The sequence below is a fragment of the Vidua macroura genome, chromosome Z (assembly GCF_024509145.1).
Source record: "Vidua macroura isolate BioBank_ID:100142 chromosome Z, ASM2450914v1, whole genome shotgun sequence".
Taxonomy (NCBI): domain Eukaryota; kingdom Metazoa; phylum Chordata; class Aves; order Passeriformes; family Viduidae; genus Vidua; species Vidua macroura.
In genome coordinates this window covers 13,886,213-13,958,301 of record NC_071611.1, presented here as the reverse complement: position 1 = coordinate 13,958,301, position 72,089 = coordinate 13,886,213, and the positions used below count along the sequence as shown (strand labels likewise).

Sequence of the window (72,089 nt, the reverse complement as noted above, 5' to 3'; positions counted from 1 at the left end):
TAAAGGAGGTCATTTTCTTTATTTCTTTTTCCTTTTTTCTTTCTTTCTTTTTTTTTTTTTTTATGTGAAAGAGGTCGTGTTTTACAAACATGATCTCTCTGACCAAATTACCCAGACAATTGTCAAGAGTCCATTAAACTCTTTTCTTTCTGCGGATACAATAGGGGTCCCCTATTTCCTTGACATGTCCCTTTTGCAATTACAAAAGGATGATAATTATTAAGGAAAATGATGTTGTTCGTCACATAGCTTCCCATAGAATATAATAGCAGCATACTCAAATGGACTGAAAATGCAGCATTAGTAATGCTCTATACATCTTGAACAGTGTACAGTTTCAGAAAGGATATCTTCCCTTTGGAAGTATAGCTTAGGTAGAAGCTACTTTATCACAACTTATATCCATGCATTTTTCTTAGACTGTCCATGGATCACAAGCAATTCCAATTGCATATAACATTTTATATTGTAATGCTAAGTTTTCTAGCTTATGTTTTATATATTATAAACATATTTCTCATGTGTGTAAATGTCTATGTTGAAATTTACTTCCTTTGTATTATTTCACCCTTTCACCTTACTTTTTAAAATTTTATCTTAAGTAATCATAAGCATTCTATTCTGTTCTCAGGAGCATGGTTTTTCATTAAATTTTTCTACTATGAAATAGAAACTCACTGCACTAGGTAGTTATTGATACTGTTCACTTTTAAGATGCTGGATTTTTATTTTTAAAACTTTTATATCATTATTGTTTTATAGTATCAGCAGCGTATGAAGAAAATTTAAAAATAACACATAAATTCAGTGATTTACAATAACCTAGTTCTTTGGGTTTTTATTGTTCTGGAAGAGGGGAGCTGGGGGTTAGAATTTAATTCCCATTCCAACCTGGGCCATAGTCTGCTGGTTTGACTACTATTACTGTATTCCGGGGAATGCAAATGCTGACCTGGAAAAACAGAGGTGGACAGAGACTTTGTGTCAGAGTTGTAATCACTCATTAATTTAACAAATATATACACCTAGTCTAGCAATAACTTACCTGTCTTCCATAGACCCTTTTTAAATTAGCCAGAACTACACACAGTGAAAATGCAGGAGAACTAGGGCACAGCTACTGAGATTTATGTTGGAGTGTGAGACAAGACAGTTGTGGAAGTGAAACTTCAGATGCAGAAAAATCAGATAAAGAGGTTGTGCTATATTTGGGCTGTTCCAAAGTTGGGCCACCACAGCAGCATAATTTTTCACATGGCACCTTTGAGCCTGGGCTATAGAATTTGGATTAAGCAGGCATTTGGATTTACACATCCAGATACCTTTTTCATGAGCTAGGCCAAAATCAGTTACTAAAAGAGTTTTTAAAAATAATTTCTCAGATCATAAGTAAAATGGAAGAAAGGATATAAATTTCCAAATCCCCTCTACAGCTCAAACTTCTTATTATATACATAGAAATGTATATTTAGAAATGTCTTTGCCAAGGCACAATGTATTAAAGTTTCCAAGACCTCATTCAAACCCTTTCATTTCTTGATCTAAACTGACAACAGCTGGTTAGTTTTCAAAAGCTGAAGTTTTGATGTTTCATTCTCTGCAGTGAATCTCTTCAGGTGCCCTGTGAAGATGAAGGAGGTATGTCAACACCTATCTGCATTAGCAGAACCCGTAGAGGGACATGAACTGGAAGGGAGAGAGAAAGCTATCACCCCATTACTATTCCAAAGGACATAACAGCACAATAATGGATTTAGAGATACATGAGCATTTTGCCAACTTTTTTTCAGAAAGCCATTGACCCGAAGCACCAGCTAGGGCCACAAAATTGTGCTCAAGACAAGAAAACAAAACAAAATAAAATAAAACAAAACAACACCAAAAAACTAAAGAAAAACCTGTACACAGAAACACATGATGATTTGGAGCATATTTATCTATTTTAGCACTAAAAATTTATAATTGTGACTTCATGTTGGGAGGTGATAATGGAGTACAGTGAAATGTTCTAATACTTACCCTAAATCAACATTTCAAAGTCTGTGTGTATCTTGTTGGCATTTACTACTGAGTAAATGATCCTTTATTCACAAAGCTGTAACCTCACTGAAGGTTTGACTTGTAAAAACCATCCAGGAAACAAAATGCTGTGACATTTTTAAAGATGAGGTGAGGGTAATAAAAATTTAAAGTTTTGAAACAACATGCTGACAACTAAATCATATAGTGTGTAGATTGGTAGAATAAGCTCTGCAAGAGACACTTCTACAGGTCCCAAAACCAAATAAGATATAATAGCAGGTTTTAGGGGTAGCTTGGGAGCTAGGACTCAGGTAGGTACTTTACAGGCAGATTATCTGGTTTCTCACATTTACTGTTGGATGATATATGTTTTTCTGATTTTGTTTTTTCAAAGACTCTTCACAAGAATCCCTGCAGCAGATAGCAAAATAGCATTTCAGTGTAAAATCAAATGAAAGAAAAACAATTATTGAGTTCAATTAAATATTTCAAATTATGTTTTAATAAATATTTTAACCTAAGACGAAACACAGAACTTTACTCCCATTTTCATGAAATGCCTTTGTCTTCCTGAAATGTGTGATTGCTAAATCAAAGGATTAAAATAAATGTATCCTAGTTTTGATATTTACTTACAACTTAATAAACTAAATAAGTAACATATTTGTTATGTCTGCAAGCAAAATTAACTAAATGAAACAAGGCAAGATGAATGGACATGCTGATGTCTGTTTTCAAGAAAGCCTCATTCTGGAAATAGTAACATACTACAATAAATAACAAAATTTCTTATTAAATGCAGTTTTTACTTGCTGAGCAATGATTTGTGATCCAAGAATTTTCATAACAAATGATGCCCAAGCAGCTGTACCCTGATTAACAAACTTCCTGTGTCATACACACACACATACCATCTTCAACCAATGCCTTAGAGAAAAAAATGAAATTAAATTTAGCAGGCAATGGAGAAAAATTTAAACTAGTTATGTTATTTGTATATGCTCTCTAGACATTGTTCATTCTTCTTGTCTCAGTAAGCTTTTGCAGTTGCATACCTTTTAAAAGGATGCTGCCAACAACCCATTATCACTACCCATAATTAAACCAGGACCATATTGCTGCCTTTTTCATCCTGAAAAGCTGCTCACAGCAAGGCACTCATATAGTTCAGTTACCCACAATCACATCACAACTATTTGTTTATTGAGAAGGAAAAGATGGTCAGACTTACAAAACTGGGTGTGTATTATTAACATCAGCTTGGAAAGTGTTGTGGTCAAGCTACGGTAAATATCACTGGTAGTAGAGTATTGAAGAGTTTGGGAAGTCATCAACCAGTGCTTTCAATGTGAAACACATGACATCATCACAAGCTGCACTTTATTAAATTTGAAGCTGTAACATAAGGAGTGACCTAATTTAATTCATGTGGTTTCATGTGTTTGAAGTTAATAGACCCTTTCTTACTGGGGGGCAACAAGGCCTTTAACAAAATACCAGCCCTACCATGCCAAGTTGTTTGTCTTTGGGAATTCATTCTTTTCATATTATGATTGATACTTCATGGATTCCACAGGGGTTTCCTGAACCTTTTACACGTTCTATTTAAAGGGGTAATTAACTGCAAGTTTGAGCAGTTTTTCTATCTGCAGGTGTAATGTGGGGGTGGAGTCCAATTGCTCACATATGGCGTACCAGGTCTTCAGCCATGAGGATTCTGGAGATGGAGGCATTGCATCACGTTCTAATGTTTACAGGTAAAATTCATCTGACATTGTTCAAAACCTTGATTTTATAGAATTATTTTAGAAATTATTTTTAATTTATTTATTTACATCTTATGAAAATTTTTACTGTTCTATATTTCCTGCCTAGATAGTCAAATGCCTCAAAAATACTACCAGATTACCACCTTCAATTTTTGAAACAATTCTTCAGGTTTCCTGGCCTGATATTATGGCCTTTTAATGCACCCAACAACAAAAATTAATACCAACTCTGCCTCCTAGTTCCTTCACTGTTGTTGTTTTGTATCCATCAGCCCTTCTCTGATGTCATGCAATTTCTCTTGCTCTCAAGAAAAATACTTGACTTTGTTTTGAATCATAACAAAAAAACTAACCACATTTCTTTACAGCATTTGAGATCAAGACAGGATATTTTGACATTCTAAATTCAAAATATTTAACTGTAATCTGCTTAGGGACGTCACAGGACTTTTATTTTTATTTTCATTTGGATTCCGCTTCCCTGCAGACTAGGCAGATCACCTTACATGTTATACATTTTGGGGTTGATTTCCCACATAAAAAAAAAATTACTCTTAAAATGGAAATTTTTCCATAGATAATTTTGATTTGGGGAACAATTCTTTTCCATTCAAAAAGCACTTCCATAGGAAATGTTTAATTTGCTACTGAGCAGTGTTTCCATTTCATCAAGGCCTTTTCAGCTTTCTCAGGCTGTTATCACAGTGGGATGGTGCTGGGACTGCACCATTAGTATCCTGACTGTAGGAAGAAGGGAGTCACACATTGCAGGGATGATATGAAAGGATTGACCAGCGATGTGGGGGCTCTGGCTCCTGCCAACAGGACACTTTGAGAACGCTTATCATCTTGTAATTCTCTTATCTATTCTTGACACTTCTTTTTTTTTTTTTTTTTTTTTTTTTTTGGTCTATATTTATATCTGTATAAAGTTGCCAAACTGTTTCTCCTCCCTTCCTCCTCAGTTATCACCCATTCAATGAAAATATTTTTATTTTACATAATGATGTAATGCATAACTGAATAAGAAAACAGAACCTCCAAAAGCCAACCTGTCATACTGAGAAAAGGGAACATAACCTACAAAAGTTTTATTCCTGAAAAGGGCTTTTAAGGTGGGAGAAAAGCATATGAAAATTTATCCCACATTGAATCAAAATTATATTGCAATTTCTGAGAAACTTATGGCCTTAAAACACCACAAATCTTCACAACATTTCAATACAGGTTAGCCCGAGGAATACCTTGTCACACAGCTCTCACTAGCAGTTTTATTCAATTATTTTCTCATTATGTATAAAGGGAAGTTTAGGAGTTTTACAGGTTACAGGTTCCATATATCACTCCTTGAAATTAAGTACATTTGAACAACTTTCAATAGGATCAGTCTTTTGGTAAGGAGATAAAACTCTTGATAGTCCTTGTTAAATATTTCCAACAAATGAATGATATATTACCTACTGTAAACATAACTGCCATCTTTCCTTTATTTTCCAGCATAAAAAGATATTTTAATTTGCCTTTTAATTTCTCTTCAGCATTAAAAATTCAGTTCCTCACCCCAGGTCTTGGTATTCTTTAATGTGGTTTCAATGCCTCTACATATTCTTCTTACCCAAAGAAACCCACAACAATTTATCAGTATTTCCTGATTATTTACTGCTTACACTTCATAATTCAAAGTGGGCAGTGGAAACCCGATTTTCTTGGGGGGGGTGTGGGTGTGTGTATATGCCAAGCAGATGTAGATTCAGTACCATTGTGGGGCAGAAGAGCCCCTCTCTAAACTGTTGAGGAGAAAACAGGGCCTTCCTCACTATGTTCTGCATCTGGGAGCATGTATTTTCTGGAGGCCTAAATCCTCTAACAGAGTGAGTTTTCTTCACACACAAATCAGAGGACACAGAAAAAGCCTTCTATTAAAAGATTAATATTCCTCACAAGTAATAATAGAAAATAATTTCCCTTAAACAACAAATGGGTTCTTTGATTAGTATAATTCTCAAACCATTAAGATAGTATTTTCAGACCTTTCCAAAATACACATTCATTCAACAGTTTCTCCCGAGTTTTCTAAGCTACATATATTTTCCCTTTTTGCACTATGCAGAGGTAGCTGATACTAGCAGGAGACAGCAGATCAGCAGACTCTGAAAGGCAGAAAACCTGTGTCTGGGCCCATACAGGGTCACATGGTGGTATCTTCAGTCTTGGATTCATCTGCATGAAGATCAAGCTGCAGGGGTTGCCAGTAGCCTGAGAGACAGACATTATTTTTCAGATATTATTTATTTGTCTTCAGGGGCTATCAGCAAGATTTTAAAAAGCATTTCAAAACATGGCTTTATGTTTTCTCTGCTGAAAGTAACAACCAGTCAAAGCACCTTTGATGGAATAGTTCTACATCAGAAGATGGAGTTTCATCAATTTGACTTTTTTTACCCCAAGTGGAACATGTCACTTTCAATTAAGCTTTATATGTGGATATGTCAAAATTAATAATTTCAAGTTTTGTACTTGGTTTTGATGAAATAAAATGGTTTGGTTTGTCTTTATTATTTTGGGTGTACAATAAAAGACAGGACTGGAAAGATCTAATCTCTTAAGCATGTTCAGCTGCACCAATGCCTCTTTCTAAAAGGCCACACTCAGAAAACTCCTTCCTTTCAACTGTGAACAGTGGTAAATTCTCTCTGAATGAGAGTTATTTCCCATATTTGAGCCATTTTACTGATATATTATCAGAATATATGTGGTAAGCACAACAAATATACTTATATCATAATTATATTATATTATATTGTATTATATTAATCTCAGAATATATATATTATATATTATCTGCTATATTATCAGAACAGTGCTTCCCAATTTAGCTAATCAGCTGATCACATATTTGCATATCAAATTATTGTTGCCTTTATTATTGATTATCTCAGTATTTTATTATTGTCTTTCCCATACCAAAGTTCTGTTACCATCTTACAAGAAGGCTTTGACTAACGTTGTTTCTTATGAATGTATCAAATATCTGAGTCTTCTATTAATCTCCAAGTTATTTTTTCAAATGCTTATGAACAGTTTGATCATTTGTTTCAAGTTACACTGATCTGGCTCTTGTCTAGGTTTTCATTTTATGGAAAATCTTTCCTTATTCAATAATCTTTAATCTTCTGTGGAGGGGAGGGGAAGGGAAATTTTTAATAATTTCTACTTTAAAGTGTGGTTTTACTCTTTGTCTTTTAATTTTTTTTCATATCCTTTGAACAGCTCAGGGTAGAGAGTTCTTTTGAAAACCAGTAAGAATCAGCCAACCCACCTTGAATTATTTTCTTTTTATGTCAAATTATGGTCAATTAATAAAGAAAACAGAGATAAGAAATAGAGAATAGTTAAAAGAATTTATAGTGTTTTTTCCATGTTTAAGAAAATATTTGAAAATAGAAATCAGAGCCTAATTTGAAATTACTTTCCTTCTAATTGGCTATTGTCTTGTTTCCATATCCGTAAATACATTTGGTTTTTCTGCACAGGTTTCCAGCCTTTTGTTCTAGATCAGGTTGCTGTCACATGGAATGGGGAACATTTTCTATTATCCTGTATGTGAAAGAACTATTTTTGGGTTAAATATATACAAAGACATAGCCATAGAAATAAACTATAGAAGAACTAAATATTTGAGTTAGATTTGAAAGACCCCAGTATCACTGTATTTTTTTCTCACCCAGATATTGTCCTTGGAAATGTGCCCCAGACATAAAAGGCTATTCCTCCTAACAAAGACTTGGGAAAGCATCTCCGATAAAGTTCAAATTACAGAATAATGAGTGCATGATCAATTCTATGTATTGTATACTAATTTTGGCAGTGCCATTAGAAAAATAAACTAACAAGAGACACCTATTAATGACAAGATCAGAGGGTCTAATTTTCAAAGCATTGAAGCAAAAGGCCACTTGCAAAAATATATGCCCAACTGCATGCTTAATCTGCACACACAGTTACTGTGACTTCATGTGATTCTCAGGTATTGAAACTCAACTGACCATTTCCATGCACACAACCTGATTTGCATTTGGAATCACAGTAAATGTGCATTCAGATTAAATGTGTAATTATGCAGACAATTTTGCACATGGCCCTGAGTTTCTAATATTTGGAAAAATCAAACCCTGGAGGCTGCACTGCTCTCTGGAATATACAGAACTCCTACTGTCCCATTAAAAGGGTAATCAAGAGTAGAATATGTTTTCACAGCAACCATCTTTCATAAACAATTTTTTCTTGTATTGAAAATCTAGCCCAAACCCAGAAGCCACTTAAAAATTAAATCCTATGTCTACATAATTTATACAGCCTGGGTTGAAATAGGCAATGTATTTATCAAATCCTTTACACATTGGAACGCCAAGATTAACACAAATAATGCTGACAACTCTGCACCACAATTCAGTGAACAATGAAACACTCTTGTACTCAAAGGGTGCTTTCTTGATCTGTGTTTCATAGCTATAATAAGAACAAAAGGAGGAGTATAACGAGAACCTGAGCAAAGAAACTAGAAGGTAAAGATAGACATCTAAATGACAGGAAATGAGAAAAGTCTCCAGAGCAGGTCTGCAATTTGGTATTCAGAACTCAGCTGAACAGATTAAAAAACCATAAACTATAAAAGACTGCTAAACTCAGGGGATCTTAAGTATATGTGATAACAGTATTAACACAGGAAACACTTACAAAGCACTTTTCAGCTGCAGGCTCCAGAATACTTTACATGAATGGTTATTATTACTACCACTCTACAGAAAGACCCAAGCTACTGAAAGGTTCTATCACATGCTAATAACCAGTCAGGAGCCAAGAAGCAGATTCCTTACCTATTTCTACAGTTTTCCTGAGAATCCTTAAAGTAGGAATTAAAATGAGAGCATAGACCTTTTTGCACAAGCATTAGACTACAGCAAAATAGTCAGCTTTTCTGCAAGGGAAATTTGTGTGGTCCTAGGGCAGATGAAAGAAAATTTTAGAGGAATTCAGAGATTGCGCTACTCTACAACTGTTCAACTTTTCTGAAAAGAAGTAGCTTCAAATTGTCATTCCTCTAAACAATTTTTTTGGTGTGTGTATATATCTGTTATATATCTGTTACCAGTATTAGCGTAAATACAGTCACGTGCAATTTACATGGTCATCTTTAACAACAGATCTATAAAAAGAATTACTCCTTCCTTTGGAAGAAATGTTCCATAAATCCTAGTATTCTATAATAAAGAACTCAGCCATTAAAATACTATTTCTATGAATCAGTTATCAATAGATACTGTTGCAGAGTATCTATTAACGGAAGTTCATTTTGCTTAATTCTAGCTATGAAGAAACACTTCCCACCAAGTTTTCTTAATGTGAATTTTGAATGACTATATGGCTGTGCATTTAAGTTACTACTCACATTCATGACGTCCTGTGCAATGGTAAGGGAACAAAGTCCAGTTGAACACTTCAAACAAAGAGGCAAAATGGCCTCTTTGCATCTGCTCTATCTGCTTTGTGGAAGCAGTCCTTATCTATCATGTAAAAATGCCTTGCATGAAGAACATGGCCATGCCATGTGTAGAGAAGTGGTATTTGGGCATTCATATTATTTCATGCTCTGTAAATTTTACAAGAGTAACACCATCTCTTCCCCAACACTTTGTCTGCAGGAACCCTTGCCAAGACAGAAATTCTTAAGATAACAGAACTAGTGTTTTTTCTGAGCCTCATTATGACAGAAGATGAGAAAGCAGAGAAACTTCCAGAGCAGGACACCTCTAGGATACAGCTGCAGCTTCCTTCAGAGTCCAGTGAACAACTAGCTAAATTCACTTGGTGTCTTCAGTAACATCTCCAGCTCATTCTTTGGTCAGTGATGTGCAGGGATGTTCTTGAACCCTCTGTCCCCTCCTGTAGAATAACTGCCTTAAAACACTACTCCTCCTAACCAGTAATAACAGCAGAACTTGCAACCAGGAGTGGTCCTGCACCAGTAGAGGCAGAAAGAAAGTTTTTAAACCCCTTGCTTCAGTGAGGGGAGGCCTATGGACATAGGCTTGCCATATCCTTTGCTCTAAGTATCCAGATACTAGGTCCCAGAATGCTTTTACAAGCCATTATAGGAATAGGGGAGATGTGTACAGTATCAAACCAATACATAAAAACATTTCTGAAGACAAGGGTCACCTGGATGCACACTTAAGCTGTATTTAATACCAACTGGAGTTTCTACAACCAGATCCAGTGCTGAAAGTAGCTGACAACTTTTCAGTAGTCTTCATAGGTATTTTTAGCAATCTAAAAAGGTGTCTTCTGGGGAGTGGGGGAACTTGCATTATTTCTGCAATTTTGACCCTCCAGCAGAACGTGAAAACTGTCACAGCTCTTAGATTAAAATGCTGGTTGTCATGGTTTGATACAGAAGTGAAGTTTCTTAGGAAGTTGTGGTTAAACTAATTAGTAGTTAAGTTTAGATATTGGTACTTGGAGTGACTACTGAAGGCATAGATACGCTTTTGAGAATACAGGGGGTTAAAAGTAAGAACTTTCAGGGGAATTTTGTTTTCGGTTGTTGGAGAGTGCAGACTCTCCCCTGCCCAACCACAGGCTGGGTGGGGGAGGGGAAGCCATGTGGCTTGGGGGAGGTAGGCCAGGGGCTGAAGGACTGGAACTGGGTGGGCCCCTTGTGGACAGAAGGGTGGAGAGAAGCGGAGATGCCTTTGTTCCCCCACCCCGCTGAGAGGTAAAGAGACAGAGAGCCTGATGGCACCTGAATTTACTGGTAGAGGAGAAGGAGTGGGGGGAAGGTGCCCAGCTGTGGGAGTTGGATTTCTGGGGAGACATTTCAGCCGTCCAGGAGTCCAAGATTTTTAACCCTTTCCTGGGAAATGAAGGCTTTATAAAATACTACTCCTCCTCAATTTCAAGTAGAAGAGAGACAGTTTAGGATCTGAGATGTTAGAAGAAAGAATTTTTAGGTGGGAGGAGATGATAGAGTGGCTTGTGGCTGGATTTTTCTTAATAGTCATAAACTGAACCAAATTCTCCTGCAAGAGAGACTCCATTTTTAGGGGGATACAATGGCGAGCCAAGAGACCTGCTTCAGCAACTACCAGAACAGGAATGGAGAGAACAGAGAAAAGATGAGGAGGGTGTGGTGATGCCCTCTGTGCTCAAGAAGAAGATGATCTCTGTTCTTGAGACCATTGGCCCCAGGGGAGGAAGAAAATGGGGGGGACTGTGGTCCCAAAATGAGAAGCTGAACTGTTATTTTTTTGATCCTCGGCAAAGCATCCTTAAAGGAGCCCTATGAGCAGTCTGTCCATGCACGGTGGTGAGAGCACTGTGACATGGAAAGGAGAGTGTCACACTGGCAGATTTTTTCTGGGCAGTGCTATGTGTGACATGGAAACACAGGAGGTGGCAACTGTGTTTCCTGGGGGGTCTGTGGTGTAAGAGAGACTCCTCTCTCCCCTTGATGGACTGAGTATTGATCCTAAGCTAAGGCCTGCTCTGCTCTGTTCCTAATCACATCTCACAACATTTATTTTAAGAAGGTATATTTTCATGTGGGGCGCTGGCATTGCACCAGCATCAAACCATAACACTGCTGCAGTCCAAATGTCAAGTTCTTATTCACCAAAATTTTCATGCACTTCTTTTTGTGGCCTCATTTGGAAGTATGGCAGCAAACACCTGCATCTAGGTATGTCCACAGAAACTCAGAATCAGCTCTCTTTGTTGTTAATGTACTCTATCTGGATAGTAATTGCCTCAACAGTGCAAGTATGAGGTCATAACTGATTTCACCTTTCTCTGATCTTACTTCTACTGGACATGTTACTTCCAGAAGATGCCATGAGATAAAAGCAGTGGTATCACTCATATTAACAGTCCTGTTTTTCTGCATTGTTGTAGATGAATATATTTCAGAATGACAATTGGTGAATTAACATCTGTAGCAGTGATGATATATGATGAGGTCTATTAATGAAAGAGTTCCTTCCAATGTTCTGTTACATTGAACACCACACACACACAAAAGTATAGAATAAGTATAAAATATACATGAAAATGTACTCACTTTATGTTGGCTCATATTTTTTAGAGTGATGAACAAACTTATCCATTGCATGGAAAAAATGTACCTAGGAATAAGAAGGGTTTTCACAGTGAAATCAAACGATTTAGAGGATTTTTGAGAACCTTTGGTAAAAGGCTCTTTTTGTTCCTGGTGTGAATTTTCTTAACCCTTGCTTTTGTGTGAGTAAGTCAGGCTGTGAATAGTATTTAAATATAATTTTTCACATAATGCCTAGCCTACTTTCAAAACTCAAGTAGCAATTTAGTTACCTGGATTTTATTATATATTTCTATTTGAAATCTCACCCATGGATTGAACATATTTTGTCTTTCATTTCAATCCAGTTGCTATGACTCAAAAGCCCATGCTAGACTAGAATATGGTAATAGAGGCAATTATATAATTGAGTATGCAGCACTACTCTCAGGTTAAGGTTTCACACCTGGGTGTCATTATTCTCTCCCATATCAATTTATTATTTAAGGACTTACCATTTGAAAGCTCTTAGTGTGCTCTGGCAATTAGAGTTGCAGAGTTTCTATCTGCAGTAGCTGTATTTATTTTGCTCTCATAGCTTTTTGTGATAGAATAATTAGGTCTGCTTATAATTCAGTAATGGCAGACTCCTCTGAAAGTGCCAATATTGCCCAGCCCTTCTTTAATCATCTGCATGAAAAAAAAGATAGGTGGGGTCTGTATCTCACACACACATGCACACACACACACACATGCACACACAGAACTAAGAAATAGAATTGTGGTAAAAATACATCCAAATATTTCAATTTTATTCCTATTGGTAGACCAGATTGATTTCTGCACTGGAACTACAATAGCTGAGAACATTACATGGTAGCTTACCAAGGGAGTAAAATTCCCCAATTTAAAAACATGAACAAAATCCATTTTACTATGGTAATATTCAATATGTGTTATTTATGTTATGGCATTTAAATTACATTGTTATTCAAGCTAGGCCTGTGCATCACAACTCATTGGAAAGTTTTGGAGACAATCAGCTCTGGAAGTTTATTCATTCAATGCAATGGGCACTAATAATATTATTTTCCTTCTTAAAGCCACAAAAGGCAGAGTAAGTTTCCTGTTTAACCAATTTTACTTTTATACTTGTTAGAATAAACCAAGTCTCTCCTCTTTGATTGAAATGATGAGCCCTTAATAAAGACAGCAGGAAAAAGAGAAAAAACCCACAGAGTCATACAAACATACATGAAGATACATGTTTGTCTATATATGCACAAAACCAGCAGAACACCTTTAGGAGTACTTGCATCAAAAATGTTCTAGATAGTTGATTCTTAGGTGAACACAGGACACCTTCAGAGAAATATGTCCAAGCTTGCTGTAAAGTAATATAAATTAGCATCTGAAAATGAGTTTACATTTTCCTAGACTATACATGGAATCACAAAACTTGGTGAATTGTAACAAGTAAAGAATCACAGATATTTTCTCTACCTAATGGTCATTGTCAGATGTATCACTTGTTCCTTCTGTTAAATGTTTGCCTCACCATAACATAAGCCCACTTATTCATGTGTGATTTTCATTACTTTACATTTCGAGCTTCAAAAACAAAAGCTCAGTAAATTTATTTCTACCTATGTAAAGTTGCTTGGTTATGGTCATGTCTATTTAACTGCAAACATGCTTGTCTTTTTCCCTTGCTACTTTGGATTTTGTGTGCCTGTATTATAAAAGTCAATGTAAATAGCATGTAAATATTATAAGAAGAGAAGGATAAAGTCAAAGGCAGAGCAGGTGTGTGACACCCTGTCAGATTCTCTTCACCCAGAAAAGTAAAAACAGAAATTTGAAAATCTTTGATATCTACCCTCGCAGATACTCTCTTAGCCTTGAATATTCCCAAATCCCCTTTTCCCCTGATCTTGAACTCCCAAAGTAGGGGAGATAGAAAGAAAGAAGACAAAGCAAATCCATAATTTCTACAACCAATAAGTTTTCTTAGATAGTAATCTAAGCAACCACAAATATAAAAATTAGTCCTGGCAAAAAAATCGGAACCACTAGAGTATATATATATATATATATAATTCATTATATATATTAATAATATTATATTAATTTATATATATATATATAATTCAAGCTAATTTAAATAATGAGCTGAATAAATAATGTTTAGATTAGAACTTTAAAAGCATATTGTTACGTGTTTTATGCATCTATAAATTTTAAAATATGACCTGATTAATGTAACTACATAGCAAAGTATCATGCAATTCTAGGAAAGGGTAAAATGATTTTGTGAAGTGTCTAAATTTGGTGCAATGTCTAAACATGGAAATGGTATGTATAGCAAGCTTCACATAACATTAGAAGACCTTAAAACCTGTAAGTTTTAGTACCTCAAGTCCTATTACACGTCACACTCACCACCTATTTAATTGTACCATTCACCTTAACAGTAACACTTCACTGATGCTGCTGGCCAAGGCCATGATGATTTATTACACGTGTATTCTGGTTCTGTCATGCCTGAATGACATCTGTCTATTTCCATTTCAGGGCACCTGCCACTATGGTATCTGAGCAAAAGCATGACACACACTAATGTTCACAGATGAGTTACATGATAATTTGCTTTAAGCATCACAGCCATTTTGAGTCTTTATACACTCTTCAGAAAGAGCAACACTGAAACTAATAGCCTTAAATTTTGTTCTGGGTATTATGTGGCTAACTGACATTTAGAAACAGAGTTTCAAGAGTTTTATTTGAACAACAAACAAGACCACAACAGCATAAAGTGATTAACATCTGTGAAAGTGATGCTGGAATTAAGCAACAAGTGACTCAAACCTTCAAAGAAAATTAGAGGAAAATCTTATTGAAGGTCAAGATTTGGAACTTCCATTCGCCAGTTTCTCATTTATTGGTTTTTGCCAAAATAAATGTTAAATTAAAAATGTCTCCAGCATAAGCAAACTCTTCTATATGAGAGACATTTGATGGTAAACAAATGGCAGTTTTTCACCAAACTTTCACAGGACAAGAAGATCTGGACTTTTTATTTCTACTTGACTCCTCTTTCATGAACACTTGCGTAACTGTTGAGTGTCACATTAAAATATCTATCCAGAAAAGACAAGGGCAGATTGGATATTTCCTCAAGTCACTGGCATTCAGATGACTTTGAATTTCCTAATTTTATCCATTTATTAAAGTGGTTTTGTAATCACTAAGGATATAAAGGCACATCAATGCGTAATCTATTCACCAAAGCAAAAGTTTAAATAGAAAGGTGAAAATCTAGATATTCCTCAAGTAATGCTGGGAGTTAGAAGGCAAAAGGATGCATTTCATGACTGGAACAGTGTTGTATGCCAGGTTGGTTCAGTTAGAGATTTTAATAAATGTTAGTTAGTTGGTTCTATGTACCCCCATTTTCCCCTCACAATGGTTCGCTCCAAGTTGTCTACCATAGGAGCTTTCCCATGTCAGTCTTGTAGCCACTCTTTGTTCATTCCTGAAAGTTCTGTGTCAGTCACCCCATCCTTGCAATCCCATTTGTCCCAGAACACTGTACCCACCTCTGTTATTTTCCTGTAGGCTGCCGTGGTCCACGTCACTCCCCTGTTGCCTGTCCCCATTGGGCGAGGGGGGCTTCCACCCCTGTCTGCCCGCCCCCTATATAACCCCGTGCCTCCTTTGTTCAATCGCCATTTTGTCCACGCATGCGCCTGGGGACAGCTGCTCCAGCCACCGCAGCAGCCACGCAGGAAATAAATGTTCTCCAGCCACGCAGGACAAGGTGTGCCTTCTCTCTCCCTTTGCTTCCTCTCAGCGTACCGCTGTGAAAGCAGCAACCCACGCCAGAGGCTCAGTGCTAGAGCCTCTGCACACAGCAGCCCTGGTCTCACCAAAGGGCAGAGCCTAGCCAGGCGCCCCAACTGCCCGAGGCCGGGGCGAGAAGAACAAAAGCCGCAGAACAGTACCTACTCTTATGTAGCATTTTGTCAAATCACTTGTATATCATATTAACATGTTTCAAATTTTGCTTTGCTTTGTTTTTTCTGCAAGTTCAAAAATATATATCTTCCCACAGTGGTGATGACAAGACTTATACTGAGTGCAAACAACAACTAAAAGATGAATGAAAAATTACTACATTTCTGTCTGAAGTTAGAGAAACAGAGATTTATGGAATTGGCAGAATAAGAGAAATGTCTTGTCCCTAAGGAAATCCAGTCTGTGAGGCAGAGTCAGACCAAAAGTTTTACCATGGTAAGTCAAGATTTCCATGAACAAAAATCATAAAAGTACCGTGCCGAAATTCAAAGGGGAAACAATATTACTGATGTGCCTCAATGCTTTGTAGATTTTCCAGTTTATAAAATGACAATTTGAAAGATTATTGCTTGTGAAGCTGTCTTCTCCCTGTAATCATTCCTTACACTGTCAGCCGTAACTGAACAGAATATTGGAAAGAAGAATTTCTAAATAGCAGTTTGTAAAAATTGTTCTCTAGTTTATACATCTACTGAAAATGTAATGTAAATAAGGCATGCCCAAAAATCTGTAGAACTTTGTTTCTCTGTATGTGGTTACAACTAAGCAGTTACCATTAAGCATATTTTTAAGCCTATATTCCTGGAATTAATGCAGAGTTAGGGTTCCTCGTGTGTGGGGATATTTCTAAGATTGTACACCAGGAGGTAGTCAGTTTAAAAAAACAAAGACTAAAGTCACATCAGACATTCAAAATACCTTTTCTTTCTGAAAAATCTTCTTTGGGCAGATTAAAATTAAGTTACTGAATTCAGTCAGTGGCAAGAACATATATTTTCATGAGAACACAGGAAATTATCTTTAGTCCTTGATAAATGTAATAAAGATTTAGTATCTTTGTTAAGAATGTTTTGCATTTAATTATTTTTGAAGTGTTTATGTTACAGCAATTGCTCTTGAACACCTGGTTCATTTTTTCTATGAGTAAATACTTAGCCCAAAATTTCTTAAACTTTGAATTAATTAATTTTCAAGAGAACTACTGATTTTATATCCAAAGCAATCAGGAGAGCAGTATAACTTGACAGCCACTCAAATCTACTAAATATAAAGGTCTTGCATCTTTCCTCACTGCTGCCCCTGGGAGTAACTTCAGTGGCTCCTGGATTTCCTACAGCACTGATTTGCCCTCCAGTGGGCATCCAGTCCCATCAAGGTGGTAAGATGCAAGAAAAGTAGTTTAGAAGTACCAAGTTCTTAGAACACTTCAGATATATCATTCCTCTTCAATTTAGTGATGAATGGATCAGCTTTAGAGGAACTACCAATTTTTTTGAGTGTTGCGTATTCAGATGCTTACAGAAAGAAACAAATGTTGATAGATTTTCATAAGCTAAGCACATTTATTTAGGGAGTCAGCCATTTGCATTTGCGCTGTTCTTTTTAACACAAAAGGCCCAGGAGTATCCACATTAATTGGATAAAATGGCAATGTTATGGATAGAATAGGTCTGACTACATCAGGATGAGGAAACATCCCTGATTACTCAAATTATCTTGTTCAAAGTCTTTTCAGTAGAATCACAGAATTAAAAAAACTTTTGTTTCCACAAACTTGAACCAATCTAATTTCTCCTTTAAATCAAACATTGTCATATACACTTCACAGCTCTATGTACTCCAACTTGATATAAACATCGTACTAAGAGATTTAAGTCAGTAATGAAAACTAAAAAACTTAAATGAAACTGGAAAAAGTATTTCCTGTATGCAGCAAAATCCACAGATTATATAAAGAATCTCAGTTTTCATTTTAGAATACATAGTTATGAATAGCAAAGAGAAAGAATTTTGTGGGTTGGTATTCTCTAGGTAACTTCTACACCTTGAGTTCCTCTCTTATGCACATGGAGATTGAATTAGACACTGATGTGTCATTCAGCTAAACAAGTTTCATGACCTTAAGTTTCCTGTCAGTTCTCATGCGTCTTCAACCTCAAAGTCAATCTTAATGTGCTTTTAATATTTTTTCCCCAGCATAATGTCTTTCAAAAATTCTACTCTGACATTTAAGGAACAGTATTGCCTATAGGAATTATTAACATCTAAAGAGATTAGATTAATATTTATATAGAATTTACACCTTTTTCCAAACATCATAAACATGTTTCTCTGGGTTTATGGGGGTATTTTTTTGGTTGGTTAGTTTTTTGGTTTTTTGGTTTGGGGTTTATTTGTGTGTGCATGTGTTTTTTGTTTTATTTTGGCTTTTCCTGTTTAAATTGCCACTGCCGGACGGTGTACTTGAATATGTAATTTTCTAGATGTGTAATTTCTAAGTAATTTCTGTATCTAAACTGTCTGGACCTTTGTCCTAAATGCTAAATAAAGGAAACAGTTCCACAAAGCTGAACATATCTAAAATAATTACCCCATTTATTTCTATTTATCCACAAGTTCATTCTTTTACTATGTTATTGATAATCAAAAAGTCCTGATTTATCATTCATTATGTCTTTCTTCTTCCTAAAGCACTCCTTATGTTCCTTTCTTCTTTATGAGCTAAGCCTTTTTATGGCAACAATTACTTAACACTGATACTGGTTATTTCAAATCTCTTTATTTCAAATGGAAAACTACTACCGTGACTGAAATTTGTTTATGAAAAACAGGAAAAAGTTCAGAGTTGATGAGAAAAAATCAGTATGTTCAAGAAGGAGTCATTAAAACTCCTTGTTAGAATACAGCAGCAAAAGTATCCACAGTTCAGCATTAAAATATCTTCTAAGCTCGACATATTCATCCTCAAGAAAAATTTCAGGAAAAATAATAATGCCAGAAAATAATATTTTTCCATGTGAAGGTGGGGACACTGTAATAATTAGGCAGATAGGCAGAAAAAATACACATTAAAATACACATTTTTTAACCATCTCTTTCCTCTCTTTGATCGAGCTTATAAATACCTTTTACTTCATTTATAACCCAAGTTGGGTGCTGGACAAAGAAGGAGAGAAAGAGTAGGGATCAAAACTAGTGAATTTTGCATATTTTCATGCCAACAACATCATTATAGAATGATGGAATTGTTCTTGAAAGCTTTATGTTTTCCATCAAAGGAGAACCAAGATCAGATATTTTAATGCTGCAGGTATGGAAAAATATTCTGCATGGGTTGCTTGAAACAAAAGTGACTGTAGATGGAATGAGAAGCTCCCAGATGTCTCACCACAGTGAAGTCCTGATCAGTAAGAGGCAGGAATAGGGCCTTTTCCTGATTAATTCCCTGTGTGACTGGATTACTGTTTCTTAAATTGCCCATGTCATAGAAACAGTGTCATTGGCCATTTGTTTCATTTTCCTGAGTAAGAGTTACTACTAATGTTCAGTGAGGGTCATTTCCAAATCTATAGATTTTTGTCTAGGATGATATAGTAGCGGTATTTTCATAGGAACAGACATTCCAGTAACCATTCTGTTGTCACCCTAAGGGAGAAAAGTAAGCATCATAAAGTCTTGCAATGGGCTGTGATGGTCTTCTCTTTTCAGTGCACTCACATAACATTTAGAACATGCCAGCAGTAAAGGCAAAAGCATGGTCATGCACTGGGAAGGAATAACCCAAGCACCAGCAAAGGCTGGGAGCTGATCTGCTGGAAAGCAGCTCTGAGGAGAAGGACCTGGGGATCCTGGTGGACAACAAGCTGTCCATGAGCCAGCAGTGTGTCCTGGTGGCCAAGAAGGCCAATGGTGTCCTGGGGTGCATTAGGAAGAGCAGTGCCAGCAGGGTGAGGGGGGTGATCCTGTCCTACTCAGCCCTGGTGAGGCACATCTGGAGTGCTGTGTCCAATTCTGGGCTCCTCAGGACAAAAGAGACATGGAGCCCCTGAAGTGGGTCCAGCAAAGTGCTACAAAGATGATGAGGGGACTGGAGCACCTCACTTCTGAGGAGGGACTGCGGGAACTTGACCTCTTTAATCTGAAGAAGAGGGAAACTCATCAATGACTGCCTATTTGAAGGGAGAGTGTTGTTGCATCCCAGACTTTGGGTTTAGATCAGGCTTCTGATGTGTGTTAGCAGATTCTGTGTACCCCCGTTTTCCCCCGTGTATCCCCCGGGTTTTCCCCCTGTGGTACCCGGTTCCCGAGTTGCCTTACCAAGCGGGCCCGGCTCCCATCCCCCCTGTCCCTTCCTGTGGGTCCTTTGCCATTACCCCTCCCCCGTGGCTGGAGCCGCCCCAGACCCCCGGTGCCGCCCCCGCCGCCTCCCCACTGGCTCCTGCCTTCCACACCACACGCCCGCAGCCCCGGGACCGCCCCGGGCCCCGGCACCGCCCCTGCCCTGCCCCTATTGGCTCCCCCGGGCCACGCCCCACCCTGGGACCGCCCTGGGCCCCGGTGCCGTCCCCTGCTGCGTCCCTATTGGCTTCCCCAGACCACGTGACACCCCCCACTCCACCCCCTATAAAACCCCCACGCGGACGGGACTGGGCGGCCATATTCCCCAACACAGAAGCGGGGAACACACCAATAAAATGCTCTCAGCTCCTGTCATGGGGAATTTGGTCCTTCCTTCACCCCTTTTATCAAGGTCCCTCGCACGCGGCAGTAGAAACGGCCAACCCGCCTTCCCGGAGTGCGTGGTGCCCAGGAACAGCGGCAGGACCAGGACCGGATGAGCCGCAGTGCCCCGCCGGGCACGGTGGCTGCTCCGGAGCCGGGAGAGACAGTAGAACGCCACAGAGTGTCAAGAGTGTGGATCAAGGTCATGCTGAGCAATGGGACAAGAGACCATGGAGAGAAACTGATGGACAGGAAGTTGCACCTGAACATGAGGAAGAACTTCTTTACTGTGTGGGTGACTCTGCACCAGAAAATCTTGCCTGGAGAGATTATGGATCTCCCTCACTGGAGATATTTAGGAGCAGTCGGCACAACTCTGTGCAATGTGTCCTAGGATGACCCTGCTGGAGCAGGGAGGCTGGACCAGATGTCATCTTATTGTTACTTGCAACCTTACCCATTGTGAGAATCTGTCAAAATACCAGACCCTTTATCAGCACGCTTCTCCTGAGCTTCTTTCACTGGAACAAGGCCAGTGTATTGATGTTGATGTTACGATGCTTGTTGATGTTATTTTTATTGGCCCACAGCAGCTCTGTAAGGGTATAAAAATCCTAGAAATTTTTCCTGTGACATTGAGAACATCTCAGAAATAAAATGTTTTTTCTTACCCCTAGTCCCAAATTTTTTTTAGAATTTTCCAACTTTTATACTGAGTCTATGAGAAGAAGCCTACTGATATTTTAAAGTATCTATTGAAAGGCTAGTACCTGACTCCCAAGTATATAAGACACAGATTTTGTTAACTTCAGTTACCAGCAGAAAAAGCAATGTGCTTTCAGGTAAAATACCAATATCTTTTTAATCTCAATTTCATACTGTTGTGTTCTGAGTTTTCTCTGAAACCTACAAGAAAAAGCCCAAGGAAGATCACTTGGAAGATGTTTATTTTATACATATTTTATACAAAGATCAGTGTTTATTTCAGTTTTTAAAAGGAAAGATAAGGAAACATTAGTCCAGCTTAAAGTAATATAGATAACTTCTCTGCCTTGAGATAAACAAACAAGCAGGGTAACAGCATATATTGGCACTCACAGAAGGGTAGGCCATTTTGGTATGTAAACATGAAGTTTAAGACCACATGCAATTTCTTGATAATTTCTATTAACTCATTTCTGAAAATGTCTTACATAATGAAAATAAGTAAATATTCCTCCATGGAAAAAAATCAGTTGAAGAGAAAATTGAGTCTACAATGAAAATTGAATAATTAATTCAAGCTATTGGACATTGTGTAATTTAATTTTTTCTTCTTAAAAACCTAGTGACACAGACAACAAGTTTCTAGTCAGTGATATTATCCATGGTTACAATATGACCAAGAATAAATGACTCAAGAAAGTCCTTTTCAAGAAAGAACTCTTCTTCTTTTGATTTTAGTAAAGCCTTACAACAGAGTGAAAACTCTCAGCTTGACATTAGGCTTCATAAAACAAATACTTTAACTTACTGAAGCAGTGCTCACATTTTATATATCTTCCTATCCTTTTTCTCTCTTTGCATAAACCTAAACCTCCTTCTTGCCAGTTCTTCACGCTTTTTTACTATAATTCCATGTCGTGCCTCATCCATTTCCACTCTAGTCTAGTTTTGCTCACTTGGGTTTGTTTCTTACCCCCATTCTCTCTCCTGTTCCCTCTTTCTCCTTCTCCTTCTCTCCCTCTCTAATAGGAAGAGAGAGCACTCTTCCTATTATTTGCTTCTTTCCCTTCAACTACCTCTCTCATCCAAACAATCTTTTCAAGTCATGGAAGAGACATTCCTTTCTTTCACACTACCTGAACACCAATACAGGAGCAATGAAGTTTAAGAAATAACCTCTCCAATCAGCTTTTGTCCCTGGCAAAGGAACAGCCCAGAGCAGTAAACACAGAGAAAATCTCATTTTGAATCTCAAGCCCTAAGCAGATGTCATCACTGGTTCATCGTAGAAGAGCTCTAAGAAGCAGAGCTCTGAAAAGCAAGAGCAGGGTCTTTTAGGCAGTCTTTAGAAAATTCAGCAGGCAAATATTAGCATAAATCTATAAAGCACATGAAAGTACGTATTTTATCTCAATGTAGGTAACTGTAAGAACATAACATAAGAACAGCTAAAGGACATACCTGAAACCAAACACCTCCACAAATATTCATGGGCTACACGTGCAGACTACTGCAAGTATCAACACGGTGTTCTCACCAAAATGGTTGATGAAAATATTGAAATTATGTATTTCAATTTAACTTTGGCTGATTCTTAAAAATAACTGGAAGATGTTAGCTGAAGGAGTGTTTATTCTTTTGTTTAAATCTGCTTAAGGAAGACATTTGGAATCAAACAATTTAGTTGGACCTGGCAAAACTCTCAAATTGACACACATTTAAAGAAGACCATACAACAAAAAATCAGTGTGGAATCTCAGCTGCTGCCATCTCTGCTTACATTGCCTGTAATCTTAATCACTACTTAGAACCAGTATGTTGTTTTCACTTTCTCTATGATCACTTCCCATCATTTAACTCCAATGTCTTTGTTTATGCGACCTATTTGTCAGTAGTACAAATGAGTCATCTAACAAATCATTCAAATTGTACCAAATAAAGTTACTGTGAAAGTTTGAGGGTGATATTTGGGTTCATCTTATTCAAATGCTGAACTGTCTTGCAAGACACCTTATTAAGAGGCTACCTTATGTAAAATCCCATAGTTACCATGAATTTTAAAAGATTGATCATGTTTAAATTTATTTGCCTCAACAAGGTTTCAGTTCCTGGCATAATTATGATCTAACAGCTCTCCAGACTTGCATGACAAACAACAGTGGACAGCAAGAGATTACTGCTTTAAAGGCAGGCTTTTAACTTCCTGTCTCCAGCAAGTATGGGAAAAAATATGTAACCCCTAGAGAAGAAATCCTATTTGCAGAGATGGAGGTGGGAGGATGCAAGTGTAGTGATAGTAAGTAAATGATAGTAAGTAAATAATATTAAGAAAAGCCAAGAGTGAACTTATACATTAGCTAGGGAAAAAAACCTAACCAAAGACAATTCTGTCCCATATGCCTATTACTAAGCATGATGAGTTTAATAAAGCTTCAGATGGAAATAAGAAATAAAAAGAGTCAACATCTTAAACATCAGCACCAGAGCAGAGAATCCTCAACAAGAGAGTGGAGAAAATAACAGAATGTCTTTAATTGTCTGTTTGGTGCATTTACGCCCCAAAAAATGTTTATGAGAGAAAGGATTATGGAAAACAAAACCCTTATCGTAACAGATCATATGGTTGGTTGTGCTAGACAGACTCATTTATCTCCATTGAAGGAGGACGAGACCTTTATAATTCACTTGTGGCTTCATTGCTTGTGAATTATGAGCCTTGCCCCCTTACTAGTGGGCACCAATCTGTTATCCCAGCAGACTGCTGTTGTTGTTATGCACTTTTTTTTCTACTTTATTGATAGGTGCCAGAATATCTTGTTTTTCTTTTGTCTGTACCTCACAAATACAACGAAATGTACTTTCTTCTGACATAAAACAAGGCTAGATGGTTATACAAGGTATATCCAGCTGAAGTCCTTTAAGTATCCTCTGTATCTCTTTATATGCTTTAGAATTCAAGTACTAAATAATTTCTCGGACCTGCAAAATCTCTCAATCTTAAAAAGTAACAGTTTAATCTATGAAAAAGGACAAAAGCATATCTTAGTGTGTATGAAATCAAAGACTTACTGTACCTGCTAACCAAGAATTTACAGGCTTAGAAAAATATAGGCTTAGAAATAAGCCCACAAAGATGAATATACAAATATTTTTTGACAAAAAGGGACTAATAAGTGTGCCAGATGACTGCCAGTCATGCCGAAGCAGCGGGCTCCTATACTGCCTTCATACCATAGCTATTAGTGTCACCTAGTGCATGAAATTATCATTCCCAACAGGAGATAGATGCTGGCTCTGTTGAAAGTCTGGAAGTCATTTAAAGTTGATTATGAAGTACACATGGTAAATCCTGATGCATAAAAGTTATTATAAAAATACTAACTAGGCTCTTTAAACTTAAAAGTTGTGGTTTTGAATTTCATGTCTTTTTGATGAAATTTAATCTGCTAGTGGAACTGCTGTAGAAATTTTAAAAGCCTCCACATAATCCATCGTAATCATAATCCATTATTTGTAATGAACATGTGAAAAACAAGGTTTTTCCTTTGCATATTATTTGTGGAAGAGATGAGTTTGTGGCAAACACTTTCATGCAACTGCAGTTTCAGACACATCAGATTTTCTTTTAATTCTGTTATTTAAAAACATTTTTTGTTGTCAGAAGTAAGTGAAAAAAAAAACCCAAACTTACAATTTAGTTTACTTTCCATGTCAGGATTGTTTCTACTGTATTGTTCAGTATAAGAAAAGAAAAAGCATCTGAAGTAGACGTGATACATTAACAACTAAGATAAAGTGAAATAGCTTTGCAACTGATTATTCCTTTCTGGTAAATGATGTCCTCTAATATGTCAGTGAATAAAGTTCAGCATGGCTTGTTTAGTTTTTTTGCTAATCACTTAGTAATAGCTCAGGGCAAAATGCCTTGGAAATATTCTTAGTTCAGTAAAGCTGAGAAGTTGAACACTAAACTAGTAAAAGAGAGAGAGATACAAAGAAAAAGTGCAGGCTCCTATTATTATTACATTGGACCGGGACAGTAAATAATTGAAAGTTGTCACCTAGAAGTTTCTTCATTATTCATGGGCTTATATTTAGTCCTTTATATCAGTGCCATCTAATCTTGTTACATCACTTGCACTCCTCAACTCAAACATTAATATGTCTGCTACTGACATGTGATACACACTGGCTTTTCAGCGATATCACAGGCTGCTGATCTGCACCAGTCAAGAGCAATGTAATTGACACTGGCAGACAGAAATATTACTGCCAGATTGAAGAGTATAAATAATAAATAAAAAATTCTTCCAATACTGCACAAAGAAATGTCCATAATAAGAAAAAGATCTCTTCAATCACACCCACTGAGAATCACCCCCAAATTAAAATAGCAATAGATTAAATGCAAGGGTCCCATTCAATTATACTGAGTGTCTGTACTCTTTCAATAATACATTGTATAGCTACAGAGCAGCTGTGTAGGTTACTGTGATGAGAAAGGGAAGATTGCAAGTCAGTAGTTCAGATTATGCATCTGTTTCTAGGTTTAAACACCTGTAGAGGAGTATCAACAATTTAGCTGAAGATACAGATATTTAGAAATAAGGCCAGGCTAAATGTACCTAAATTGCTGTGTCATATTATCATGGCCAGTGACTGGCCTGCAAAACTCATGAAGAGGGGAAAAAAATGTGAGGTTAAAAAATTAATATATTGTGTGTCTTAGAAGTTTTCAGGAAGTTCAATTTTAATAAATTTGAAATAATTAAACGCCAAAGTCAATTTAGTGCCACACTAACTGTATGTTTACACCACCAGTGGGTATGTATCGGTGTGTAGAGAGCTTAAACCTAAACTGTGACCAATAAAGCGTGACAGGCTTGCTTCTAACAGTGTTGGTGCACATTACTTTGAAGAAAGGTCAAGATGGGAAAAACGAAGAGGCACTTATTTATTCATCACTGATGGGGAAAACCAGAGTATTAAACAACCTATCAGCCCAGTGGGATGCTCATCCCAATCCACCACTCAGGTAAACTAGAAGCATAGTTGGATAGAGTGAGATGAAGATGAACAAATCCAATGGATTGTGAGGACAGTGAAAAAAAAAAAAAAATAGTGAAAGGGAAATGCAAGATGAGAGAAAAATAAAACAACTTCTTAGGAAAGGAAGTAACATATTGCATCTTTCCTGGATTGCTCTAAACTGAAGAAGTGTTTCTGTTCCTTCTAATTTCTACCTCTACTACAGAAACCAAACCATGACTTTTCTTTGATTTTAGGAAATAAAATTTCTTCTCCCTCTCAGCTGGCATGGAATAAATAATACCCAAATAATCCCTAAATCAGAAAACAGTTGCATCTAAAATGGTCCATATTTACTTGGAGTTCAATAGACTTGTTTTTTACCATGTTCTGTGTTACTAAACCCCAAGGTCACTGAACAGATAGATACAGTTCAGTGGGAGATGGAGCTGGTACAACTGTGTTACATGTTAGGGGAGCTCTATGCTTCTGATATAATAGGCAAAATGAGGGAAGGAAACCTGTGTTTGTCTTAAATAAACTTGACACACTGCCAAAGGTAGTACACAAGCAATTGTGTACAAAGATTAATAACATAGTTTTATAATAATTGCTAGCTCTTATGTATCAGTTTTGAAGCCAAGACATGAATATTTAACAAAGATAATCATATAGACTGAATCCCTAAATCATTTTATGAAAGTAAGTCTTTAATAATCTTTTGTGTTTACTTGGCCTTCCCCCTATATCTTTGTTCTTTGATTAAATAACAGCTTATATTTGCAGAAGTTTTTTGTGGGTTTTTTTTTTTTCTTTATTTTAAATTTTAGCAACTACTCAACACCCAAACCTAATTTTAGGATTCTAGGGTTTCTTTTGTGATGGTATGTTGTACTGAAAGATGTCCTAGGGTGGCTGTATGATGCCTTTATCCCCAATCGTCTGCCCTGTTTATGTTGAAGTCTTGTTCCAAGAGTGAAAGGAGGAGGGAAGAAGCTCAGGGTTTGTTTTCAAAAAACTCACTCCCTCCTCCACATTCCTGCTCCAGGACGGTGTTGTCTGCGGACAGATGGACAGCAAGACAGAGCTCTCCTTTGCTTTTTTTCTAGTTAGTTTTAGCTAGCTGAGGCAGAGAAGTTCCCTAGACTGTGGTGTTTTTTTTTCCCTTTCTCTGGACCTGCTCTGGACTGAACACCAGAAGAGCATCAGCAGCTCACACCTGTGGCCCAGCGGGCCGGGCCTGGGCTGCGGCATTGCCAGCGCCGGAAGGACTGGTCAGAGACTGAGTGAGCTGAGCTGCAGCCCGGGGGGATTTGCTCTGAATGTGTCTCTCTTGGAGTGGCAAGAAGTCTCATTGTTTAATATTGTCTAAGTTCTCTTGTGTAATAAACAGGTTTTTTCCACTTTTTTCCTCCAGAGGTATTTTCTCCCGAACTGGCTGGGGGGAGGGGCCAATTGAATCTGCTTTCCTAAAAGAACCCTTTTATGGGGGGGAGGGGAATTCTTTCCCCAGACTTGCCCTGAACCAGGACAAAAGAGTCCATGATAATACCACCTCTTGCTACCTGTATTCTATGATCTGTAAAGATATCTTGAATGTAAAATAATTATGATAAAGGCAGTTACCATATTAGAATAATAGGTGGGATTCATATTTAATAATTGAAAACCAGGAGACTCTGAGCTTACTTTCCCCTAATAGCTGTAAGCATTGCCCATATTACTGAAAGCTTTTCTTGTCACTGAATGAGACAATACTGCTTTGAGTTCTGCTGTCTCTACACTGGTATTGAACATGAAAATCAGTAAGATCCATCTATAGATATGGTCACATAATAAACAAAATATGACAGCCTTCAGTTTCCAGTGACATCCTGAAGTAAGTGCAAATTTAGATATGCATTATTTTATGAAGATTGGGAGTACATAAACATGAAGTGGTTTCCTTTTGTTCCACAATCAGCCAAAACTGAATACAATAGACCAGGATGCACAAAAGCAAATCCTTCATACACTGTCAAATTCTAATTAATTCCTGTCAGTCACAGTCTTTTTATGTTTTAGGGTACACAGTAGCACATTGTGGGGTGTTGCTTTGTGCATTTTCTCTAACAATGATAGCAATTTTTGAATAATATCAGGAAGCAGAGATTATTCTGTCATCAAATATTTTTCCCTATATCATATGATAATTCTGTTTCTCTTCCTCCAGAATTCAGCTTTTCTGAAGGGCATAAAGTTTTTCCTACCAGAGGTTTCTTCAAAAGAAACAAACCAAAAGGAAACAATGAAAGCATGGCTTGCAATAGATAATATTAAATAACTTATATCCTGCACATTTATCTTTCTGGATTCATTCTATAGCTCTTAAAAAAATCACAATCTTTATAGAAGAATCTTAATAACTTATATTACTAGTCCTATTGTTCACATCCCTAATGGTGATAGGTGAATGCAACAGGTTTAAAAAAATCCTATGAAAACGAAACTCAAGCATAAAAATCTGGTGGTTTTTTGTCACTGTTGAGCAGGACAGGAACGAAAGACTCCAAGTTAGAAGGCACAGAGAATGAACTCCGATTTATTTCAAATGCACTGCTCTATATATAGAGAACATTGTGCAGACTAATTTCATTGGTCTTAGAGTAAAAACATCCAACACCATTGGTGTGCAGTGAATGATGCACAGTAGCAGAACATATCTATAAACAATGTGAATAACAAGATAGATCAGAGAATTATTTACATTCTTTCCCAACTGATTCCCAGGCTCTCGCCTGGTTAGAAAACCTTTCTCTTTCTCTCTGACGGAGCTGAGAATATCCACATTTATTTTTGTTTAATTCTAATGTTATTTAGACTAATTGTCAAACAAGTCAACTGCACTCATCATATCTTACTGAGCTTACACATGACATTTGATACTAGCAGGTACCTCTGCTATGATATTAATTTTCCAGATTTGACAGTTTTGTATATTCCTATATAATCCTTACATTTCATTAATGTATTTAAATAAATAACTAAACAAAAAACCATGAAGTCAAAAAGCCAAAACACAAATTTGACAATTCCAGACATACCCAATCAGAAGCTGATTTGGATTTAGATTTATAGGGCCAGAGAGGGGACAAGGGAAGCAGTAGCTCTTCCATATCTGTGCAGTGTCAGATGAGCTGTCTATAGGCAACCCAGTGGGAATCACATTGGGCAAACATTTTAAATCTCTCACTGTAATTCAGGAAGATACTGTTGTTCCCTAGATGTGTCTTTCAAAATGCTTCAGGAACTTGAAAGTAGCCTCTATGATGTTAAAGTGAATCCCTTATATGATTTACTATCATCTTCTTAAAAATATCACCACAAATCTGAGACTTGCTGTGCGAAAAAGATGAATGCCACTCTTTAGTGCATGTTTCAAAATAAATGGATTATATTAACTGATGTACAATTCTCCTCTCTCTATGATTACTTCTAATTCGTACATTCATAAAGCCATGGATTACTAATAACACCTATCACTCATTTTCTCTGAAAGAGTTTGACACTAAGTACTAGAGATCACAGTGAGTTATAATGAAAACTGTTCTTGCAGATAATGTACAGACACAATTGTGCTTCCTCCTCAAGGATTTAATAAAGAATACTACTAGCTTATACACTATCTCATTTCCCTAAAATGGACTGAAAACAGCCTTTGAACACAAGACAGGAGTGTCCACTGGTGTCCCCTAATGAATCTCTAAAAGTTGTATGCATAACTGCCTTACATTAGTCTGCTTCTGTCCCTATGCTTGTCTGGCATCCCATGTCACACACAGGCAAAGAAAGTAAGTCTAAGGGCCAATAAACATGTTACTTAAATTCCAACAGAAAGCTCATTGGTACCCTTAATTGCAATACATTTCAAAGAAAGACTGTCAGATGCTATGCACACAACCTTAAACCAATGGAACAAGTTTCTGTAAGCCGTATCAGCCTACAGGTATACAACTCTGGGTGAGCTCCCAGAAAAAATCTTCTGAATGGAAAACTCCTAAGAGCAACATGACAATTGTCACAAAAGAAAACTGCACAGGGTAAGCTAAGAAGCTCCGAGCATCTGCCAGAGGAGAATCTGCCAGAGAAGAATCATGAAAATGCAAACACCTGGAACAGCAAGAATCACACCTATGCGGTATTTTTTAGGGGCTCAATTGTGCTAAAATTGCTTGTTTCCTTTATTCTATATATGTTTTTTCCTTCCTTCAGTGAACACTTCCCTTTTGCAAAGATCGCAGCTATCATTACCAAGTGTGTAGATTCCATTAAAAAGCAAAGCCTACATAAAGTATTATATGGCTGAAGTTTAATTCCTAACCTGGATTTCAGAGGGTGCATCCAGTTCAGTTCTTTCTCCAGGCACAATTCTAGGCAATTCTTATTTTCACAGGTATATTTTCTTTCAAAAGGTGAAAGGAAGGACAGGCAGAAAGGACAGATTCTGCCATTTCCCCCTATATACGCCCTTCAGCGCCCTAGCCTAGATGAAATGAGGATACATTTCCTTAAGGAAAACACTGGAAAAGCGGCAGTAGAAGGCCTCAGTTCCTTATCTCACTCAAAAAACCCAACAAAACAAACCCGAAGTCCATTAGTTAGCAATTACATGTTCTCAGTGATAGAGTAACAATGCAAGTGAGCTAACAGGCTACAGCACAGTTTAAAACTAATAATAGCTGGAATATTTATTGAGTTACTCAGGTCAAAGCAGTCTGCTACCCAGAACTTCATTAAATGTCATCTTTGCCATTAAAAACAAATCCTAACTTGAGTGCGGGGAGTGAGGGGATGTCTCCAGCACAGGCAGAAACACCAAACTACTTTGTGTGTTGACTTTCTATGTGTGAGATATATAGTCAGCATTTCTAATGAATCTGCTTGGAGTGGCTGGAATATTATGATTTATAGCATCTTCCCACTCTCCATCATAGCATTTTATTAGATGGATGGGAAGCCAGTAGTAATGAGGTTAGGAATGAGAAAACATCCATCAAGCTTGGCTACATCTTCTCAGTAAAGACAACACACTATCTTGTACGTCACAGGCAGTGATTTGGTCACGATGGTATAAAATGTGTGATTAAAACCAAGCACTTGACACTAGATAATAGGTATTGAGTTAAAAAATAGCTCTCATGTTCCTGACTTTTAATTAAACCCAACTCATAAATATGCACTGTGGTAAATATACAGCAGAATTGGTCTTTTTTATATTCCACCACATAACAATTACCTTCAGAATGAACACTTTATTTCACTACATGCTGTTATTAGGCCAGAGAGAGTCTAAGAGACAGTCTAAATTACAAATGTTGAGTCAGTGATGTCAGGCAGGTACCCAATGATCCCATCCACTTCAATTGCTTTCTCTCCTTCTCACACTTGCTACTGCAGTTATCAATCTAAAATAAAGCATCCTTGATCATTTTTAGCAATCTTTCAAGGCACCTTTGATTGCTTCAGTAATAACAGAGAGAGAGGGGCCTCTTAAATGTAGAATACTAGTACACTGTAAATCTGTCTCTTTAACAGGTTTATTCTTTTGTGTGTGTCTCATTTATAGGAGATTTTTTACATGTCCTAGAATAATGTAAAGCTGACAAATTTGTGTACAGAAACCTCAGACAGTATGCAGGCACTTGTTCAGCAAGCTATTTAACTGTGCCTGACTTAAGTGCTTGAGTCATCTCATGGAGGTTAACAGTGAATTACCCATTGATTGCTAACTCAACAATTGATCAATAAAGGAGTAATCCAGTTCCTTCATGGCTTCAAGAGACAACATCCTTGTGCTGAAACCAGAGGCGTTGGGGTCAAGTTCTATATGTCAGGGAATTCTTGCAGCTGTGAAGGCAGTGGGAGGCTTCTGGTGCCACAGATCATAATATGGGAGGAGACGAGGCCAGCTGTATTATAGCTGTTGAGGGTTTCATTCAGTGAGACACACGGTAACTGAAGACCCTCTGTTCTAACAGAAAAAAGTAAGAATTTCTGGTTTTAAGGAAATCATTCTTATCTACTAAAGGAAGTACATTGGTATCTGCTTAGTTGTGAGCAGCGAACAACCATAAGCCTAATGGATGCACTACAGTTGCTATGTACTCTACATGATACATTTAGTATGACTAAATCTCTTCACTATATTCCATTGCAAATGAAATAATATTTATCATATCTGATCAGAGTTATTAAAAAATTCTTTGGATATTGAGACAAAAGGGTATAAAACACAATAAATATAATGTCTTTCTTTCTGTAGTTTTTCAGTAATACAGTGAACATAGCATTTTTAAATCATGACAGGCAGAAAATTGACATTTTGTAATGGTGACACATCTTGCTAAGAATGATGAGTTTTCCAGTGCAGCTGAATCACTGAACTTTATAATTTGCCCAGAAGATTTGCAAATTAGTGATTTCTGCTGTACACCACTATTTTTCCCCTCTAGGGAGACCTTTGAAGCATTTGCTAATGGCCTCCAGGGAAGTAAATATTCATGCGATGCTTCTTCTGTTTCCACCTGCTACACCAAAAGATACCTATAAATACACAAGATATGTTTCAAAGATAACTTTTGCATATAATCAAAGTCTGCATCGCTGGGTTTTTTTATAGGCAGAGATAGAGGAAATGACATTTCTTATTCTCAGTGTAAAGACAGCTGTATCCATAGTAAAAATATCTTTCAAACATGAACCCGTTAAGTTTCTTCAGAATGTTAAGGATCGTCTTTTTAAAGCAGTTTTATCAATAAAAAGTACTATTTTTCCTGTGATCACAGAATGGGTCAGGTTGGAAGGAAAAATGGGGGGGTCAGCTGGTCCAGACTCCCTGCTCCATTCTAGTGCACAGGATAACATCCAGAGGGTTCCTAAATATCTTCAATAAAGGACATTCCACAACCTGTCTGGGCAATCTACCCCAGTGTGTGGTCACAGGGACATAAGGAAGTTCTTCCTCACATTCATGTGGAACTTCTGTGCATCAATTTCTGTCCTTTGTCTCTTGTCCTATTGCTCAGCACCACCAGGCAGATCCTGGATCCATCCTCGATACCCTCCCTTCGGATACTCACAGACACTGATGAGGTCCCTTGTCTATCAGCCTTTTGTCATAAGAGAGATGTTCCAGTCCCACAACCATCTTTGTCACAATCTGCTGCACCAAGGAGCTTCATCTCTCTCTTCTCTCATGAGGAGCCCAGAACTGGGCACAGCACTCCAGATGTGCCTCACCAGGGCTGAGTAGAAGGACAGGATCAACCCCCTCACCCTGCTGGCAGTGTTCTTCCTAATGCACCCCAGAACACCACTGGCTTTCTTGGCCCCCAGGACACACTGCTGGCTCATGGACAGCTTGCTGTCTACCAGGACCCCCAGGTCCTTCTCCTCAGAGCTGCTTTCCACAGATCTACCCCCAGCCTTTGCTGGTGCTTGGGTTATTCCTCCCCAGTGCAGGGCCCTGCTTTGCCTTTGCTGAATTTCAGACAGTTCTTCTCTGCCCATCTCTCCACACTGTCAAGGCCCTTCTGAAGGACTGCCCAGCACTATAGGCATTGATGTTTGGTAAAAGGAATACATGAGGGGTTTCATCCTAAATAATAATCTTAAAAATACATAAAAACCCAGTAACCTACTTCCTTACATTTTTAGTGTTCTGCCAGTGTATCATCCTAATATAGCCCTTTCAAGTATCATGCATTTAAGAGATTTGTCTTTTATTTCATGCCATCATACTAATTTTAAAAGTTAAACTGATTTCAATAGTTTCAGAAAATTATTAAAGTTTCATTGGATGGAAATGGTGGCATCACCAATCAAGCTCACTCTGTCATATAGTGAGGTGAATTATATCTTGGTGATATATTAACAATTTACTATTTACAAGGAATTTTTACAACAGGATTAATTTGCCTCAACAAAAAAGATAAACTTGAATGTTAATAAAAGGTGTTAATAAAATGTTAATAAAAGGTTAATAAATTAATATTTAGATGCCATCTAAATACACTACTAAGACTTTCATACAAAACCAAAATTGTTTATTGAATGTAGAAAGCACTGTTCAAATAGACTATGATCTGTCTACTTGCAGTCATCATAATTCTTGCAGGAAGAGATTTATTATGCTGGCTTTTATTACACATTCATTTTTCAGAGGAGTAAATTACATGCTCCTTTTGCTGTGTTAATATTGCAGGCAACCATGGATGCTGTTGTACATTCCCTTGGAAACACATTCAATACAGTGCCAATTAAGCAGGAGGTGGGAATATTGGCCAGAGGATTCCAGTATCTCAGCTAAAGGTCAATATGGCTACCAACAAGCAAAAAATTATTTAGTAATGGCTTGCATAGTCAGAACTCGGTTCAAGCCCAGCTTCTGCTAAGGGGGTTGAATATACAGGCTTCTCAATGAGTGCAGGTGCTACCAAAGGAACCATCCTTGTATTGAGAAGGCAGCTTAAAATAAATATAAATCATGTCCATGTCCTCCCCTGACAAAGCTAGCTTTTGCATTTTTTCATCTTTAATAGTCTTAATGTTTCAACACAGAAACTAGTAAAATTTCTATGTTGACACTTAGCCACTAAATCCACATATAGACTCAGTAATGTTGACTGCTCCCTCCCCTTTTCACAGATTGCAAGAAATTCTAACTCTGACCAAAAACTACATCAGGTTAGGTAGCTTGGATACTTTCTAACAACCAAAGGAAAAAACATATCTTCTTTTAAGGGTTAATCAGAAAATAACTGACAATCTACTTTTTTTCTGCTATTTTTAAGGCTTCTTAATGTTCAAATGAGATTTTCATTTAGCTTTCTTTACATACTTCCATGAAAGAACTATTGAAACTTTTTTGGTGTCTTCAAAAATGCTCAGAGAGGTCTGAATTAGCAAGGTGAGGTCTGGTATGGTTTTTCAATTAAGACTAAAAACTGACCTTGAATTGAATTGAATTGAATGACAATTTAGCTTTAGCACAGAACAAGTAAAGAGATATTAACTTGTCTTCTTATATTCCAACAGAAATGTCCATACTCTGTGTTCTCTGCAAACACGTAAAAACTGCAAACAAATTTCAGTAAAAAAGGTCTCAGCAATATTGTGCACAATGACAGCAAAGAAACACCTGTACCTTTGGAGGATGAGATGCTAGCTGGGCTATCTCCTCCTTCATCACTCTCACTTTTTCTTCGACTGTGCTTTCTGGACTCTGCACATTTAGATAGCTCATTGTGTCTGGCTCTCAGTGGCTACAGGATGCAGGTTCACCGGCCCGCTGTCCACTTGTGGCCACAGGGCAGACACGTGCGTGGCCACCCCGAGTCTCTGCTGAGACTGTTGTGGGTGGCGGTGATTGCTGCAGCGTGGGCAGCACAGCAGAGACATGAGGAAACCGAGGCAAAGGAGTAAGGGAGGGACACTTGTCTGAGTCTCCAAAGATTTAATCTCAAAGTGGGGCAGAGCAAGTGACAAATCTGAAACTGAACAGACTACTTTTATAGGGTAGAGGAAACACGGGGAGGACACATCCTTTTACCAACAGGAGGGCATTAGGGGAGGGATGCAGGGTAAGAGCTCCCCAGTAGAACCAACATGGGGAGGGAGCAAGCCCCACAACCCAATTATCTTCAAGGAAGGTATGAAAGACAGGGAACACTCCAGAACCAAAGGAGCGTGCTATCTTTGACAGACAGGGGTAAGACAAGGGAACCAGGTATATATACAGGTGGATTGACAAACATTTTGGTGGGGAAAATTGTGGTAAACAACTCAGGACTGAACCATTAGGGAAGCCAAATGGGGTACATAGAATGAACCATTACAAACTTATAACAAGGAATATCAAAACATACTACAGAAGAACAAACTGTAAAATAACAGACTACCACAGCTCATCCCTTGCCATACAGGACTTGCACCATTAATAGCAGTTTCGTCTTTCATGATCATTCTCAAATTCTTCACAGCCTGCAAGAAGAAACTTGAAGTCTGTAATTTTGTCCCCACATGCCAATGAAGCTTAGATGAGGAAAATTATTTCTTTGAATTCCTCTGTTCTGAAAGTCACTATCCCTCATTAATGTATTTTAATCCACAAAAATTCAGTCAGTTTTTCAAAGGAAAACTTTATTTTCTCTGTGATTTTATTATTAATTGGCTGAAAGAAAAAGTTCCAACTTCTCTCACAGGCCAGGAAGAAAGAATCATTTCATATTCGCTTATTTCCTTGTATTTGTTCTATGTCAATAATATTTCGACTCATTTCATTATTGCTAGTAGAAGAGCCTCATTTTTCATCAGCAACAGCTGACACTTTGAGGGCAAGCCTCTCATGTGACATGCCTGGACAGAAGCTGCAGGTGACCCTGTTTCATTAGACCACATGACTCCCCAGGACACAAAAAATTCTGCTTTATTAGAAAATTTCCAAGTGGCTCTGAAGATTACCCTTTTGTTATCTATTTTATAAGATGTGGCTTTTATCCTAGATTTCTGGAAATCAATTCTTTAAGGAAGGAGATAGTTTCTGTGAAAAGTATGGCTCAAACCTAAGTCTTATCCAAGTAAGTAACTTAAAGGCTCTCTGTCACAACCCACATAGTCTTTACCTTCAAATTTTGAAGCACAAAGCAATGAAGCAGCAAAGAAAATGAAATTTTCTACTAATTGATGTCTGTAAACTTTATGCCTCTCTGGAAGTAGAGTGTGAGGCAGATATAAAAGGACATTTGAAATACTTAGACTGTACTTGGTCTGATCAGAGACCTTCAACCATACCCAGTCATAAGTAGACGGTATTTTGATTTTCTGTATTTTCAGAAGCCAAGTCTTTCTTTGATTAGGGAGTTAGGATGAAGGAGTTACCTGACAGCTTTTCTACCCTGAGACTAAAACAAACTCTTCTGGAGATCTCCTATGAGTGTACTAATACTGAAAGCACATTGTTGTGATGTATAAACTTTGAGAGTCCTAAAAACTAGATTAAACATCCTTGATTTCTTCCTGACTGCAAAGGGTTGCTATCTGGATGGTAAGATCAGTGTGAAGAGGAATTTATTTGTGCAGATGAGAGTTATTAAATGAAAAGAAGCTGAGCTGAGGTACATTTCTATCTGCAAGCCCTGAGTAACAGGGTAAAATAATAAATAAGGGTAACACCTCTATTACAACACCAACATCAAACTATATTATGATTTTTTTTTTTCATTACAATGTTTTGGGAAAAGACAAGAAGTACAAGTAGATAGAGCAGCATCTTCCTTGAAAGAAAACTAGGCTTTTCTATGTGTCACTTCTCTAACAAGAGTCCCACAGTGCCATTGTGTTTACTTTGCATAGGAAAGCTAAACAGTGAGAACACTGGTGCATGAGATCTTCAACTATTGAGATATTGAATTCTGATCTTTAATAAACTAACACTGATTTACTTCACTGCTTCTGTTTGCTTAGTTAAGCTCCACTGGCATAGGAAAAGGCACACATAATTTAATCAGATTGCTTTTTTCATTTGATTTTATTAATGCAGCAAGCAGGCATTGAGCTCGGTGAATTCTCTCAGTTCTCACCAGTATAATATACCACTTCCTTCTTGACTGAAAGTTTCAAACAACAGCAAAAAAATCCCAAAGAAGTACCAGCGATAATGTGGAGTTGACATGAGGTCCATTTCAATGGTACAAGCTATCCTCTTTCAGTCTTGCTTTAGAAGTATACTTTGTGGACCACAGAACAGAGTCATTAAAGAGAGTGTGAAATGCTCTCATTTCTGTGGGGTTTGACATGCTACTGTGTTTTCTCCTGGAAAAATACCACTATCTTGGGACTCCAGGATATCTGTGCAGCTGCTTTATGCCATCCAGCATCCAGCACAGCCTCCTGCTCTTAGCATTAGATATTCTAGATAAATATAGAACTGTTGAGCTGTCACAACTGGAGACACACAGATTTTCATGTTTTGCAGTTCACAGCAGCTTCAGACAAATCTTTCCCATTTATTTCAGGGTCATACCTCAAAAAAGGTGTTTGCATTCATTTCTCTGTACAGGATTGTCACAGTGATTTTAAAACAAATTTAAAATAAAGCTGAGCACATGTAAGGGTGATTCCATGCTGTGCTTTTCATAAGCTCTGAAAACTTTTGCACTTTGTGTAGAGGAGAACTGATCAAAGTCTTGAAGTTTTCATTGTTCAGTTGCCATCTACCTGTTTTCCCACAAGCCAACATTGTTTGTTCTGTTGTGTTATTCCACCTCTATCGTATTTGATTATGTTCAATTTTTTAATGTGAAGACTGAACTGAAACACATATAATATTATGAATATGTGTGTCTATATCTATATATTCTTACATATATGTATAAAAAAACAGGGATTTTAAAAGTAGCAGTAGCAGCCTCTTGGGAGCATCTGTGTGATTCTATTTTCAATTACAATGTTATGATGTCTGCCTTCATTGAGGAGTAAGCAGCCCATCTGCTTTTTCCTTTCTCCTTGAAAGAGTGTACAAAATAGTGATGTTAATTGCCAAAATAATACTTCCTCTGTGACAGCAGAACATCACATTAAAGAAAAAATCTCATAAAGTAAAATAAAGTAGGGGAAAAAGAGGAAATTATACTTCTTTCTTGGTAAGGATATTCCTTTACAAAAAATTGTTTGGAAGGTGGCATTATTACTACTACCACTACTACTATTACTATTATTGTTATTACAGCAGAGATTACTTTTCAAGTAAGACATGAACCATCCATGAACTGTCTTTCCATCCTCCTAGGGTAGCTTCCGTTCCAAAGCTGCTAATTATCCTCAGAAACAAATACATCTTCTGTATGTTCTTTATCATATTTATATCAATCAGAGTGAAAAGTAATTTATTTTCTGCAAGAACTGCAGGATAATGTATCTCCATGTCTCTCAAAACTTTTTAACACTGGTAGTATTTTTTTCTTAAGTCTATAGTTGTGATGTTGGCCTCTTCTTGTGACAGACCTCTGCTTACTTTCCAACCTATAATCTATATTCTACTTCAACGTCCATGTGTGCATAGCATACACATTGCTGGGGTTTGTAGTATCTCCCCTTCACTGAAGTCAGCTAGAGTTTTATTACCTATTTCCCTGGGCAAGAGTATTTAAAGAAATTCTTTATTCATTCTATCTCCATGTTCATATTCCCAAGTACTGAATGACAAGTAGAGAAGATAAATAAAGAAAAAATAATAAAAGTGTGCAGCACCAAAAATTTGTAGCCACAACTTTCAAACTTAGGGGCAAAATAAAACTATAGGTAATTAATAGTTCTGACAAAATAACTTTAAGCACCTAGAAACTTACAAGATCCTTTACATTATTCTGGAATTTTTTAGAAGCTTTTATGACTTTCAAATCAAAATGTTTAATGTTTCCTGAAGCATGAAAACTTGTTTCAGCTTTTCTAAGTTACAACATAACTAACCATAGCAGTACTTTTTAAAATTCACAATGGTATTAATTCCTTATTATTATATATCTATTATGAAGACCAAATTTCAGCCTTTCAACACATTAGAGATAATGCCTGGAGATTGTTCCATATATTTTTACTACAAATCATCTTGAAGATGCTTTCATGCTCTTTGTTTCAGAGACAAAGTTATCAACTTCTCCATTATTTCAAATGAACAGTAAAAAAGCCCTCTCATTACTTTCATGAATGAAAGAATATTGACCAACACTAAATTCATTATCCCCAGGTCATTGATGTGTATCACTTATTAAACACCTTCTGCCACAAAACTTCTGAAATACCTAGCTGTGTGGAGATATCTGCATTGTTAATATGATATTAGGCTGACTTTTGTGTCAAGGCACAAGTTTCCTGAGTTATTACACATGAAAGTAGGAGCTCTGTTCTGTTAAAGCTATAAGTTTTATAATTTAATTTCATATGAAGCTTAAAACAAAAGATAGAGTTTCTGAAGCAACTTTTCTGGAAGGTGGTAAAATGGAGAGCTCTCCAGAAATACTCAGCTAATGTTATAATTTTTAATCAAATGAAAAGAAGCCAATTTAAAGCATTCTAAATAAATTTTTTACTTTTTTTTTTTTCTTTGTCTTGCCACCAAACCATACACAAAATAGAAAATAGTTACATTGAAACATTTTCAGGAACTTATTCCTGTCATGAAAATAAAATGTCATCTGTCATAGCAAACAAACTATCACACCCTATTGGCAAATGCCTCAGTTTTTGGTCTGCTTGTTTGCCCATCCCTAATGTATGTGTATGTATTCTGTATCCCTAATGAGATAGCAGAATATTGCTACAATGAGGGCCATTTGTTCAAAATCTTGCCTTCAAGGATACTCCTCCTATTTACACTCAAAACATTCACTGTTTTGTTTTCTGGATGCTGTTCTGAACAGTGTAATGTGAAATCTTTTGGCACTCTCCTTTTAGTGCTTACAGACAGACTTTCAAACATATATATTTGCCTAAGTGTATCATATTAAAGGGGAGTGAAACATGATGTGTTAAGTGTTTGTAGGAAGGTCTGGACTGCAGTAATTGTTTTAAAACAGTGCCCACAATATTTTCAAGACAACCAGTAGTTCCCACTAAATCTTCTCAAGCAGACATGCAAATAGTGCCATAAAGGATTCCACCTTTAGGATCAAATTGGGTGTTGGAGCAAATAAATGTTCTGTTTCTTATGACTATGTTAAAAGAAATTGTAATAAAATTATTCCTAATTATTTGGGCTTTGGGTTTGTTTTTATATATTTTTAAAATACAGATTTAAAATTATCTATTAAATGCAGTCTGTTTTAATCATAAGAATCACACACTTGGATTCTCAGCCTTTAATTTGCCGTTCTCTATGAAGCATCCATGTGCAGTCCCTCAATCTCCAATTCTGAGGCATAATCCCATACAAGTATGGTATTAAGTTCCATGGTAAACCTGCCAGAGGAGGGCAAAATGGATTAGACTGCTGCAGTTTAACAAAGATTCAGTGAGTGTGTCACTTTAAAGCATGTCAGGTTTTGACATGAATAGGTACTTGCAATCTAAGTGTGTTACTTATCTAAGTATTAATTACCTACTGAGGAAAAAAAAAATACAGTTATCCTACAGGAGTAGCCTGAATTTTACAATATGGTCATTTTTAAGTAAATTTGCAAAGCTGTGCACAGGGAGCTAAGGATAAACCCTATTAGTGAATAAATGGATTTGCACATTTTGTAATTGTATGCAGCTTGGAAAATGTACCTTTTCATGTCTTAGCCTGAGAATCCAATAGCTTCTTTAGAGCTGCTGCCTGCTAGTACCTGGAAAAGATGCTAAATATCTGCATTGTCTCTAAAACATGGCCAATGTAAAAAAGTCCAAAACTAAGAATATGTCAAATTGGTTTTCTTGCTAAAGGTGTAGAAGATATCCCTGAGGTCCAAAATAATGCTAAAGGAGAATGGAGATAAGGGTGGCCTCAAATCCTAGTGGAAAAAAACATTACTAGAAGGGGGAAAAAAAGGTTCCTAATTTTGCAGTGTCCTCGTTTAGGGCAAATTTGGGAGGAAACCTCCAAATGGGGGCCCTCCAGAAAGCAAATTCAAATGGCCCTCCCCCAAGTGGGGGAGGAAAAGATTTCTTTCAGGAAAAGATTTCCTTGGAGAAAAGTGGAAGAAACTGTTTCTTTAACAAGCAAAGTATTCAGAAGCATACAAAATGAATAATATTAAATTATAAAACCTCTTGCTGTTCTGAAGAGATGGCAAATTCAGAAAGTCCTTGTAAAGGGGTGTAGATCAGCTTGCTGAGTCTCTTATCAGTCCCTCTGGCACTGGAAAATGCTGTGTTGTGTGCTTCAGTGGGCCACAGGTGCAAGCTCCCAATGTTTTTCTGGGTGTTCAGTCCAGAGTAGGTTTGAATAGTTCCAAGAAAAAGAAAACCCACAGTCCAGGGGACTTCTCTGCCTCAGCTATCTAAAATCTAACTAAAAGCAAAGGAGAGCTCTTTCCCACAGTCTATCCATGCTGCAGATAATGCAGTCCAGGAGAAGGATGAGGAAGAGCAAGTGCAGTGTCTGAAAACAAACTCTGTGCTTCTTTTCTCCCCCACTTCACTCTCAGAACCAATCTTAAAGGTGAAAAACTTAATATCCAGCATTAACAGAACAGACAATTGGGGATACAAGTATCATTATATAGATATATTATATATCTTAGTCACCCTAAGACATTCAGACATTTCCATATTTTTGAAATACATTTTACCACCAAAAAGTAACAAAAAATCATTTCTATTCCTCCAATTCCACTCAGTTTTTGCATTTATAATTTAAAGGTTATCTGTTCCATTGTCTCCTATAATTTCCATTTCTCTCCTTCATTAATATATATTTTGATGTCCTATAGCTTCTGCCTAAAATGTCAAGACTGTGTTTAAAGTCTCACTGAAGTTTTCACAGTCAGTTGTTTATCTTCTAGCAACTTTTCCCTCATAGCAACTTTTCCCTCAGTTATTATTTTCCAGATATTTGCTCTGCCAGATATCTTCATTCCTTCTCCCTCTGCAGGCCACCTATGAGTACTTTTCAACTCTATTAACATTCTTCCAAGACCTATTTTTCTACATATTCCAACTAAAAGCACACTATTCATTTGCATCAGCTCTGTCCTTCTCAGATAGTTTTCATGATTTTTCTTAACAAATCCAACTTCTGCCTCAGTCAATATCTCAACTCACTGGATGTATTGTAATGGCCTTTTACATCAGTGCTCCTATTTTCAAAGCAGTACAATTCCTTTAATTTTCCACTCTAATGTCACTACAAGTTACCTCTTTAATCCTCAGCCTCTCTTCAGCACTGTTGTCTGCACTCCAGTCCTTTCGCCCAATGGTCTCTCCTCTGTTTCAAGCTTCTACCATCTACTCCCTTTCTACAGTGATATGTCTTTAGCCCCACTGTTTTTTCTTCTCTCACTCTCCTTCAATTCTCTGCAAGATAGTTTTTAGTTCCCCTTACCAGTGAAACGACTCTCACTAATGACATTTTACGAGCTACAGTAAATAATTTAGGGGCAATGTTAATAATGCACAGGAAAGAAGGAGAAGAATGAAGAGATACAGGAAAACAGAAGTTTCAGCACAATACCACAACATGACTGAGAGATCCAAAATACATTTTTCCCTATTATCTCTTCTCCAGAGAAAAGTGCCTCACATTCCAAAACTGATATATAAAAGGAGGCAAGATGAAGCCTGATGCTCAATAAATGTAGGACTGAGAAGTGGGAGGAGGTTCATGGATCAGGATAAAGTTAGAGAGGAAAATCTTGAACAAAGCCAAATGGGTTTTTCTTTATTAGAACTTGAACAGAATTAAGTATGACTAGCAGCCTTAAGAAGGATTCATGGTTTCATAGGATTTAGAATAAGACAGGCAGCCAAACATCATTAGGCTCTTTGAGTGCTTCCTATTTTTTAAGTCAATACATTTCTCAGATACCACACACATTTTAACTGACAGCAAAAGTAGTTTGTTGTTTCATCAATAAAAATTGAAGCACCTTGATTTAAAATGCAGTGTTTCCAGCAGTAGCTCAAGTATTCAAAATCTGCGTAAAATTTAGCCTAGGTAGTGCTTCTGAGAGGGGCTAATGAAATATAAAGAAGGTAGAGACTCTTTTCTTCTGCAGCATATGGATCAAAAAGTAGAACTGACCAAGTAATCCCTGAAGTGTGAAAAGTGTGAGCAAACTAAGTATTTCCTTTGGAAAAACCTGCTTTACTGGGACAATAATAATGCCTTTTTTCATGAGACAAAACTTTCAACTTTTCACTCATTTGAAATTGAAGTTTCTAAGATACTCTCACCAAAACTGATGAAACAAGTTGCCTGCTCCTGAAAAGAAGAAAGGTAAGAAGATTTAGTGAACTGACCCAATCTTTCACTATAAACAAGTCTGGAAAATTCTTGCCAGTATCCATCTACCTACTGATTTAAGTTTCCCAGGTGACCAACCAAATAATCAAGCAAATTCTTTCTCACAGGATAATAATTGCCATTAAAATCTCTTTCCATTAAATCTTTCAGAGTTATGATTTTATTGTCAAGGGCTGATATCAGTTCCTTCCACCCTTCTTTCAAAAAAAACTCCAAACCCCATCTTTCCACATTTCAGCCTGCTAGAGATAGTAGAGGACATCTTCCATTTTAACAAGTGGGTTAAAAAAGGCAGGATGCTTATCAAACTTTTCATTTAAATTTTGTCCAAATAAAACAGGAAAAACCCTTTCCAGCCTCACCAAATGAAAGTCAGTGAAAGTCTGTATCTTTGTTGTTAGCTGCAAAACATATGTAACAATGTCATGACTTACCCTACTTCTGAAATCCAATGTCCTTTTTTTCCTGGTACACCCATGAGGAAAACAAAAAATACTAAAAGTCCTTAACAAGGGATCTTTGTGTAAAAATTTTTTGGTTTAGACCTTTTGCCCCTCTCCCTCATTCCCCATGGTACTGACCATGCTACATCACACGTGAACTCACAGCACGTCAGGTGAAACTATGTGGTCACGGAATCACAGTGTTACTGCCCGGTTGCAGCCACAGTATGGAGGTCTCCCGGGTGGCACACTCCCTATGGCCAGAGGACGCAACAGGAAGGGCTGCCCCCAGATCTCTTCTGCGACCTCCAGGGTGGCAGTGCTCACAGGGAGTTGCCGCTCCCTGTGGCTCGCTGGGGCGTGGGTAGCACAGCTCCGAAGCAGGAATGAAGGACTGAGGTGAAGAAATAGGAAGACACCACTTGTATGAATTCCAAGGTACTTTATTCTCAAGGAGGGTTTAGGGACAAGTAAGCCAAGGAATGAGGGGGGCATCAAATTTTAAATAGGAGAGGGTACCAGGGGGGGAAACAACTCACATCCAATGGGGAGACATTAGGGGAGGAGAACACAACTGGGGTAATCCAATAAAGGCAGCACAGGGGAGGGAGCAGGCTTAACAGTCCAATGGAAAACTGTGCAAGGGGTAACAGACAAGGAACTTTCCAGAACAAACAGGGTGTGTCTAACTTGACAGGCAGGGGTAGGGGGCAGTGAACTGGGGATTGACAGGGGCACATAAGGAGACAAGGGAGGTACAAGGGAGGGACTGGGGAGACTGACATAGGGACTGACAGGCACTTGGCGGGAAAACATTGGAGTAAACAACTTAGGGCTAAACCATTAGGGGAACAGAACGGGGTACATGGGACAGACCATTATAAACTTATTAACAGAAGACAATTGTAAAACAACAAACCACCACACACAGAATCACAGAATATGCTGAGTTGGAAGGGACCCATCAGGACCATTGAGTTTAACTCCCAGTCCTGCACAGGACATTCCAGGAGTCATACCCCGCGGCATTGCTTTGTCTTCCCTGGTCCCGGGCAGTTCCGGAGAGCCCAGCAAGGGCGCTGCTTCTCGGCAGGACCGGGGCGCCGCTTCCTCCTGGGCGTTACTGTGTTCCACACACCAGGGTGGGGCTGGTTGCGCTCTGCTGCTGTGCGCGAGGGCCGAGACAAAGAGGGAAGGAATGTCCAGTTCGCCCGCGTGGCTAGCTGGAGAGCTTTTATTGTTGCGTGGAGCTGCGACAGAGAAGTGCAAATCACTCCCTAGTGCCACGTGGATAAAATGGCACTGGGACCGGAGGGGCGTGGGATTTTATAGGGGGGGGGCCAAGGAGGGCAGAAGCCCTCCCACCCAATGGGGACAGGCACTGTGGCGGTGACGTGGACCACGGTGACCAATGGGGACGTGATAGGGCGGACACAGGGCTCTGGGACAAACGGGGACGCAGGGATGGGGTAACTGGCAGGGAAGTTTCAGGAAGGGATGGGGGGTGGTTACTGGAGTGACATGGAAAAGCTCCAATGGCACGCAGCCTGGAGCGAACCAGGGGGGAACAGGGGTGTACAAAGGGGTACACAGAACTGGCTAACTTAAAACCCTAATAAAACCCCCAATCTGAACACAGCCCGGGATGCAACAATACCCTGTGCCTGAGAGGATATTCCAGGTGCTTCATGAGCTCTGTCAGGCTGGTGCTGTGATCACTTCCCTGGGGAGCCTGTTCCAGGTAAACTTGGAACCACCTGTGAACCACCATCCAGGTAAAAACATTTTTTCTGGTATTTAACCTACCTCAACTCAGCCTCATGACATTTCCTCAAGTCCTTTTGCTAGTCACAAGCGTGAAGAGATCAGTACTTGCCTTTCGGCTTTCTGCAACTCTTTACTGCACCCCACTATAGTTCCTTTTAACATCTCTACAAACCCACCAAAAGAATTGTAAAAGGATTGATTTTAATTCCCTGAGAAATACTTTATTTTAATCCTTTCCCAGGTGCTCTTCTCAGCTACCATTGAATAAATCTTAACTGGCTTTGAGTTTGGTTGTTTTTTTTTTTCCCACACCTTATTCTTAATAAATATATTAATGGACATAGTATATACTTCTTTTCAACAAGATGTTTTATGGAAGAGCTTTTTAAAGCAGCTATAAAATAATCTTGATTATTTCAAAAGATTCTATGCATAACATTTTTAAGCACTCTTCATTTTAAGGAGTCAGTTAAGAGAACTGGAGATAATAAACAAGAATTTCTCAAGTTTGCAAACACTTTCAACTTCCATTGTTTCACAAGATGTTTGAAACCATCTGTTGCATTTTTGCTGATGTGTGCATCATTCCCTATGACAGTGACTGAGATGGGATATCTTACAGCTGGTTTGTCTGACACATCTCCACTAGGCAGCTCTTTGAGCTAAGAAGTTTTATCCTTGCAGCACTATAAAAAAATTAGCTTATCCTTGTATTGTGATGAGTGTTGCTTATATCTCCTAACCTCTGAGAATGTTTCACCGAAACCAAGTCTGAATTTTGAAATGCCTGAATTTGTCTTAACTTCCATATAAAAGCACATGCTAGAGAAAGTATTTCTGAAGTTTACTTGAGTTTTCCCCAGCACAGCAACTCAATTAAATCTTGCCTCCAACCATGCTAATCTTCAATGAAGTGTCTCTCTTATGAAAATATTCAACCAATCTTGGCTGACACATACATCTTTTGTTAGAAGTGTAAACTTGCCACCATGTCACTTTAGTACCCAAATTGTCATAAAAGAGACCACTACTTCTGTATCTGTGCGCTGTGGTCATAGGGAAGATGTTCCCCAGCCAGCTCACTCCCCGAGACCGGTGTGCAGTCATGAGAGCGGTCGCCCCCGGATCTCTACTGAGTTCCCCTGGGTCATGGTGCGTGCAGGGGCTCGCAGCTCCCTGCAGCAGATGGCTGTGGCGTGGGGAACACAGCAGCAGCACAGTACGAAAAACAAAGGCAAAGGAATAGAGAGGGGTCACTTGTTTGCGTTCCAGGAAGTTTTATTCCCCAGAGGATTCAGAGACAAATGACAATAACTGAGGACAAAAAGCTGCTTTTAAGGAGAGGCAGGAATAAGGGGAGGACACAACCTTTTGCCAATAGGAAGGCATTAGGGGAGGGGTGCAGGGTAAGGGCTATCCAATAGAAGCCACCAAGGGGAAGGAGCAAACCTTGTGCTCCAATCTTGTTTTGAGGAAGGGATGAAGGACAAGGAACATTCCAGAAGGGAACAGAGTTACAAGGAGATTAACATGCACTTGGCAGGAGAATCTTGCGGTAAACAACTCAGGACTGAACCATCAAGGAAGCCAAATGGGGTACATGGAATGAACCATTACAACTTATAACAAGGAATATTTAAAACCTACTACAGAAGAACAAACTGCAAAACAACAGACTACCACATACTGCTTTCTAAACTTCATCCATTTTCCAAGACAACGCAAGTCCTTAGCTACTGTGTGAACCTGCACAGCACAATTAGAGATTACTTCCTTTGAGTGAAATATTTTGGTCAAAATTTCCCTAGTGCTTGCCTAGATCAGCCAAAGTGCACTAAACTGAACTGCCATGGGATATCATATATTTTATATGTAGAATTAGTAAGCAAAACTAGAGGGTCACAAAAGTCAGAAGGACCTTTGCTGCATTAATAACAGGATAGACACAGGTCACACTGTTCTAGAGCTCATGGGGCACCTGAACATCTGCTATGGCCAGTTCTACCATTCCCCTAGCTGCAGACTTGAACATACTAATGAAAGAAAAAATACCTATTAAAAAAGTCAAAGACCCATGCCCTGAAGAAGAATACAAAGGCAGACCATGATGCAGTCACTGGGTATCTAAGAACATTGCCCACTGTGGCTCTCCAGGAAGCATGTAGCTTTCTTCCCCATGTGCCTTGGAGACTGGGGGCAATGGGAGAATTTGAGGCAGCAGCTAGGACCAGTGTGCTGCTTCCAGGTTGATTCAGTACTCACGAACCACACCAAGACCAAAAATCCTCCTATAAAGCACAGATATTTTTACAACCAAACTAGTTAATATACAAAGCACTCAAGAGTTTTCATGTTTGTTTTCAATGGTTTTGGTGTGAATTCATTAATTAACACAGTAAATTTGCTAATGAATATTTTAATAGTCTTTATATGCTTCATATGCAAATTGAGTCTACAGAGTATCACCTGGAGAAGGGCTACTTCAACACTGGATTGATTTGTGATACCAGTTTTGTTTTGCCACTCTTTCCCTTTCTTTAGGTCAACCAGGTGACGTTTCAGTAATAGCAGTGTCCTTAGCGTAAGTCATCATGGAAGATGATTTCATATAGATAGTGAAGGTTAAATATTTTTAAAATGCAAACAAAATGAATTTTTAAAAGCCTCAAAATAGCTTCAGATTCAGAAAGCCATTTACAATTCATGGGCAGTTCTCTTTAAGAAAAATGCTCTTAACTTATGCGTATTTCTCATTTGTCTGTTCAGAGATTTCTCTGCCTCTTCTATCACACAGTCTGTATAATTTAAGGTGACTCACTGTACAGGAAAGTTCACCTTCCATTAAAATGTTTTCTTTAGTAAGCACTCTTCTGGAAGTGCTGTAGTGTAAACATGAGTGGCTACGAATACGAACATTTATTAAATAGTGCTGATGAATTTTTCAATACCTAAGGGAGAGCAATTCACAGCTCAATCATTCGGGCCATTTTAAGTGCTGCACAGGACAATTCCACTACATCTTCCATTAATATTTAATTGCCCATTTTATTCTGTTTACCTTTTTGGTTAATATATAATTCAAAGCACTTCTACTAAAAAGGAGTGGGGAGGGAGGGAAGAGAACAACTGTTAGCCTGCTTTTAATAAATCTCTGGTGAGAAATTTTCCTTCATTTAAAATTCATTGCAAAGAATTTTTGTTTAATATTAGTAACACAAATCCGAGGTATTAAAGGAAAACTTGGAAGCAACTGTTGCATAGCAGTCCTGACATTGACTCAAATTTGACTGACACCAATTTCTGACTGGCAGCCTTTCACAAAGCACCCTAGAAGACTTGGGGGAGGCCACATAACCTGAGCACTAGAAAAGGTACAAAAAGTGTGTGACAGTGTTACAATCCCTGTTACACAAAGGGTATTCTGTAGGAAATAATATTTTTCAAGGTTTTAGTGGAGAGGGAAAAGGAATGGGAAAATGTATCAAAAAACATTTGGCTCATAATTACAAAAACAGGGAATATTTACAAAGGGATATATTACATTGTGGTGATTAGGAAATAAACTGCCAGATTAGTAGGCCTGAAAGTACTTGGGTACCGTGAAGTGGATAAAAAAGCAGCCATCATGTAAGAGTGTTACATGTGGTTTTCACTGCCAGTCATTGGGACACCACAGCTCATCACAGTCATGAATCTCATAGAAAATTATTTATTTATTTATTAAAAACAATAAAGAGCTGGTTTTTGAATTTGGGACAAATTACTAGCAGTGGTACTTAGGCTTTGGTCACTATTTCAAGAATCATAAGAAAACTCACATGGGCATAAATGTTGACATAAATGTAGTTGTTTTGAACTTTTCAGTGGCTGTATGTTTGATCTTTCACTTTCTGTAGTCCTTAAAACATATAAAGCACATTAGGAATTTATGGTCTAGAGTAGCCTATCACTTTTATCACCTTCTGCCTTAAGATAAAGTTGGTTGTTTCCTAAGAAGTTTTTGAAAAATAATACATAAATAATTAAAATTAATAGATTCCTTAGCTTTCCTGACTCACACTCTTAATTTCCTTTAACAATCATTCAGAGTATTATGCTATTACACATAACATGATATCATGCCATGGAAGTAGGTCTAGGTGTGGTATTAGAAATCTAGTGCATTAACTGAGCATTTTCTCCGGGTCAAATATGTCTTATTTTGCAGAATTACATACAATATTAAAGACTAGCATGTATGTAATCGCAAGATCAGTGCCCAACCTTCCTAACAAAAGTGAGAAAATGTAAACATATTATTCAAAGTTAGCATGACTTCAGGAATTAAATAAATACATATATATATGTGTATATATATATATATATATTTACGCAAGGAGAAACAAAAAGCATGAATAAAATCAAACAACTGTTTGATCTATCTACAGTGGTTAAGACATATCTAGCACAATGCATAAAACTGGAAAATGGTTAAAATTATTCTGGGAGGTATTGAAAAATATCAGAAAGACAACAGAGTCATTGGTCACTGCCAGCATGTCTTCAAGAGAGGAAAATCCTGCTTATCAAACCTGATTTACTTTTATGACAAGGTAACCCACCCATTTGCTCAAGGGAAGCCAGTTGATCTCTTTGGATTTTAATAAAGCCTTCAACACTGTCTCTCACAGGATCCTTCTGGACAAAATGTGCAGCCCACATCTGGATAAACACATCATGGGATGGGTGAGCAGCTGGGTCATGGGTCAGGCACAAAGGGTTACAGTGCATGGGGTGACATCAGACTGGGAACCTGTCACTGGAGGGGCTCCACAGGGCCCCATCCTTGGCCCTCTGCTCTTCAACATCTTCATAAATGACCTGGACACAGAACTGGAAGGGATACTGAGCAAGTTCACAGATGATACAAAACTGGGAGGAGCTGTTGACTCCCTCAAGGGCAGGGAGAGGCCCTGCAGAGAGACCTCCACAAATCAGGGGTCTGGGCAATCACCAGCCACATGAAGTTCAACAGGGGAAAGTGCTGGACTCTGCATCTGGGATGGGCCAACCCTGGATGTATGGACAGACTGGGAAATGAGATGCTGTAAGCAGTGCCATGGAAAGGCACCTGATGGCAAGTTGAACATGGGTCAGCAGTGCCCTGGCAGCCAGGAGGGCCAACCCTGTCCTGGGGTGCATCAGGCACAGCATCACCAGCCGGGCAAAGGAGGGAATTGTTCTGATCTGCTCTGAGCTGGGGCGGCCTCATCTCCAGTGCTGGGGGCTGGTTTGGGTGCCAAAATGTAAGAAAGATATTAAACTGTTGGAGAGCATCCAAAGGATGGCAACAAAGATGGTGAAGGACCTTGAGGGGAAGCTGTATGAGGAGTGGCTGAGGCCACTTGATCTGTTCAGCCTGGAGAAGAGGAGACTGAGGACAGACGTCATTGCAGTCTACAATTTCATTGTGAGGAGAGGAAGAGGGGCAGGCGCTGATCTCTTTGCTGTGGTGACCAGTGACAGGACCTGAGGGAAAGCCTGAAGTTGTGGCAGGGGAGGTTCAAGAAGCATTTGGACAATGCTCTCAGGAACATGGTATGACTGTTTGGGATGGTCCTATGAAGTGCCAGGAGTTGGACTTGATGATCATTGTGGGTCCCTCACAACTGAGCATATTCTATGATTCTCTGAAAATGTTTTTATTTTCTTATAGTACATGTTCATCAACCTTGGGAACAGATTAGGCTTATACAATGGAATTACCTGTGACTTTGCTTCATAGTGTTAAAATCTCAAAATAACAGGGCATGCCTCTTCACCAAGGAACTAGCTGAGAGCAATTAGAATTTGTGTCTCCAGTAAGAGCACGCAAGGACAACATGAGCAGGAAGTCTCCGTGTTTAATTGTTGGATCACGAACAAGCAGTCAATATGATCATGTGAAAGGCCACTCTGTATTGGAATCTTCAGACTTCATCATTATCTATAAAACTGATCCAAGTCTGGCTGAAGTTTAAGGGAAAACCATATCTATTAAGAGCAAAACAAGACAGCAAGCAACACAGTCCTACCCCAGTCCCCCCCACCCCTTCCTCTGATCTTAACAGACAATATTTCAAATCTCCAGGACTTCCAAACAGCAAGGTTTCAAGAAAGCCAAGGTCAAGAAACAGTAATTTCCTCATTAACAATGCCAGCCATGAGGATGCTTTTCCTCCTCTGCATGATCAGTGTGCTGTGGCTTGCTTGCTAAGGGTCTCCCTTCACTGCTGCTGTTTCCTACAACCTCAGGAAAACAGTATGTGGTGCCTATTTCTGCAGCTCTTTGATCTCCTCTGTATTTGTACACAGAGTGCCAGCCACTCATGGCCTCAATTTCCCTGTCAGCTAACCTGAAGTGCTAATATTCTTCAACATGAAGGGCATGCATTTTGAGATGTAAGCCTATCCTCTCTGAACTCATGAAAGTGATACTTAAGCTAATGGTTAATTTTTAAAATAAAATATTTTATTACTGACTTTGATAAAGCCTGAAAATATGCAAGAATTTTTGTTCTATTTGGCTGTTTTTTCTGATTTTTTTTGTTTGTTTCCTTTATTGCACTCTATTTGCTAAACAGAGATGTATAGAAGCTCTTTCCCATCTAAATTTCACCATCCCTCACACTTCCTTCCTAGACTTAACATGTCACTAGTTAAATATAGCCTGTTCATTGTGTTATATATGTATAATTCTTGCAGTTGGGGTTGTATGTAATAAGTTGTAGTTATAGATGTTATACACTGTAGCCACAAAATGTTTTAGAATTACTGGAAAAACAAAGGCAAAAGGAAATTCTCGAAGATTGACTTGCTGGGCACCTAATTAGCATTTTAAAATCCCTAGCCAGCATAAAACAATGACTGCAAAGAGCTGGCTATTAGGTCACACCCAAGTGAATCACAGGCAGGTGGCATAGAGGCCGGACCCAGACTCAACACCAGGAGGGAAGACAAGGAGGGGGACATCTGGACTCATCACTAGCTGATGATCTGCTGCTCGGAAGACATCAGCGGCCAAAATGCCTTCTCTGTGAGAGGACTGCATGAATATGCAGCTTGCCACAATGACTTATAGCCAAAGGCAGAATAAAAAGTATAAAAACCCTCTGCAGAAATACAATGGTGTGCAAAAACTCTAAGGAGGCACTGACTCTGTCGGGCTCCGTTTTGCACCCAGAGCTGCTCTGTAGACTGTGGGCTGACCCAACCGAGCGGCTGGGGAAATTCGAACTCTAAATTGTTACGCAATCGCAAAATAAATGTATGCTATTAATTAATTCAGATTGGCTTGTCTCTATTTACAACAATTGCATCCTCCTATTAAATGCATTCAAATTCTACTCTCTTGCTCCTAAAAAGTTAATCCCAAATGAGGTTAAAAGCATCATTGCTTTTTAAAATATCTTTAAAATCAGATTAAAATATTTTTTAATGTGCCTGTTATTTTCCGTCTGTTGTCATTTGATTATCAAACCTCATAGTTTTACTGTTAGACATTCTGAACCAGTAAAATATTTTACTTTTGTAATTAAGAGTTTATTTAATTTAGTACTGATTACACAGCAGAACCTCTTAATTCTCATCACATGCTTGTAGTTTTTTAGATTTTCTCTAGTCTGTTCTATGGATTAGATGAAAATTTCAAGCAGACAAGATAACTTGAACCACTTCTGCCTTGTTGTACTACCTCAGCTAAAAGTAAATTGTTAAAATAATCTTTGAAAATTGCTTCTGTGTTCCCAAGCATAGCACATGTAGACTTGTTTTCTGTTTTCCTCTCCCAAAAGAGTGAGTACTTTGGCTGCATTCCATCCTTCAGAAAATCAACTCACTTTAAGATGTTTAGTTGCCCTTGTTCTGTGCTGCCCTAAGATGACAAAAAATGAAGGGAAGATAGACAGAGTTGGGCTTCTCTCAGGAAATGGTATATTTTTATTTCCTTTTTGGGGGACACAGTATACAAATGCAAACAACATGCGGACAACAGTGTAAGTTTGAAAGTAATCACACCACACTCAGGAGGAGTCTTGCCAATGCTCATGGAAATCAATACATTGGTCCTACTGCAGTAAAATCTGTTTCCTCTTTGTTAGACCCAGACAGCAATCCTGACACTGTCAGTCTGGATGTTCAGAGAATTCTGTCTGCCAGTACTGCACCTTCTGTTCCATTTCACCCTAAGGGTAAGTAAGACATTATATTCAGTTCGCACACATAATAATAACAACAGTATGATTCAGTACATTCAAACATTTGAAACAGTTCAGTCACAAATGTCAGCAGAAAGCTGGATCTGCAAACTTGTTGTAGCACACACTTGTGACAACATCATTTAAATATAAATGAAAAATGTTACTAACAAATGTCACTAGAAGTGGGTTCTGTTCTTCAACTGTTGACTCATCTTATGTAAATACGTTACTTCCTTGAACCACATATGCCTGTATCTATTCTTCTGCCTTTGTGATAGGATCACACTGGTAGGTTGACTGTAAGCAGCAATTAACAGGGAAGGTTTCAAAGTCCTTTCATATGCGTAGAAAGCTCTGCAACAGTCTGCAATAAAGATTCATATTCTTTGATCCTATATATGTGCTAGGGCATATCTCTGTAGCAATTCCTACATGTAAGCATCATAGTTTGAACAAACATTAGTTTTGAACAAATTTGTGGAAGAGGGTTGATCAAGATCATCTTTCCAGTAGATCTTTCTGGAGAGTTGAAAATTATTAGATAAAACTTAATTTCCAAGCCAGACTCAGCGGGAAATAAAGGAGAAAGAGTTAAAGGGAAAAGCATTTCCTTTAGTGAGCTACAGATAGAAAATTAAAAAAAAAAAGAATCTGTTCATTATGTAAACAAAAATAAAGTGTAGTTGATAACCTCAATAAAGTTCATGCTTGGCCTGGCTTCATTTGAGGGTGTTTTTGTTATTTAAAGTTGGATTTTCCTATTGTGAAAAGTGTTTTCTCTCAAGTAGGATTCTTCTACATTTTTGAATGTTACTGAATAGCTTAGGAAGCTTTCTTTGCCACAGCAAATGTTCAACAGTTGTAGACAAAATGGGAAGGGAATGAGTTTTAGTTTTAAATTATGTTAATCTAAAATACTGGATTGTCCAGATTGATACTCACCAGAACAGTTTCTTCCCAACTACCACTAGAATTAGTGTTGAGAGGATGAAGAGATAAATTTATCCTTAGAGCAGGACTAATAAGAAGTATAACTATAAAATATATCTATATTTTCATATGAAGATTGCACACACTTGTTATTTATCACTTTCTATGCAAATACTGCAATAACTCTCATTTGTTATATGAGTTTATATATAGCCTTTTAAAAATACCAGAACACGAAGTATATGAACCTGGGATTGTGTTTTAATTTTGTAAGCACATTTTTTTATGTATGTATCTCTCATGTTCAACTGAGTTTATGATCAGTGGCATTAACATTACATTACAATGATCTCACATGCATTTCGAAGAAGAAGTAGAAAAGTTTTTAGAATTCAGAGATTTCAACTTAATGATTTCTCCCATCTAACTTAGATTTATCCAATTATATTAAGCCATTCACTCAATACATAAATATATACACCATGCCACAGTATTCACTTATGACATTCTTTATTTCCAACAGACAGAAAACCTGTTTCTTTGCATGATCTTTAAATTATCATTGGAAAGAAAATCTGTCTCTGTTCTAAATAACCTTTTGAACTGAATTAGAAATTCCCTGATGCATCTTCTCTCACCAATTAGGAACAAAGATGCATTTTTGTAGATAATTCCAAAGAGTGCGCTTGGCTCAGATGTAAGTACTGAGCTGCAAAAAGCACTACACAGTGCTTGAGACATTTGACATAAAATGTGTAGTAGCAACACATAAAATGTCTAGTAGTGGGATAAAATACAATTAACAGCATAGACACTCTTCTTCTTAATCTGAGAGCAGCTTAGAGCAATAAGACATACATGTATGTCTCATCCAAATTAAGTTGTGGAGAAAATGGGATGCAATTAAAACATTTTTATAATTTCCAGTTGAGTTTATATGAAAAAGAAATAACTTTTCTTACTTTTAAATAGACGTGTTCTTTCTAACTCTAACTTTTTAACTAAATCTTCATTTTTGGCAATATAAATGCTTTCCTACTCTAAGACTCATGTTTCACATTTTCTCAGTGATAGAGAACAGAAATGAAAGTATATTTTTCTATACTTAAACAGCATGTACAATAAGCATGTCAGCAAAACTTACAGGATAATGAAACAATGGGGTTTTTTTAACCATCTGTCTCTTCACATCACTTTCTTTAATTGTTACAATCCCGTTTCAGTGATTCATAAAGAACAATATTAGGTAACAGTAGTAACAATATTTAATTAGATGTTTTAAGATACAGTTTGGAGTTGGACTGCAATTGGTTTAAAGCAATTGGAGGTGTGCATGTGTCAGAGATTTATTTTGCTTTGCTTGAATGGCTGCTAAAGGGGAGGATGATGTGCCTCCCCAGCCCTGTTATTTACAACCTTTGCTTTTTCTTTCAACTTCTCCCTTTCCCAAGCCCCCTTCACAATTTTTACAGCCAATGGTAATTTAGATAACATCTAAGGCCTTGCCTGACAAGGTAAATTCAAATTATGAAGCAATCCTTCCACATAGGAAGACCTTTTTTGTTAGATTAGTTGCGGATTGGCTCTGTATGACAGCTTGTTTGCAAAAGGTGAGCTATCTGCATTTCCAATGCAGGCAAGCATCATTTAAGGAAAAAATAGAGATGTCATTTCTCTTATTTGTCAGAGTTCATGTAATATTCCTTCTCAGTTTTCTTCATTGTTTACTTCTTAGGAAAATAGTAGCAACTGCATACCTCTAGATTGAGACACCTGATTTTGTTATGGATGAACATAGTGTTGTGACAAAACAGTGGCACAGCTGTCATAACAGCTGCCACACATTAATCATGACAGTGACAAATAGCATAATTACTTTATCTGGAATGTCTAGCATGCAACTCAGTATGCACCACTGCAGCATAAGCATATCAAGCATTGTTTAATTAAAAGACATCCATATAGGTTAGTCAGACATGGTCTTGGACACACTGATACAAAATGAAAATAAAATTATTTATCAGCCCCTTTTTAGGAACACTCAAAGACCAATTACTTAGTCAACAAGGTAATTTGAATCTTTTTTCCTAATCAGTCCTTTTGATGCCAACTCTGCATGGTAAATTGAGCTACTGGCACGCATGTTTTTCTGACCCAAAACCTCAGCTATGTATCATGTTCAACAGTTATCCATTCTTCCAAGATGGCTTAGATGTTCACATCTGTCCCACATCCTTTGATTGAACAAAATGTAGCAAAATAACAAGCTTCATTGTATGCTGCTGTGTAAAACTTCTTTCCCACAGATTTTGCAACGGAGATAGAAAGTGAAGCTTGTGTCACAATGTGTGCAGTGGGTTCTGCAGTACACCTGCCAAGGCTGAAGTATTATGTAGCAAGAGCCCATTATAAAGACAGCTACCACTGAAAATTCCACTGAAAATACCATTGAAAAACACAAATTCAGCTCAGGCTTAAATTTCAAACAAGTAAAACCATTAAAAGGTAATTAGGTAATTTTAATTTTTTTTCCCCTATCAGAACCCTATCCGGTTCAACATTTCTTTAGTATCACTCTCTGGGTCTATATGTGTACACAGGTTTGCAACTGTTTTGTTTAGGCTTTTGTGAATGTAAAATACACAGATAAAATTCTTTTGCCGAGGTTCACTTCACACAGCAAATTCCACTGGTAATTACCAACTCAGAGTATTTTTACTTTGTGTTCCAGATTTGTTAAGCTCTGCATCTCACTGAATTCACTTATTGAATTTCTAGGGGCAGTTCATGAATTGTACTGAAGCTGACTCAATGAAATATTAATTAATCAATTTTCATAGACATGGATTCATTATCTCGCTGGATGGCATCAGAAAACACAGTACTACAGGCAATATCCTTCCACCTTCCTGCCAGAGGATTTCATTTTATTATTCAATTTTAAAGCCCACACTCATTCTAGGTGAGTTTACACTGGGAGTTTTACAAGCTCTTGCTCTAAGACAAAATTAAGGGAGAAACATTATTCAGATGAACTTTAGTAATCCATAAAATGTGATTTCCTATTAAATAGCAAAGCAAGACTTTCAGTGATTTGTTCTGGATCACAGGAAGCAAAGTTTTTTTAAACACAATGAAGTCCTTAAAAATATGAAAGCCTTATTTTTCCTTTCTTCAGTAGGAGGTACAAAGGGAAAAATGGCAAAATAATTTAGTAATTGGTTTCTGAGATCAGAAAATTTACATCAATAAATCCAAGTTTTAATAACTGGATTTAAGATTTCTACACTTCTGCAGGAAAACTATATAGAGCTATAGTTTCCAGAAATGGATTTTGAAATTATTTCAGCCATGTAAGTTTTTAAGATACCCCACAGGCAGCCTGCGATGGCTTCCATAATTATTCGTCTTTTCATTGATAATCACATATCTACTGAAATGAACTGCTTGCACATGAATCTTTCACATGCTTCAGGTTTGTAACCAAGATCATTGTACTAACTTCCTCTAAGTTAACCATGGAGGAAAAACAAATGGCTTATTGTTACATCCTGGGTTTTAGGTTCAGATTTGGGGTTCTGGTCTTTGTTAGCTTACCGGTTCCATGCATCCTTGTGTGTCCCCCGTGTCTTCCCCCCCGCCACGGAAGTCAGCCCCAGGCTGCTGGCCATTGAGTCTTTTCCCCTGCCACTCCTGTGACCACTCCCCCGTCCAGTCCCCGGCAGTTCGGTGCTCGTCACCTCATTCTCGTGGTCCCACTGGCCCTGAACCCCCATGTCCATCCTCGTCGTGTCCCCATTGGCCGTTGTGGCAATGTCACCACCACGGCGTCTGTGTTCATTGGGCGGAGAGCTCCCGTCCTCCCCTGTCCCACCCCTATATCCCTCCGTGGCACCCCAGCCTCGGGGCCAGATTCATCCAAGCAAGGCTGGGAGCAGCCGTGACTTCTCCATTGCAGCTCCTGCAATAAAGCACCCAGCCGCCACGCGGACGGGTTTGGACAATTCCCTGCCTCTTCGTTTCCTTCCGTCGCGCCGATGACGAAGCGCGGCCAGCCCACCCCGGGGTGCAGCCGCAGAAGTGCCCGGAAGTCGTGGTGGCACCGACCCCAACAAGAAACCGAGGCGCCAAGCCACGTTCTTGGGAGCTGGTCGGGGTGGGAAAAGTGACGTGCCACCGGAGCTTATCTCCTTTGGTATCCTGAATTTGGTGGACTAGCATATGAGGTTCTGCCAACCTCATAAAGCAGAAATCATATTGTCAGGGTAAACAGTTTGTTTTTTTCTTTAAGTTTGTTTTCAGTGGAGTTAAACTTTGAACTTCAATCTGAATTTCCTGCACAGCCAGGTTTTTAGGCTATTTGGCATAACCAACTGCAGCCTAGAAGATTAAATTCCAAAATCCTTCCTCACTTACCTAAGACATTTAATAATGAGGTCTTCCCTTTTCCTCTATTTGTGTTCATCAGATACCTAACAGAAGTACTCTTTCCCTAACAACAGGAACCAGCAGCCTTTTGGTGTGAAAATTAGCAGCTGCCAATTGTATTTATCTCTTTGACTAAGAGGTTTATTATTTATCTTCCCTGTTGCAGTGTCCATGTGGCAGCACTGATATTGAGCAGCTGGACAGATTGCACCCTGGAGCCACATCTGTAACTATATAGATCAACACCACTTTTATTGCCCCAATGCTGGAGAAGTTTATCTTCTGTCAGTTAGATTTACTACCTACTTTATGAATTGTTAAGGGTTTTTCCTTCCTCTCCTCCAATTTGATTTTGAAAGCATGCTACTGTAATCTGGTACAGCTGATTAGTTGAGTATTTGTTGGTGTTGTTTTTTTTTTTTCCCTAATTAATAGGGATTTCCAGTTGGGTTTGCAAAGATAGATCTGGAATGGTGAAGAGAATAAACAGTGATTGCTCAATGAAACTGGGAAATGGTTGTAAAGGACCACAAAATACAAACCAATAAAAATTACACAAATAAGTGAGTTCATCATGGATCATATCTGTTTCAGTCACTTCTTAGTATTTGAACTGATTAATCAGTAATTACTCACATTAGGCTTTCTTCCTGAGAGAGTTGAGTACTAAATTGCTTGCTTTCTATAGAGAATAACAAAAAATGCATTCTGATGACAATAGTAATCATATCCTAGTGATATTCTGTATGTTTTTTTAACAGTTTATTAAAGGAACTATGTCTTTAAAATGTACCCATGAACCTACACAGTAATATCCAGATAGCTGTCACAGTATCAAGGCAGATTCAAGAAACAATTAGGGCTAGTTTTTGGGGCTAGTAATGACTGAAAAATACTAGCTCTTTTTCTCCTTCAAGTATTGGAGAACCTGCCAACTCAGATCCAGCAATATTCAAGAGGTGGGACATTGAACTATCTTACCCCACAATGTATACACTCAACTTGTCACTGGAACATTGCTTTCTCCATTTTTCTCATTGCAGCAATGGTCTTTGATTTTATAAAAGCTGAACTCTTCTTGTTTTTTCCATTTCACTCCTTAAAATATAAAAAAATATTTATACCACTTTCCCACTTTGGAGGACTATAAAATAAAATATTTGAAAATCAAATACTCTCGAGTTCAACTAAAGAGATAAAACTAGTATTTCTACATATGCCAGAAGATATCAGTTTTCATGTCTGTTTGCAGACCAAAGATGTTTTGTGTAATTCCTGTGTTTGTTACATAAATCTCCAAAATAATTTTCTGTCAAGTGTTGTCTCATCAATTGTTGATTATGTTTGTATCAAATTAACACCACACGTATTCGATTCCTGCAGCTTCCTTCTCCTGTTGATAGCTTTGTGAACCTAAAACTGGAAGTCATGGGTTCTATGTCCAACCATTTAAGATAGCTAGGTAATGACAGAGTTCACTGATGCTCTTTGCATTTCCATGAGATCAGATCTCCACTGCAGCATGACATGTGTTAGCCCAAAGGAGAACTCCAGGCAAAACCTGACTATCTGTACACAGTACAGAAGAGTGCTGCAATGGATTCAAACAACAGAAGCATTTTCAAAAGGAATTAAAAGGATCAGAGTATAATTTGATGTGCAGTGAACATACCCAGAACTTCTTTTCACTTGCTATAGGCTAATATGAAAGGCTCTGGGCAGAAGTCCACCAGTAATAGTGTTTCCAAAACAGAGCTGAGAAGGATGATGGGTAGAAGAAAGAAGTCAAACACTGCATATTTAAATGATAAACTAATGATACAGAAAATTCCTTCTTTCCTTCTACATAATTTCTAATTATTAAAATAACTCAGTTTCATCAGTTCTTTGAAAAAGATACTTATATTTCAAATGACCATTTGCAGTAGGTTAAGACTTGAGGGTTTGTTCTTTGTGTTTGTAACTGCAGTTTTAGCAGATTTTTTAATGAAAGTCCACAATTGAGTCACTAAAGCAAAATTCAGCAATATTTTAAATAGTCAATCCTTGTTTAAACATTTTAATGTTCAGTGATATCTTATTTTTCATCATGGCTAGTTAAGATTTCATTCTGGCTGTCTGGAATATATATTTCCAATGTTTAAGTTGAGCCATGTGAATTCCCAGATTAAAGAAACACTGTATTTTTATACTAGAGCATCCAGTCAAGTCTTGTGCATAAGATATAGCATGAAATAACTGAGAATAGATTAATTCATCTAAATAAATTCATTGTTGCTAATGAAATAGATACCAGGTTTCCTAGACACCTTGGGAAAAGGTTAGCACTTTCTTTTAAGTATCGCATCAATCTTTATGAATTACAGTTACAGTCTGTGTAAAATGACTGATTTTAAAGCATATGATATTCATGAATATGTCAAAAGTATACCTAGAGAGAGATCTTTATAGGGAGAAAACCCTGCATAAGACCTATTCTCGTTCCTTCCATGGAGATGATAGTTTTAATGCCATAGTGTATATGTATGCTTTTGTTACACTTCACACTTCACAGAAGGGCTGGGCAACAACAGGCTGTTGAAACAGTCACCTTTTTAACAAGCTTTAACAACCGTTATATTCGGCAGATTGTGGCCATATGGATCTGCAGTCATGATTTCCTGTTCAGCCTTCATATCACAATGTACATTGTAGGGTGACGTGACAGATCTAAGCCATGTGCAGGACTCCATATTCCTCACTGAGATTTCTACCACCCGGTCCACTCTGCAAGAGCTACAGCAAAATTCTTCAACATTTTAGAGCAACAGTTCACTTAACGCTTTCTTTAGACATGAAATGTTCTGAGAATTTGAGAAGATAACTTTAAGCAGGTATTCTCCTGTAACTTGTCCTCATGTCTAGCTATGATTGCTCTCTGATCACGTTATAGTGGTCACTCTACACAAATTTTCAATCTTCTCTAAATATGTCAATGAAGATGAACATGAAAATACTGAGTTTTGCTGTGTATGCAGATCTACAATAGAAATATTAACAATTTCCATCTGTGACAAGGTCTATTTTTTGTTAGAGTTATGAGTTATCTTTTGGAAATGAGGATGGAAGTAAAGGACAGCAATAACACTGATGATGTTGTGATATGGTAGCAAAGTTTTTCTAAAGAGAATATTAATGTGGGAAGGCCTAAATGGTCTCCATTTTCTGAGTAGCTAAATTATTAAAGAGCAAACAGACTGAGGAATATTTAAAATGTAGGCCTGTTTATTTTACCTCAGAGGAATATGGATCATAATTTGAATGTTTCAGGGAAAAGGAAAATAAATTCTTGAGAGATGTGATGTACTATGTTTTCACATCTTTTCATTAGAGCTATCAAATACAAGCCTAATTAAATTATTAGGTTTTAGAAAACGTTTTCAAAACTGGGTTAAAGTTGCATTTATATTTTTAACCTTAATTCTGTTCTGCTGAAAGCACAAACTCAGTTTTGGAAATGTTCACATGTCTAATGAATATCTCACAGACAGTTAAATGAGAGTTAAGTATGTACATGCCAGAGACTTCTGGCTTACTTTTTGGTGAATCTTGTGTTTTCTGGTGTTGTTTGTTTGTTTGTGGGCTTGGTTTTGTTTTATAAATTATTGTCTAGTCATAGGGCAACATAAATACATCCTTATGGTTCCAGACTTAAGTGAGTTCCTCAACAATACAGATCACTCTGTCACTTTTAGTTTTGCTAGCTCAGAGATTTCTGCTTTTTTTGGGCGCTGCAGTCATGTTCTTGGAATCATCATCAAAAGCAGCAACAAGCACTCTGAGTACAGAGTTGCATTCAAAACACAGGCCTGAGGCTTTTAGGTCTTTTGAAAAATTAGACTATTATATTCTATTTTGTCATCTCAGCTTGATGCACACATGAATGTGTCACTAATGCACCATGAACAAAAAGAAAAATCATGTTATGATTAGTCATTATTGTAGAGGAAGAGGAGATATTTGGGAATATGTTTTAAACTTTGGGCAGTTTTCAGACCACCACATCCTATTTATATTTCTATACCACACAAAATCGAGGTGTTACAACCAGACTCTGAATGTTTTATTTGTTCTATGATGACAGACATAGGCACACTTAATATTTGAGGATAACAACAAAATATTTTCTGGTTTAATGCCTAGGTACATGATTTGAATGGATACACTCCTATGACATTATAACATGTATTCTTTCTCATATTGCTATCTAATTGTTACTGTAAACCATATTAATAATGAAATCATAATAATAATAATAGTAATCCAATTATTTACTAACAGTAGTGTCCTTAGCATAATAATCACTTTACAGTTCAGTACCAAGTCTCCTAGCAGAAGGACATAAAACTTCAGCAAAATAGAGTAAGAACTTTTCAGCTGAACAGATTACTGACCTCTTTATTATCTCTCAACAGCAAAAGAAATACTAAGTAAAATTTACTTTGATTAAGTAAAATTTAGTTTAGTTTAGGAAAGAAAAATATTGTTTGGCATTGTAGAATAATATTATACCAAGTTAAGCTGTCCATGACTATCCTGGGAAGCAGTTTGCTGAGCTTACACTTTATAAAGATCAATCCTATAGAAAAGACATTATTTTTTTCCTAGTGAATTATTTGGCCTCCAAACATGTTAACTAGTCAAAAAAAAAAAATAGATCAGTAGACATCAGATCCCATCTGCACATATAATGTCTAGATCCACACAAACCTGTTATATTATGTTGTTTTACAATTTATGCTGAAACTTTTGCTGCTATTTTTTCCTCTTTAAAACTACAAGCATCCTTAGTACTCTTAAAGTAATTACTATAGTAAAAAAAGTACCCTTTAGCTAGTCTAATTAAAACTGTGTTAATGTTTACCTGATGCTTACTCTGTGCTGGGAAGGCACTATGCTACACAAGTGATTATTCATTCAACAGAAGCAGAAGATTTAAATTGGAGAAACTGAGCTAAAATTTCCAAGCACCACACAGCCCTGAAACAAATCCCTAAATTGTGGCTGTAATGACAAAAGCTAGTTAGATACCTGTATCCACATCAGAGAAAGAAGAAGAGGGAGAATGAAGCAAAATGGAGAACACCTCTGGAAGATCTGATAAATTGAAGCATGTGGCTTGGCATTATTGGTATGTAAAGTAAAAAGTCAGCCAAGGTCCAGAGCCAACTAACAAGTAACCATGCATTCCACTTAGTGTTAAAAGGGAGTTTTGGAAAGCCAAACACATAGGGAGGGAAGTTTGTTTATAGCTAAAATAACCATAACATAAAGTATCTATAATATAAATAACATAAGGTATCTATAAAATAACTGTTTGTATGAGCCATCACTGCTAGAATACAGCTTGCCTTGCTTGGAAAAACATTTAAGTGGCATTTGCCACAGGGTTAAGAAATTTAATAACTTCTCTGAAGATGGCAAGAAACTAATTTAATAACTTCTCTGTAAGATTTACATCTGAAAAAGCTCTAACTATTACCAGTCATAGTAACACAATCCCATGGACTGATCTCTCTCCTCAATGTACAGGTCTAAGAAGAGAGTTCTCAGTCTGTCTTAGTGACTTGAGAGGTTGACCACTGCCCCAGATGAAAATACAGCTAGAACATGCATACTATGAACCCTTCATATTAACTACCTCAACTTCTTTTCCTTCATTTCTCTCCACAACTCTGAGGCGATTAAACTATACCTTATAAAAATACCAAGCTATTTATAGAAATACTTAGTCACTATGGATCTGATAAATTATTGAAGGGGTTTAACTTGTATGAAAAGTAAGTGAAACCTTAGAAAAAAACAGAACTTGAATGAACTAACTTCTTTAAACTTGATCCCCAGGGGTTTCAAAGTATCTAAGACAGAAAGTAACCATTACAACAGTAAGAATGACTCAGGAATTTTCAGAGAAATACTGCATACTAGCTTTAGTCTGGCAAGGAAACTCTGAAGAAACCTGAATGAAACAGGTCCATTTCATTGGGGATCTGCTCTGATCCATGTGTTAATAAAAATTGTGCAATTTCTGCCTCTACTACCTGAAAAGGATAAGGAATCCACGTCTTTTGCGTGCGCTGCACAAGATAACTGAACAAGAAGAAACAACTTAGGATGTCTATTACATATATCTTTAAATGAATGAATGAAAAGTTTGTGCTGGGCAGCACTTAATATCCATTAGTGATTATGCATAATTTTTCAGGAGTAGTATCTGGTACATTAAAGAAAGAAATTGAAAATGATATGATGGAACCATGAATTCAAGAAAGCCCTACCAACCCATTACAAATCCTTGGAACAAAAGAACCTCTTAAAAATATATTGAAAAGAAAAAATAACTGGGAAAAGAAATTGAAAAGGAAAGGAAATTACTACATGTTACTATAACTGGGACAGATTGTATCAGAGGATTATTAGAATTTGGAGGAAAACATTATTATTTTCTAAATTGAATTGGATTATTTATTACAGTTCTAAGAAGTATTGAACACAAGGAAGATTCCAAGCAAATATTAGATTAGACTGGGAAATAATATAAATGAAAGAAGTGGCTCTGAGATAAATCTCTATACAAACATTACAAATATTAAATTCTCCTTCATGTAGCTCTGATCTGATAAGAATAGCTTTACATTTTCTAAATACCTAGTCCTGTAGTTCTAGTCACTACCCATGTAGAAAAACTATTAGCCACTTTCTGATTGTAGGAAATTCCAAGTTCAGTAGAAGTACTACAGAGAAGGGATATTTTTCAGTCCTAATCGGGTCCCATCTCATACTTCATTCACTTCACAGGCCTTCTGTGTGAACAGATTCTCTATATTCAGTAAATGAGAAAATGGCATGCAATTGTACTCTATTCTAACATTATTCATTTTTCCAGTATAGACATCATTTTTACAAAGATGGGAAACTGAAAATGTGGAAATCCTGAGTTTGCTGTTTGCTGTGGAGGCCAAATAGTACTTCTTTAGATATTCTTTTGTTAATGCTTTCTTAACAAGAACTCAGAGGAAATTTATAATAAATGTCAGAACTGCACACTCATGGTGATCATTAAATGCATGTCTGCAGATGAAAGATCATAGATCTGTGTGAATGTGATTTCCAAGACATAAAATGTACAGTTTGTGTCCAGCTTTTGTTACTAGTATTTGGCTCAAGAGCAGTCCAGGCTTATCCTACTTATGCTTGCTGGATGCTTGCCATAAATATTAGGAATCAGGGAATTTGAAGTTTGAATAAATCCTCTGAATTGATGGTAATAATTAGTAGGTGAATGCTTTCCTTTTCTGGATTTTATATCACATATCAACTCATTATTCAAGTAATTTATGAGTATTTTGAGTTTGTAAATATTATCCTCCTCGTCTGATGTGAGCATTTTTTCTCATATACTGTATTTGTGATTTTGTTATCACTCTTTTACCACAAAAGTGTTTTGCTATTCAACATAGGCTTTTGAATCAACTATTAGGTTAAAATTATCATAACCAGAGACAATATCTTGTCAAGGATGACATCATGTGTCACTTAAAAAATAGTCTATGCTACTTCTGGTTACATTTTGGGACATGACCCCAAGAGTGTGAACTGATGACACAAGTAAAGCAGCAAAGCCAGAATTGTACACAATGAAACCAGACAGAGCTGCATTCACTATTTCCCCTTCTTTCCAAACCCTACCCCCACTCCCTCTTTATCAAGCTGATAGGAGAGAACTGGTCACTTGGAAGCAAGAGAGGGAATTTCATTCTGATCAGAACCAAACTTCTTCATACAAGTCTTGATGTCATAGTAAATCAAGAACTTCAGGATCTGGGTGTTGTAGTGTTGCAGGGGCAGGGAAGGTGGTGGTAGGGTTGTGGTTTTTCGGTTTTGTTTTGTAGAAATACAGAAAGTGTTTAAATCCCATATTGGAGCTATTAACAGGCTTTTGACAGGAAAGAAAAAACAAACAAACAAAAAAATAAACAAAAAGCCCCAAAACAAAACAAACAAACAAACAAACTCAACCAATGATGGTGAATAAACACTTATTTTAAATTATGATTTTAAAATGCTTTCTCCTCAAATTAAAATGTGTCCTAACAAGGCACTTAAAAAAATCAAATCTCTTTAATTCATAATATTTGTATGAGACTTCAAATTAGTGGAGAGATGAACCCAACCCCTTTCTCCCTGGGAAAGGCCACTGAACTGCAAGGAGAAAACAGACTAGCTTCCTTAGCCGGGGACTGGCTCAAGGGCTGTCCTCAAGGAGGAGGAACCCTGAGACCTAATGGTGAAGGAGCAGGAACAGTGTCACTGCACAAGCCCTTCAGACACCACCACTAATTACCAAAAAGGTATGCTGTGAGGGCTCTGCAGGTGTGCTGCATCAGCACTGACAGCCTGCTCTGCTTTGCAACCTGCTTCTGTCCTCATCAGTACTGTCAGAATTTGAGCATCTCATTAACATCTCTGAATTAATTTAATCTCTGAGCTAAAAAAAAAAAAATCTTCCCCACTGTGCAGACAAGACTGCTGCTACTCAGGGCATAAGCAAGGATCAAATTCATACATGCAACCAGTGTTTTAATTAAGACAAACTCTAAATTTCAGAAGAAAACTGTGTCTACTAAACAAGCTGAATACTTGCTGGAACCTGTGTCCTTACTGACCTCCCTGGGGGACATCTCTTTGTGTGCTTGTAAGGCTATAAAGAAGCCTCAGGAAATCTCTGTGTGCTACAGTTTGACTGTACATTTTGGTCCTGTCCTGATTAAAATTTTAATGGTCATTACTTTACTTAGAGAGCATATAAGGTGGTTACTTAACATCCATAAAGTATGTCAGATCCTCAGAAGGATGTAGGGAAGAGTAACCTGACAGTACACCAAATTTTGTAGTTTTCTCCTTCTGAGAAAGAGATCATTAGATAAACACATGCAGAGATCATTAGATAAACACATGCAGGTACTTGTTTGGCAAGTACTTGAGCATGTACTGATGATCCAATACTTCCACTAGGAAAATTTCTTGTGTACTGATACAGGACTGATTAATTAATTTATGAGCTGAGCTACTGGTATTTTATCTGATGAACCCTCTGGCAGTTAAATTGTGAATAAAGGTTAGAAAAATGGATTAAAGGATAGGGGGTTATGACAGAAGAAATATTTACAAATTGCATTTTTTATTACTATTTGCAAATATGTGATACTTATTTGTATTTTTCTTTTACAATGAGAAAGGCTTATTTCATCTGTCTGGGATACCTACCCACCTATTTAATGAACTTTTAATTACTTCATGCTTTGTCATCACAGTTCCACCTTTTCCTTGTATGTACCACATTGTCCTTTATTGCCACATCTGAAACATAAATGGAAAGTGAAATTTCCAAGAACCTAATTGACTTAATTCACACAGAAATCCTAGAAGCTTTTAGCTCATAAGTGCTTCTGAAAATTGTATTGAAGCTCTGTGGCACAAATATAAATCTTACTACATTTTATATACTTTTGATGTTGTAGTTGCAAACTGTAGGCCATTTTGCAATGGGCTAAGAGAAATGAGGGGAAATTCCATTGGTCTTTTAAAAATATGTGCCAAAGATCTTGCAGGAATTCTTCTAACCATGTGATATGGAACATTGTTATCTTACATGTCATGTTGTATGACATGATCCATGAAGCTAGTCTCCCCTAATGGCAGAAGAAATCTAAAAATGGAAACAAATTGTTTACAAGTTATTTCACAATTTCACATAATTTTGTGAGCATTTTCAAAGACTTTGCCGAATATTGTTATCTCCTGGCTGCATAATAATGTACAAAACAGAATTTTCTCAGTTCTTCAACTAAAAGATACTTGTTTCCTTGTGGTTTCATTAAATTGAATATATTCCCCAACAATATAATAAGAAATTTTTGTCCTTAAGCAAAACATGTATAATTTTTTATTGCAATAAGAGGCAGTAGTGTAGAATTGAGCTGTGAAAATAAAAGGATTTAAAATTTTTTCAACAGTAAGTGGTTTGTTTTACCCATTTATTAGTACATTTTTCAGAATTTTAGACAATTAATGTCTTTATTCTGTCTATTTACTCTATAAAAACGGACGATGTTCAGAAAGCTTGGAAAATTCAATGCCATTCCTCTGCTGTTCTGCAGAAGAAAATTAAGACATAACGCTGCTATGAGACATACCAACCTCTGCAGATCCATCTATCAACAGCATAGAAACTAACATTCTAAATCTCTTCATCATCAAAATGAGGCAACACGGCATTTGAATCCAGATCACTGTATCAAAATTTCATTCTATGTATGATTTCCTCAATATGTTCATACAGGACCAGAATGCAGCTACAAGAACAGTTCTAATTCAAACTGCTTTCCTATTATTAAAACATTAAAACATATTATACTATTTCTTTTAGCTTTTTACTATATGGAAAAAATAATTTAGAAAATAACCTTAAGACCCAGAATTAAGAAGTAAATGACAAAATAGTCAAAGAAAGGGATAGTAGCATTATATTCCATCTCTCTCTCTCAATATCAAAATCTCACAACAGAACTAAAGTAATGGAATTGGAGGGGAAGGTGGATTTAAGAGTTGGATAAGGAAGAAACAATCAAGCATAGACCTTTTGATTTTAATTCTAATTATTTAGAAAGAAGGAAAGTGTCAGTTTTTATCTTAGTACAGATCAATAAGCTTAAAGGGGTAGCTCTGTGATCTCAGAATATTTCAATGTGTTTAAACACTTAATTTTTTCCTGAACCAGAACTATTTTCCCTCATGTCCCAGTGGTTATGCCTCTCTCAGCATATGATTGTTTTTTTTCTCTCTGGAGCATTGCCAGAATTCATCCTTGCCTTGATCCTGCCTATGCTGATGCTATATTAGCTCCTTAAATGTTTTAAATATTTACTTCTTCCTACCAGACCTTTGTTCTCTGAAATTAACCAGGAGTAAAAAAAATACTTCTTTTCCTTTTGGAAAAAAAAAATTAATGAAGTAACAAGCCAAATAAGTGAGGAGAGTGGGAGGGTGTGAGAGTTGTGTGTTTGCTCAACCACCCCTCAACAGAGCTGTGGAATATCTGTGTAAGCAACAGAGGTACCCAGAACTTCCCCTTAATTCATTCTTCTTTTCTTGTCTGTTCAATTATCCAACTTAAGCTGCTGCAGAATTACCAACTTTCCTATTCAATTTTTCTACATGAAAATGAAACATTTTAAGGGTCTTTTTCATTTCAGGTTAAGTGCAAACACCTACATTGTTCTGCTTTTAATGGTTTCCATGACTGATGATGAACAGATGGCAAGATTTGGTTACTTCTTAGAGAACCAGAATGTTGATTAATAATAGAATAAATCTGGCACAGACCTAAAATCCCATTTCTCTTTGAATTTTTACTCCACTGATTTATCTTATTTTAAATCTACCTTCTGAATCTCTTTTTAGCTTGCGCCTTTCTGCTTCTGAGCAATCAATTTTGTTTGGAACATTTCCTTGTCTTGATTATTTTTTTTTTTGCCATAATGTGCTGTAATGTCAGGGAGCAGGAGTTGGACTTGACGATCCTGATGGGTTCCTTCCAGTTCAGTATATTCCATGGTTCTATGTTCAATGGGAGGTAAAAATAAAATACAAAACAAAACCAAAACACACAAAAAGCTACAACAAATTAACTAAAAAAAAACCCACCAAAAAAACCCCTTTTCAGTTGATGTCTTTCAAAACAACATGGACACAAACAGTTACACACTCTTGCAAACATCTCAGAGGGTAGGACTCCACTGATCTTCCTGTATTGTGCAACTTTCACATTACTGACCTTAGCCAACAGATACCCAAAATAACCTGGTCCCATATGTGATTCTATCACATGCTGGATATTCACATTTATTTCCCTATTCATCTCATTTTATCCCCTTCCTATTTCATCTTCCTTTTATGTTGATATCACCAAGTTTTGCCTGAGACTGAGCCTAAAGATATTTTTTCTTCTAAAAATTAGTTTTAAAATGCTAATATTAAAGGGCAATGAATAGGAACACGCGGCGGTTACTTGCTACGACCTCAAGCAGT

The 72,089-nt window shown here is 37.4% G+C and overlaps 2 long non-coding RNA genes across 2 annotated transcripts; one reads left to right on the top strand and one right to left on the bottom strand.

Moving 5' to 3' along the window:
* Positions 1–41,102: 41,102 nt before the first annotated feature.
* Positions 41,103–43,204, bottom strand: LOC128821398 (uncharacterized). Its single transcript, XR_008441097.1, has 3 exons — positions 43,069–43,204; positions 41,500–41,558; positions 41,103–41,190 (listed from the first exon to the last, which is right to left on the bottom strand). It is a non-coding gene; the product is annotated as an uncharacterized LOC128821398 (long non-coding RNA).
* A 1,696-nt stretch (positions 43,205–44,900) lies between these two features.
* Positions 44,901–46,666, top strand: LOC128821396 (uncharacterized). The gene is made up of 3 exons (XR_008441096.1): positions 44,901–45,057; positions 46,259–46,394; positions 46,628–46,666. It is a non-coding gene; the product is annotated as an uncharacterized LOC128821396 (long non-coding RNA).
* The last annotated feature ends 25,423 nt before the right edge of the window (positions 46,667–72,089 follow it).